The following is a 72,089-nucleotide window of genomic DNA, read 5'->3' as shown; positions in this document are numbered from 1 at the left end:
GTGATCCTTATCAAAACTCTCTTCTGATGCTATTGTTTTTGGCTGCCATAAGGCAATCCAACTTTGGAAGATGCCTGAAGAGGGCAAAATCAATCAATCAACTGATTGACATGTACTTCTCAGAGGGCCATGATAGGAAAATATTTCTTTAGCTCTTTTTCTACACTTGCCCTATGTTTATCTCAGCCACAGTGATTTATTTAGACATGTTTCATTTACAGTTTCTGGGCATAGTTTGTCATTGGTTTATTAATTTTAAAACATTCTTTAAACTCATTGTCATTAAAAAAGAAAGAAAGAAATACATGATGCCATGCACTGTAAACGTGTAACAGAGAGGTCAGGGAAAAAATCAACAAAATTTCATCATTTGTGAAAAAGAAGGGTTTATATCCCCAACTATTTCCTATATGTTTGTGTACTTATATACTATTAAATATAAGGGATTTATGTTGAAGGCTTGTTCTCATTATGTGTATATTACTAAAAACTAGTTAAGTATTTAAAAGACAAGTATGTTCTTCAAGTGAAGAAAATTTCCTAAGTTCCTACCCTAAAAGACAAGACTAATCATGAATAAAGTCCTAACAAGAAACTAGTATAGTTGGTTTGAATTTTTATTGGTTAGATCTCAGGTACAAGATGTGTCAAGTAGGAAAGGTACAGTGAGACAATAATTAAGTTTTTAAAATAGAGTACTATGTCAATATAAGTCAATAGTGAAATGTGTCATTCAAAAAAGAGAAAAGATGATGTGCTCTTCGAATGACTTAACAATTATAACTGTCACCATTGTGCCAAAACCTACCCTAATTGGACAACATAGTTCTAAAAATCACATTTTAGGAGAAAAATTTATGAGGTAGAGAGGAAGAAGACAGATAAAGAAAAATAAAATATTGGTCTCAATTTCTTACCAAGGGACAATCATTTCCTTGAATTGGAGATGCTTAACTTGAAGAATAATATAATCAGGGAAGACAAAATAACTCTTCCTACATTTGAAGGGCTCTCATGGAGAACAAACATTAGATATAGTCAATTGAATTCTTAAAAAAGTGAAGCCAGAGAAATGAGTCTTGAAAAGAGGAAAATGAAGATACAATAATAAGGGACTGCTTCCTATCAATAAGAAGTATGTATAAGTGATATGAACTATAACTTCATAAGTGAAATGTTACTTGTCTTTCAAATCTTAAAAATGTTACTAAATGACCACATGTTGTGTATATTTTATTTATTTATTAATTTTCTACCTTTTTTTGGTTAATTAAATAATTTAGAATATTTTTCCATGGGAACAAGATTCATGTTCTTTCCTTCCCCTCTCGCTGAACTTATACACAATTCTACTGGATTTTACATATATTATTGTTCAAAACCTATTTCCATATTATTAATATTTACAATAGAGTAATTATTTAAAGTGAACATCACCAATCATGTCCCCATTGAACCAGGTCATCAATCACATCTTTTTCTTCCGCATTTCTGTTCCCATAGTTCATTATCTGGATGTGGAGAGGATCCTTTCGCATGAATCTCTCCAAATAGTCCTGGATCATTACATTTCTGCTAGCAAAAAAGTCCATTACTTTCGATCGTGACACAGTGTATCAGTCTCTGTGTACAATGTTTTCCTGGTTCTGCTCCTCTCACTCTGCATCAATTCCTGGAAGTCTTTCCAGCGCACATGGAATTCCTCCAGTTTATTATTCCTTTTAGTACAATATTATTTTTCCATATCATCATATACCACAATTTGTTCAGCCATTCCCCAATCAAGGGACACCCCCTCATTGTCCAGTTTTTTTGTTTTTTTTTGCCACTAGCGCAGCTATATATATTTTGGACAAGTATTTTTCCTTATTATCTCTTTGGGGTATAGAGGATCCAAAGGAAGACAGCTAAAGAAAAATAAAATATTGGCAGTAGTGTGGTTGGATCAAAAGGCAGGCAGTCTTTGAAAGCCCTTTGTGCATAGTTCCAAATTGACATCCAGAATGGTTGGATCAATTCACAATTCTACCAGCAATGCATTATTTTCCCAATTTTGCCTTAACCCCACTAGCATTTATTATTTTCCTTTACTATTATATTGGCCAATCTGCAAAGTATGAGGTAGTACCAAAGAGTTTTTATTGATTTGCATTTCTCTAATTATGAGAGATATAGTATACTTTTTCAAGTGTTTATTGATAGAGTTGATTTCTTTATCTGAAAACTGTCTATTCATGTCTGTTGACCATTTATCAAATGGGGAATGACTAGATATTTTGTACAATTGGCTTAGCTCCTTATAAATTTGAGAAATTAGACCTTTGTCAGAGGTTTTTATTATATTTTTTTCTTGAGTTGTTGCTTGCCTTCTAATTTTGTTTGCATTGATTTCGTTTGTTTAAAACCTTTTAATTGAATGTAATCAAAATTATTCATTTTATATTATGTAATACTATCTATCCCTTGCTTGGCCTTAAATTATTTCCTTTCCCATAGATCTGACAGGTATACTATTCTTGTTCACCTAATTTACTTATCATTTCCTTCTTCATATTTAAGTCATTTACCCATTCTTAATTTATCTTGGTATAGGTTGTAAGACATTGCTTTAAATAAAATCTCTCCTATACCGTTTTCCAATTTTCCCAGCAGCTTTTGTCAAATAGTAGGTTCTTGTTCCAAAAGCTGGGATCTTTGGGTTTAACAAATACTATCTTGCTGAGGTCATTAACTCTAGTCTATTCCATTGATCCACCCACTATTCTGATCTACCTCTTAGGCAGTAAAATATTATTTTGATGACAATTGCTTTATAGTACAATTTAAAATCTGGCACTGCTAGGCCCCCATCCTGCCTACATTTTTTATTAGTTCCCTGGATATTCTTGATCATGTATTCTTTTAAATGATCTTTGTTATAAATTTTTTATAATTCTATAAAAAACTTTCTTTGTAAAGTAAATTAATATTGATAGGATTATCATTTTTATTATATTAGCATGTCCTACTCATGGGCAATTAATTTTTTTTCAGTTATTTAGATATAGTTATAATTGTATAAAAAGTGTTTTGGAGTTATGTTCATATAATTCCTGGGCAGGTCTTGCAAAGAGATTCCTAAATTTTTTATATTCTCTAGGATGATTTTAAATGGAATTCTTTCTAACTCTTGTTGCTGAGACATTTTAGAAATATATAGAAATGCTGGTGATTTATGTGGGTTTCTTTTGTATCCTGCAACTTTGTTAAAGCTATTGATTATTTCCACCAACTTTTAAATAGATTCTCTAGGATTCTCTAAGTGGACCATATGTTATCTAGAAAGAGTGATAGTTTGGTCTTCTCATTGTGTAATTTAATCCCTTCAATTCCCTTTTCTTCTCCACTTGTTCCTCAAGTGTTTCTAGTACCATGTTAAATAATAGAGCTGATAATTGGCATTCTTGCTTTACTACTGATCTTATTGGGAAGGCTTCTAACATCCTCTTTGCAGATGATACTTGCTGATGGTATTACATATATACTGTTTATTATTTTTAGGGAAGGCCTATATATTCCTATACTTTTTAGTGTTTTCAATAGGAATGGGTGTTGTGTGTACCTTTGTCAAAGGTAACTTGCTGTAGAGTTTTTGCTAGCATTCTATTTAAGATTTTTGCAATGATGTTCATTAAAGAAATTTGTCTATAGTTTTCTTTCTCTGTTTTTGGTCTGCTTGGCTTTGAAATCAGAACCCTATTTGTGTCATAAAAGGAATCTGGTAAAACTCCTTCTTTGCTTATTTTGTCAAATAATTTATATAATATCAAGATTAGTTGTTCTTTAAATATTTGATATCATTCACTTGTGAATTCATCGGGCCTTGGGGTTTCTTTCTTAGTGAGTTCCTTGATGGATTGTTCATTTCCTCTTTATGAAATGGCATTAAGTATTCTATTTCCTCTTCTGTTAATCTACTCAATTAATATTTTTGTAAATATTCTCCCATTTAACCTGTATTATCATATTTATTGCCATATAGTTGGGCAAAATAGTTTTAATATTTACTTTAATTTCCTCTTTATTAGAGTTTAGGTCTCTCTTTTATCTTTGAAATTATTAATTTGGTCTTTATTAAATTAAATTAACTAGTACTTTATATTTTTCCCAAAGTACCAGCTCTTATTCTTATTAGTTCAATAGTTCTTTTACTTTCAATATTATTAATTTCTCCTTTGATTTTTAGGATTTCCAATTTGATTTTTATCTCAGGATTTTTAATTTGTTCTCTTTCTAGGTTTTTTTTAAAGTTGCATGCTAAATTCATTGACCTCTTTCCTCTCTGATTTGTTCATATATGCACTCAGACATATAAAATTTCCCCTGAGTACTGCTTTGGCTGCAACCCATAGATTTTGTTAACTTGTTTCCTCATTGTCATTCTCTTCAATGAAATCAGTAATTGTTTCTTTGAGTTTTCTTTGACCAACCAGTTTTGAAGAATTAGATTATTCAGTTTCCTATTAGTTTTAAATCTGCATTTCCACATGCCCTTATTTATTATGATTTTATTGCATTATGGTCTGAAAAAACTGCATTTATTATTTCTGCTTTCCTACATTTGGTTGCAATTTTTATGCCTTAGTAAATGATCAACCTTTGTATATGTGCCATGTGCTACTGAAAAGAAGGTATATTCCTTTTTTATCCCCATTTATTTTCCCCAAATATCTATTAGCTTTAATTGTACTAACATTTCATTCATTTCCCTTACTTCTTTTTTATTTCTTTATTTGGTTTGATTTATCTAGTTATGATAGAGGAAGGATATGGTCTCCCACTGTTATGGTTTTATTATCTATTTCTTCCTTAAGCTCATTTATTTTCTCCTTTAGAAAACTGACTGCTGTACCATTTGGTGCACATAAGATGAGTATTGATATTTCTTCATTATTCATACTGCCTTTCACAAAGATCTTTTTTTTTTGCTTTAGCTTTTTATGAGATCATAATTGCTACTCCTGCCTTCTTTGTCTCAGTTGCAGTATAGTAAATTTTGCACCACCCTCTTATTTTTATCCTGTGTATATCTAACTGCCTCAAGTGTGTTTCTTGTAGACACCATATGGTAGGATTCTGGTTTTTAATTCATTCTGATATCTACTTCCTTTTTATTGGTGAGTTCATCCTATTCACATTCTCAGTTATGATTACTGAGTGTGCATTTCCCTCCATTCTGAATTTCTCCTTAGGTTCCATATTTTCTCTAATCCCTCTTGCCCTCCCCCTCCCTAATGTTACTTCCCTTTCTAGTACCTACCTTCTTCTTTATTCTCCTCTTACTATAATACCTTTTAAATGACCCACCAACCTCTTTCTTTTACTGCTTCCCTCCCCACCAGCCCATGTATTACCTTCTCTTCATTATAGGGCACAATGCAATTCTCTGTCCCAATGGATTTGACTGTCCTTCCCTCTCTGAGCCAATTCCAGTGAGCCTAATATTTAAATATTACCTGTCACCTAACTCTTCTTCCCTTCCATTGTATTCATAGGATAGATTAAGGGTGTATTTTTTGCCTGGCAAAAAGCACATTCATAAGAAAATGGAGAATGTTTGAATAATCATCAGGTCAAAAAGAAATATTGCATACAAAATCAAAGAGATAAAGCAATTTAATGTAGACTGTATGTTGTTAAGGATAAAATTTTAGGAATGAGACTGAATATATATTTTTAGTGATCGCCAGGGATTTAAATTCTAAATCCCAATGAAATACTCAAGTCAGAATGGAATTTTATGTTGATTTATTTACAATAGAAGGAAGAAATTAAGAATTAGGGAGAGAGAGAGAAAAGAGAAGATCTGCTGTGGCCTAATCTGAGCCAAGGAGAGTTTAGAGGCCACAGCCAAGGGGCCTTCCTAGAAGATTAAATGTATCTCATCTTCCAGCCATGAAGCTTCCTCCAAGATGAGGGGCCTCCTTGGAGACTGGTGCCTTCAGAAAGGTCGAGGGAAAAGGGAGTCAGCCTTATCATTCACCACGTGGTCATTTCAGGGAAGCAGTCTGAGATCACTTGCTCCACAAAGTCAAGTTCCACTGCCCAAGAGTCCCTCTCACAGCAAGTGATGTGAAATATAAAGACAGTTCTTTACATCATGTCCTGTATCTCATATGTACCAATGGTGGTTTAAACTTGGCCTTGGACAGTTCAGGGGGTCAGTTAGTTGTTTTTGATTTGTCACTTTCTAGCACATGTGGATCATAGCCATCTTCCCCCACACTTAATTCTCATGTGTGGGGGGGTGTATATACATTCCTGGTTTCTAAATTCTAAATACTAAACAGGTTGGAGTAAATCTAAAATTCACAATGTACAGTGATGAAAACACAATCCTTGAAGTTTAATAGAGATATATCTCTATATATGGATCTTATCTTTCCAGGAAGATCACACCTTCCTTGAGATCCAGAATGGTGCCCTTTAGTTTTAGAATTTTCTCTAGCATCTAGCATTATTTGCAACATTAAAATTCCAAACATCATTCATTGCATCATTATCCCTGCCCTCTCCAGTGTTGTAAATCATCTATTTTTAGGAGATATTTTCATGACTTGCTGCATTTGAACAGTGTTAATCACTTATTAGCCAACTTTTTGGTGATGAACTTCTTTGAAATTAACTCAAATGGTCTTTAAAGTATTGATGTATCTATTATTCCTTTGGATGAATGCTAGCTTACTTGGTTTTTGCAACCTGCCAAATTGTACTCTAGAAGAATAACTTTTTAGAAACCAGATTCTCTTCCATATTATGATGAAGGTTTAGAATATGATATTGTTGGATGATTTTCAATATAGTAGCTTCTTAATATACTCTTGATAGATGAATGAATGAATAAATGACTTCTGAGAACTGATTAAAAAACTGGTCAAAATTGAAATATGAAAAGATTCGATGTCTGGACTCAGTGTCCTATTTAATTGCCAATGCTGCTGGAAAGCTGTCATTATTGGCTATTGAAGGTAAAAGATAGCCAACAGGTCTATTCTTCCAGATTTTCTCTGCCTCAGCTTCCTCACCTGCCAAGTAAGAGAAAAGTGGTTTCCAATCTGTTCTCTGATCTGGCAGAGGTAGTCCTTCCATTTCAGGCCTACTTCCCAGGGCAAAGTGGACTCTGCGTTCATTCCCATGAAGATTCTGCTTGTCAAGCTGAGGTGAAGTCCTCAGGATAATCACTATGAAGAGAAGGCCAAGGAGGAAAGCTGTCTATCTGGTGATCTCATAATTTTCCCATGTCAGAGATGCCAAAGCAGTGCAGTGGTGCAGAAGGATGACAATTGTCCACTCAGAACTAAACAGTCAGCAGGTAACTGCAAGGGGGCTGCCATTTGGGAGGGGGCCAGTTGTGGTTCTGACAGCCTAATTATGATGGTTGACATATTTACAAAGCACAAATCTGTCAAACATATGGATGCTAAATTGATTCAGAATAATAGCTTGTAATCATTTCTGCCATTGGTCTTTGACTGATCTGAACCATTTTAACTCTTTGCTCCTCTTTCAGGTATCCAAGCTAACTCTGGGCTTTGCTATGTGTCTTTCTCAATCAAATTGATAAAATATTTTCATATCTTTTTTCATTTCAAAGCTCTGTAATGTTCATATCTCTATTGTTCAGTGGATTCTCTGTCCTAGATGGACGAGCATCTTGGCTCTTTCCCTTCTTCTTTTATCTCTTCTACACTTACTAATTTTATTCCTCCAGTTCACTTTCTTTCCACTCCATGAAATCTCTTCTGGTGATTCTGACTTATCTCACATCTTTACCTTTCTGATCTTTTTTGGCAATTAACATAGGAACATACCTTGAGAAATGAGCTGTTCAGGTTGTCTGCTTTCTAATAAATGAAGCATTATCATCTCTATTTAATTGATTTGGCAAATGAAACATAGAGTGATTATATGAATTTTTCAAGGGAGCATAACTAGGATACAACTGAAACTTTGAAGATTTATATTCACCATTCTTAATGAAGTGTTAATTTCATTATAACCCCACTTCTACCCAAACTTAGATGATGAATGAATTACAAAATAATGGCTGAATCTATACTGTTATTCTTCTTCCACTGTTTCCTATGGGCACATTTTTTCTCTTCAGTAAAATTATCTTACCATTTCTAGACAAGAATTATGTCTTTCACTTTTCTGCATCTACCTCACAACAGCTAACAGTGTTGACCACTTAAGAGTCACTTGACAAATATAAAAACTTAGGAATCACTTTTTATAGCTATATGGGACGTAGAATAGAACATGTTTGAACACAAAATGTTCAGATTCAAAGGGACCTTAAAACATAAGCTATTTTAATACAGAACAGAAAAAAAATAAATTAAAAAAGAGATCTATAAGGAGGTAAAATGTTTGAACCTACTGTGCAGAAATGTTTGAAGTAGAAGAGATTTTATAACAAAGTATTAGAAAGAAGGACACAAATTTTCCAGCTGGAAGGGTCCTTAAAACACAGAATGTTAAATTCTAAAGTATTATACCTAAAATAACCCTCAAAACAATCACTGTGAGCACATAAATCACAGAATGTTTGAGTTGGAATGGAATTTAGAAATTATTAATTTTCACACTTGTATTTTACAGTATAGGACACTAAGGTTTGTTTGATGAATTGAGTAGTGCCTCAGAAACCCTCTTCTCTGAATTGATTATTCTCCTATTTCAAGGGGAGAAATGAATGAGTGATGCCCACAAAATAGTTCAGTGATTTGAATTTCTCTGGGCCTTTTTTTTTAATGTTTACATTGATTCAAGCCCATAATGTAGCTATTAGTAATTGTGCCTTTAACTAAGCATGAAGAGAGCCTTTCTTAAATTCTGCCCTGCAACCATCAGCTGTCCTGGCTACACAGGAGGGGAGATAAACAGAAATGGAGAAAGTTATCAATGTTTCTGAGCATAATCACATTTGGCACCTGCATGCTGTCATCGCTTTATAAATAGGACCATATTTCTATGTTTCTGATTACCAAAGGGAGCCAGGAAAATGTGGAAATCAAAGAATCCCATAATCACTGAGTGGGGAGATATTTATTGTAAACCTCATACAATACTTAATTTTCTCCTAATAATAACTGGCACTTACATATGATTTTAAGTTTTGCAAAACATTTTAAATAGAATATTTTATTTTGCTCTAAAATTCTTGAAACAGGTTTGATTGTTTTCGTTTCTAGATAATGAAACTGAAGCTCATAGGATACAACTGACCTGCTCAGGGTTACATAAGTATCATGTGTCAAAAGTGGGATTTGGATCCTAGCATTAGGTTTTAAGTCCTAGAGCCTGTCTTAGATATGACACTAATTCTATATAGTATGTGTCAGTACTTCTTTGCCAATAACAGTTCCTGAGTTTTCAGACCCTGTTCACTACTTATAAAGATGGGAAATCATCACTTTTAAGATCCCGATATTTGATATTTTGTCAATGATGTGGATAAAGGATAGTCCAGATAGGTGAGAAACAGTTCTTTCTTTTTTTAAACCCTTACCTTCCATCTTAGAATCAATACTGTGTATTGGTTCCAAAGCAGAAGAGCAGTAAGGGCTAGGCAAGGCAGATTAAGTGACGTGCTTAGGGTCAAACAGCTGAGAAGTGTCTGAGACCAGATTTGAAACTAGGACCTCCCATCTCTTTCAATCGACTGAGCCACCTAGCTATCCCCTGGTTCTTTCATTCTCATGGAAGTCCCAAAAGTGTCTTTAGCACTGGAGGACAATTAACTAAATGAACCTCTGCTTTGTTAACCTTTTGGAAATAAAGTAGGTTAAACAAATTACAATTCAAATGTTTTCAAAAAGTCCCTTCAGAAATTCCACAAGCATTTATTGAATGTCACCACTTTTCATGGCAATATGCTCACTATCAAGGAAGAAGAAAACATGAATCCTAGGATTATTATTAATAAATTAGAAAAAAGGGGAAATGATACAATAAATAGCACGATAAACATATTAGAATAGTATATACATACTTTGAGAATTTGGAACAGAGAAAGTAGAAGGAATCCAAGAAGTAAAGGAAGTGAATGAAATTTTAGAAATTTCAGTTTCATAGATATCTGGAGAAAATTGAATAGGGATAAAAAGGAATATTAGTTCTTTTCAACAGCACATTGGGGCATATATGAAGACTGACCATGTACTAGAACATAAAAAAAAAAACTTCACAACTAAATGTAAAAATGCAGAAATTATAAATACAACTTTTTCAGATCATAATATAATAAAAATTATATTCAACAAGGATCTATGGAAAGTCAAATTAAAAATTAACTGTAAACTAAATAATCTAACTCTTCAAAACAGATTCATCAAAGAATAGATCATAGAAACAATTACTGATTTCACTGAAGAGAATGACAATGAGGAGAAACCAAGTCAAAATTCCTGGGATACAAAGCAGTACTCAAGGGGAAAAATTATATCTCTGAATGCATATATTACTAACATAGGGAAAAAGCAGATCAATAAATACAACATGCAACTTAACAAAACAAAACAAAACAGAGGAAGAAAAAATGAAAAATCTCTAGTTAAAGACTGAATTGGAAATCCTAAAAATTGAAGAAGAAATTAATAAAATTGAAAGTAAAAAAAACAACAAGTATAGAACTAATAAATAAGACTTGGAGCTGGCTTTATGAACAAAAACAAATAAGATCTATAGAGTATTACTTAATTTGATTATAAAAAGGAAGAAGAGAATAAAATTACCAGTATCAAAAAAGAAAAAGGTGATTTCACCTTCAATGAAAAGGAAATTAAAGGAATTATTAGATGCTCTTTTGCCCACTTATGTGATAATAACTCTAATAATCTAGGTGAAACGGATGAATATTTATAAAAATATAAATAACCTAGATTTATAAAAGAAGAAATGCAATACTTAAATAATACTACATTAGAAAAAAGTTTAATAGGCCATCAATGAATTCCCCAAGAAAAAAAATCCCCAATGCCAGATGGATTCATAAGTGAATTCAATTAAACATTTAAAGAACAATTAATCCCAATACTATATATTTTGTAAAATAAGCAAAGAAGGAGTCTTACCAAATTATTTTCATGGCACAAATATGGTGCTAATACCTAAGCCAGGAAGACCAAAAACAGAAAAAGTAAATTACAGATCAATTTCTTTAATGGATATAGATTCAAAAAGCTTAAATAAAATACTAGCAAAGAGACAACAGTAATATATCACGAGGATTATTCTCTGCAACCAGTTGGAATTTATACTAGGAATTCATATCTAACTTAATATTCGGAAAATTATCAGCATAATTGACCATATAAATAATCAGACTAACAGAAATCATGATTATCTCATTATATGCAAAACTGCCTTAGACAAAACACAACCCATATTACCTATTGAAAACACAAGAATGCATAGGAATAAAGGGGCCTTTCCTTTAAATAATGAGTAGTATTTGTTTAAAATCATAAGCGAGTATCATCAGCAATGGGGATAAGTTAGAAGTCTTCAAATAAAGATTAGAAGTGACACAAGGATTCCCATTATCACCACTATAATTTAATACTGTATTAGAAATGCTAGCTTTAGTAAGTCGAAAGGAAAAAAAAATAAATGGAAGAAATTAAAGTAGGCAGTAAGAAAATGAAGTATCCCTCTTTGTGGGTGATAAGATAATATACTTAGAGAATCCTGGGAAATCAACTAAAAACCTTGTTGAAATAATAACTTTAGCAAAGTTGAAGGATACAAAATAAACCCACATAAATCATCATTTTTTCTGTATTTTCCTAATAAAAATTCAACAAGAGTTAGAAAGAGAAACTTCATTTAAAATCACTCTAGACAATATAAAATATTTGGGAATCTATCTGCCAAGACAAACAAAGGTCTTATATGAACACAAGTACAAAACACTTTTCACACAAATAAAGTTAGATTTAAACAATTGGAAAAGCATTAATTGTTCATGGGTAGGCTGAGATAATATAATAAAAATGGCAATCTTACCTAAATTAATTTACTTATTCGGTGTCATACCAAACTACCAAAATTTGTTTTATAGAACTAGAAAAAATAATAACAACTTTCGGGTAAACATCATGACAGTGTAGACCCAGGACTGTTCTTCTCCTTACCACCTACTGATATAGACTACCTCAAAAGGTCAAAATAATTCATTTGAACAAAGGGACTCTATAGTAGGGCTCAACATTGAAGGTAAGTGAGAAGGGAAAACCATGGGGAAGGAGTGGGGCAGAGCGAACAAAAAGGGAGGGAAAGAGAGGGGGGAGGGAACTTAACAAATCCTAAAAATATTCAATAAGAAGGGAACAGAAAGGGAGGGGGGAAAGTAGAAAGGGCAGAACTAAGAGAGGATATCAAAACTTTGGGGAATACACAAGTGGCAATCATAACTTTGAACGAGAATGGAATGAACTCACCCATAAAAAGAAAGCAAATGGCAGAGTAGATTAGAAACCAAAATCCTACCATATGTTGTTTACCAGAAACACACATGAGGAAGGTAGACACTCACAGGGTTAGATTTAAGGTAGGAGCACAATCTATTGGACTTCAACTGAGAAAAAGAAGACATGAGTTGCAATCATGATATCTGACAAAGCCAAAGTAAAAATAGATCTGGATTAAAAGAGATAGGAAAGGTAACTACATCCTGATAAAAGGCAGTATAGACAATGAGGAAATATCAGTAATCAACATGTATGTACCAAATGGTATAGCATCCAAATTTCTAAAGGAAAAACTAGTGGAGTTGAAGGAGGAAATAAATAGTAAAACTATACTAGTGGGAGACCTGAATTTTCCTCTATCAAATCTAGATAAATCAAACCAAAAATAAATAAGAAAGAGGTAAGAGATGTGAATGAAACCTTAGAAAAATTAGAGTTAATAGATATATGGAGAAAATAAACAGAGACAAAAAGGAATATACCTTCTTTTCATCAGTACATGGTACATTCAGAAAGATTGATCTTGTACTAGTGTATAAAAACATGGCAAAAAGTACAAAAAAGAAAAAAAATAATAAACGCAACCTTTTCAGATCGCAATAAAAATAATAATTAGTAAGGCTATAATGAGAGCCAAATCAAAAATCATTTGGAAATTAAATAATATGATTCTCCCAAACCTGTTAAAGAACAAATAATAAAAACAATTTCATTGAAGAAAATGACAATGGTGAGACATCCTTTCAAAACCTAAGGGATGCAGTTAAAGCAATATTCAGGGGGAAATTTATATCCTTGAGTTCATATATTAACCAATTAGGGAGAGCAGAGGTCAACAAATTGGATATGCAAATAGAAAAAACTTGAAAGTGAACAAGTTAAAAATCCCCAGATGAAAACTAAATTAGAGATCCTAAAAATTAAAGGAGAAATTAATAAAATAGAACATAAAGAACCATTGAATTAATAAATAAGACTAGAAGCTGGATTTTTAAAAAAAATAAAATAAACAAAGTACTGATCAATCTAATTTAAAAAAGGAAAGAAGAAGAAAACCAAATTGGACATGCAGTCATGAAGACCCTATGTTCAAATATTGCCTCATAGATTTTTGTATTACCCTTGGCAGGTTATTTAACCCATTTTTGCCTCACTTTCCTCAACTTTAAAATGGACATAATATTCAACTCTTAGGGATTGCTGAGAGGATTAAATCAGATAATATATTAAAATTACTTCACAAAATTAAAGAGCCTCAAACATATTTTATGTTATCATAGTTCAAAATGTAATATAAGTTCATCCAGGATGATATTCAACTGAGTTTATTCCCTGGAATGCAAAAAAGACATTAATTTTTACTATAGAATCCTAAATTTTAAGATGAAAATGACTTCAATGATTATTTTACAAATAAAGTAGCCGAAGATCAAAATGGTGAAATGATTTGCCTGTGGTCACATGGTGGGTAAATGTCAGAGCTATGAACCAGTGGCTCCTGGAAATTATTCAGTTATGGTAGATACATTTTCATTTTCTTTTTGGAAATTTTATGAGCCTCCAGTGTCATCATCAATTACCATTTCTCAGGATTCATTTTCTTTTTTCTTTTTTTTTTAATTTTAACTCATCTTTTTTTAATTATACAAAGAAACAATTTTGACAGTTATTTTCTAACAGTTTATTATTCAGATTTTTCTATCTCTCTCTTTCATTCCCCCTCCACAAGGTAGTAAATAGTTTATTATAGATTATAACAGTGTTTCAATGCAATACATAAGTCTACATTCCCCATACCATGACAGAAGACATATATCATATATACAATAAAAAAAAAACTCATGAAGGAAATAAAGGGAAAGGTATTGTGTTAATTGGCAATCAAATTCAAACAATTCTTTCTTTGATGACATTGGATAAGATTTTTTATCATAAGTCCTTTGGGAATATCTTATTATCTTGTTTTTTTCATAATAGTTTTGTCCTTCATCACACATCATTGATGTTATTGCACACACACACACACACACACACACACACACACACACTACTTCTGGTTCTGTTTACTTCACTTTGCATCAGCTGATTTAAATCTTTCCATATTCTTCTGAATTCATTCTATTCCATTACAACAGTATACCACAATTTTTTTCATCTATTTCTTAATTGATGGACACTCACTCATTTTCCAGAACTTCTCCACTATGAAGGGAGTTGCTAAAGATATATATATTTTTGTAAATATATCTATTATTCTATGTCTGATCTCTTGGAGATACAGACCTAATAGTGGCATTGCTGTGTCCAAAAATATAGTTTCATGGCCCTTTGTGAGTGTTTCCAGGAGGATCTCCCAGAACAGCTGTATCAGCTCACAGCTCCACTAACAGTATATTAGTATTCCAATTTTTCATATTCTCTCCAACATTTATCATTTTCCTATTTTATCATATTAGTTAACCTGATAGGTGATTGGTGATATGTCAGAGTTCTTTTAATTCACATTTCTCTAATCAATAGTAATCTAGATTCTTTTCCCACATATTAAAGATAGCTTTAATTTCTTCCTTTGAAAAATAACTATTCATATCATTTAACCATTTATCAATTGGAGAATGTTTTATATTCTTATACATTTCACTCAGTTTTCTATATATTTGTCAGAGACCACTTCCTATAAAATTTTCCCCTTAATTTGGTGTTTTCCTTTCAATCTTGGTTGCACTGGTTTTTTATGAAAAAAAACTTTTTAATTTGATGTAATCAAAATCATCTATTCCATTTTTCATTATGTCCTCTGTTTTATTTGGTCATAAATTCTTCCCTTACCTATAAATTTGATAGATAAACCTTTCTGTGTCCTCCTAGTTTGTTTATGGTAAGATCCTTTTATTTCTTAATCAAGTATTAATTTTCACTTTATCTTAATATACAGTTTGAGATGTTGGTGTATGCCTAGATTCTTCCATATTGTTTTCAAATTTTCCTAGCAGGTTTTGGCCAAATTCTCAATTCTTTCCCCAATAGATGGTTTTCTGTGTTTTTGGAACATCAAATTATTTTGGCCATTAATTGTTGTATGTTGATTTCCTAATCTATACCATTGAACTACTATTCCATTTCTTAGCCAAGACCAAATTGTTTTTGAGTATTGCATTGTAATATTGTTTCAAATCTGATATTGTATGGTATCCTTAATTTTCCTTTTCATTAATTCCTTTGATATACCAGACCCTTTGTTCTTCCAAATTATTTTTATTATCTTTTCTTATTCAATGAAATAATTTTGAGGTAGTTTAATTGGTATGTCATTTTTTTTATATTGGCTTGGCCTATGTATGAGCAATTAACATTTTCCCAATCTTTTAGATCTGATTTTATTTGTATTAAAAGTGCTTTATGATTGCGTTCATAAAATTTCTGGGTTTGCTTGGAAAATAAAATATACTTCTTGGGAAGGTCTGTTTCAAATACTGTTAACCATTCCCACAGCTATCAAAATTGGAGAAAAGGACTCTTGGATCCATTGCTCACACATAAAATGGGTACCTTCTATTGACACTAATTGACAGTATCCTGTCACATATCCATAGACAAGTGGATACTGTTTTTGACTAACACTTTGAATTCCTGAATTTTATTGATTTTATTGCTCTTCTTTTTATTTTCAATAAAATATTTGATTTTTCTTTTCTTGTACATGAAGTGCATGTAACCAATATTAATATTTTTGATTTTGAAGAATAAGTTCACATTATCTATTTTCTCTAATATCAATGCATACCCAAAAGCATTAGACAAGAGAAACCTATCATTAATTGTTAAATATTGGGGAATGATGATTAATAATTATGTCTGATCCTAAGAGAAGGTATAACATAAGAGTCATTTTACAGTTCCAAGAAACCCAAGGTCAAGGAGACCAACAATCCTTGTGGGATTAATGAGATCTGTGCCAAGACAGAAGACTTGTTTGATGTTTGATATAGCAGCTGTTTGGCATACATAAGATGCAGATCTTCCCTGTGCCACAATCCAACAAGTACCATAATTTGGCTGCCATTTTAGCTCCCCTATTCCTAAGAGTGCAGGTAAAATCAGACCAGGGAAATATTACTTTCTTTTTACCTCAAAATCTAGGTTTTTGTTTTGTTTTGTTTTCATTTTTGTTTTGTTTTTCTCTCTTATAGTATGGCAACCCTCTGTAGTCCTGGCTGCCCATGGGTAAGTGCAATGTTAATGCAATTGTCCTGCAGACTTGTAGGACATATATCAGTTTAATTGGCCCCTATTTAAGAACCTATTATGGGCTTATATTTTTGTTCTGATTTTTATTTATTTGTCACTCTTCCCAAATTTAATTTTTTCTTCTATTTTTTCATGGTTTTGATATTCTTTTGACAAATGACTCATAGACCTCATAACTCAACCATATATCTTGACTTGACCAGGTTTTGGTCAACACCCACCTCAGGAGGATTTTATAATTTTCATAAAATCAAAGATTTACAATTTTTGAGAAAAAAATTCAGGAAAAGTAGCTTGCTAACTCCTCTAATCTAATAAGTGAACTGTTTGGAGAAAGTTCCATAAATAAACATACACTGCATCAGAAGATCCAGATTGAAATTTGGTATGTAATTGATTGAACTGAAAGGGAATGAACACATTTATTCAGAATGTAAACTCTTATGCCATAGGGGACTGCCCATAATTGGCTTTTTGTCAATGTGTCTAAAAAACATTGGTTTTGCTTTCTCTCTCTTTCATTTCTCTTATCTCCAACTATTGTAATTTTTTCTTAGAAAGTGCAATATTGTATGCACTTTTAGCTAGAAGATCTTTAGAGGTATAAGCTGGTTATGTTAAATGATTCATTGAGGAGACTGGTCTCCCAAAGAACCACAAGGGGGTTGTGAAGAGACAATCAAACTCTATCAATCAGCAACTTTTAAGTTATTCAATCAAAAACTTAAGTACCTCTACTTAGTACCTTACCAGTCCCTAAGTATGGGAGTTCACAAATCACTTGCTAGAGTGGTTGACAACTCCACAGGCTACTGTTCACCCCCTGGGCAGTGATAGGCAAATTGAAAGACTTTGATTGCTTCTCATAAAGTGGGGGAGCAAAAGGAAGTGATGTTGAGAAAACTGCTTTTAAAAGGCTATGTTGAGGATTCAGTTATACTCTCTGTGTTGGTGAGCCAGACTGGATGAGGAGGATCTTTCCTTGGATCTTGTAGTGGTGAGTGGAGTGATTCCTTCTTGGTTCTTTGGTGAGGAGACCCTCTCTGCTCGTTGGTACTTTGGTGGGACACTCCCTTCAATATTAGTTCTAGTAATATTCTTGGTAGTCTTAGCCTTGTGTGCACAGAAGGTTCTTGGTGGATTCTTCAGCATTTCCTTGCTCTTTGGATTTCAGATTCCTAATGAGGACTCTGGATTCTGGTGAGATTCACTTTCAGTTTTGCATTTGTGGTCTGGAGACATTAAGATTAAAATCAGAGTATTTGTAGCTAGACAGTACTATGCATCTCTTTATCTACATTTTTCTACTTTTGACTCTCAGCCTCTTTGTAAATAAAGCTACTAAAAGTCTTTTTGACTTATGCTGTAATATTTTAAACTTAGAAACTATGATATTACTTTAGAATTCTGATATTTAGCATAAAACCTATTTTTAAATTCTTACATTAATTACTCCCTATGTTGTATACAGTTGTTTCAAATGGAATTTAATTTTTGATCTCTTGCTGTTGAATGTTGTTGGTGTTAGTAGAAATACTAATGATTTCTATGGGTTTATTTTGTATCCAATTAGTGCAGGCAAGGCACCTGGTAAAGAAGGGATCCCAACCGAGGTGTACAAGGCCTTAAATGGAAAGGCGCTCCAGGCATTCCACATAGTGCTGACCAGCATATGGGAAGAGGAAGACATGCCCCCAGAACTCATAGATGCCTCCATCATAGCCCTATACAAGAACAAAGGCTTGCAAGCAGCCTGTGACAACTACAGAGGCATCTCACTACTCTCCACTGCCAGAAAGATCCTCGCCCGTGTTATACTCAACAGACTCCTGTCATCTGTTTCAGAGCAGAACCTGCCTGAATCACAATGTGGCTTCTGACCAGATTGCAGCATCATCGACATGGTCTTCACGGTGAGGCAAATGCAGGAAAAATGCCTTGAGCAGAACCTGAGTCTCTACATTGTCTTCATAGACCTGACAAAGGCGTTCCACACAGTGACCAGGGACGCATTGTGGGTGATCCTCAGCAAGCTCTGTTGCCCAGCAAAATTTGTCAAACTGATCCAGCTCTTTCATGTCGACATTACAGGGGAATTCCTATCTGGTGGAGAGACTTCTGATCTCTTCAACATCTCCAATGGCGTGAAACAAGGCTGTGTTCTCGCTCCTGTACTATTCAACCTATTTTTCACCCAAGTATTACGACATGCTGTGATGGATCTAGACCTGGGCATCTACATCAAATACCGACTGGATGGCTCACTATTTCATCTTCGCCGCCTGACTGCAAAAACAAAGACAACAGAGAGACTCATCCTGGAAGCTCTCTTCGCAGATGACTGTGCTCTCATGGCCCACCAAGAAAATCATCTCCAAACCATTGTGGACAGGTTCTCCACCGCAACAAAACTGTTTGGCCTGACTATCAGCCTCAGCAAAACAGAGGTGCTGTTCCAACCTGCACCAGGGAAGCCAACTAACCAGCCGTGCATTACAATCGACAGCATGCAGCTTTCTAATGTCAACACTTTCACGTACCTGGGCAGCACCATCACCAACGACGGGTCCCTAGACCACTAGATTAATGCCAGGATCCAAAAGCCCAGCCAGGCACTTGGGCGGCTGCACTCCAAAGTCCTCCAACACAGAGGTGTAAGCACTGCAACGAAGCTCCAAGTGTACAACGCAGTGGTCCTCAGCTTGCTCCTGTATGGTTGTGAGACATGGACACTGTACCGGAAGCACATGAAACAGCTGGAGCAATTCCACCAACGCTCCCTCCGGTCAATCATGAGGATCCGATGGCAGGACCGAATCACCAACCAGGAAGTCCTCGACAAAGCCAACTCCACCAGCATCGAAGTCATGGTCCTCAACACCCAGCTACGATGGTCTGGACACGTCATCCGCGTGGACCCACAGCGAATACCAAGACAGGTATTCTATGGTGAACTGTCAGCTGGACTCAGGAAACAAGGCCGACCAAAGAAAAGATTCAAGGATCAGCTAAAGTCCAACTTGAAGTGGGCTGGCATTACACCAAAGCAACTAGAACTCGCTGCCTCTGACAGAAGCAGCTGGCGAACCCACATTCACCATGCCGCCACCTTTGAAGATGAGCGATGTCGACGTCTTTCCACTGCGCATGAACGCCGACACCAGGCCACAGCCGCACCTCCCGTAACAACTGGCGTCCCATGCCCCGTGTGTCACAAACTGTGTGCCTCAGCATTTGGACTGCAAAGCCACATGAGGGTACACCGTAGATGAAACTGCACAAAGACAATAGTCATTCTCAATCACCGAGAGACTGCTATATATTTTGTATCCAGAAACTTTCCTAAACTTGTTAATTCTTTCTTTTGATTTATTGTGTGATTATCTAGGGTTTTCTATGTGTAACTTCATATCATCTGGGGAGTTATAATTTTGCTTCCTCATTAACAATTTTAACTTTAGTTACTAATGTTGGCATTTTTACTACAATATTAAATAGTAATGTTGATAATGGGAATCCTTACTTCATCCCTCATCTCATAGGGAAGGGTTCTAGGTTGTTACCATTACAGATAATGCCAGCTGAAGATTTAAGATAGATGCCATTATCAGTTTGAGTTAAGCTCTTAATGTTCCATTGTCTTCTAACATTTTTTTAAATAAGTAATCAGAGTTGTATTTTGTCTAAATTTTTTTTCTACATCTATTGAGATAATCATATGGTTTCTGTTAGTTTTGTTAATGATTGTTTTCCCAATATCGAAACATGCTTGTAATCCTAATATAAAACCCTTCTGGTTATATTGTATGATCTTGTGATATAATGCAATAATATTTTGTTACTATTTTATTAAATGTTTTTGCCTCAATGTCATCAATATTCAAATCAGATAAGGTCTATAATTTTCTGTCTCCATTTTACTTATTGCAGATTTAGTTATCAGTACCATATTTGTATCATAAAAGGAATTTGGAGGAATTCTTTCTTCACTGATTTTCTAAAGATTCCATGTAGTATTACAGTTAAATATTCTTTGAATATTTGGTAGAATTCCATTGTGAACCCATCTTGACTTTATCTTAGTCAATTCTTTGATGATTTATTTAATTTTGTTTTCTGTTATATAGCAATTTAAAATTTCTATTTCTTTTATTTTTTCCTATCTAGGCAGTTTTTTTTTAAAGTGTTCATCTACTTCAACTAAATACTTATATTTATTGGCATATAGTTGGATAAAATAATTCCCAATAATTGCTTTAATTTATTCTTCATTGCTTATAATTTCATCTTTTTCATTTTTATATAATAAAATGAATCTATGGTTTATTTTTTTTGTATTTTTAAAGCCATCTCCTTTTGTATTTATTACATCTATATTCATTTTCTTTCAAATTTATTTATCTCTCCTTTGATTTTCAGGATTTCTAAATTGGTGTTTAAATGGGGGGTTTTATTATTTTTAATTTTAGTTGCATTCTTAATTCAATGTTCTGGTCTTGTATGATTAAAATTAATATCCAATAACTTTGGGTATTATATTTTGTAAGATTTATTAATAATTACTTGAAGTAGATAAAATAAAAGGACAAAAATAAAAGTCTGAATAAAGTTAGCTCTTCCAGACACTATTAGTGGAAAAGAGAGAGAGGGAAGAGCTATACAAAAATATATTCTCCCTATGTTAGCATGTAATGTAGATATGTAACTAGGATGCTGGGAGAGAGAGTCCCTGGGGGGCAAATCCTAATTACACTCTCTTTTTCTGTAAGCATTTTATCAATGTAAGCATTTAGAGAAATTAATTTTCCCCTAAGTATAGCTTTGGTTTAATCTAATAAATTTTGGTCTGCTGTCTCTTCATTATCTTCTTCTGAATTTCCATTTTGATCTTCCCTGCAACTAAGATAACTTTCTTTTCTTTTCTTTTCTTTTTTATAAAAATTCCTTATCTTCCATCTTAGAATCAATAGTGTGTATTGGTTTCAAGGCAGAATAGTGGCAAGGGGTAGGCAATGGAGTCTAAATGAACTGCCCAGGATCCCACAGCTAGGAAGTGTCAGTACCTCCCATCTCTAGGTGTGGCTCTCAATCCACTGAATTACCTAGCTGCCTCCACTAAAGCAACTTTCCAATATTAGGTTTTTATTTTCCTTTGTCTCTGCTCATTTTCCTTGTAATTATCTACCTCTCCCCTCTTCTAACTTGTCTTTTGGTTGAGGTTCTACTCTGTTCTCTTTCTCTGTATATTCTCTTGATCCCATCTAGTGCCATGTTTGAAGCCAAAATCATTCCTTCACTTCCTCTAAATTTGACCTCTCCATATCTAGTATCTCCTTTATTGTTGTCTATAAATATAATCAATTTTCCTCCCCAAATTCCCCCTCAGGAAAAAAAAAATTAGGTCTTTTATCCCTTTAAGCTGTCATCCTATATCTCTTCCCCTAAATTAAAGACCTAGAAAATGATATCAATTTTCACATCTCTGTCCTCTTCTCTTACTCATTTCACAATGTTCTGCAGTTTGGGTTCTGACCTTATAACTCAAACAAAACTATTATCTATAAAGTTATCAATGATCTTTTTATTGCCAACTCTATTTTCCTTTCCTCAACTTCATCCTTCTTGACCTCTCTAGAATTAAGCACTGTTTAATATTTGTTTAATATTTGGATTTCATGATATTTCTCTATCTTTCTTATATCTGCTTTTCTAGGTTATAATCCATATTATGCCCCTCAACTATAGATATACCCCAAAGATCTGATATGATATTTCTATTCTTCTCTGAATTCTCTTGGTTATCTAATTAGCTTTCAGGAACAAAATCATCCCTTCCTAAACTTATGAAATTGAGATCTCTGTCCATTATTAGTCTACTGAATTAAACTAAATGCCTCAGAGGCATCTCAACCTCAATATGTCCAAAATATAAATTTTTATCACCCCATCAAGTTCTAAAAATCTCCTTTACTACCGAGAATACTACCATCCTTCTTGTCACTCAGCTTTACAATCTTGATATCATCTCTGACTCCCGAATCTCATTTACCCCTCCTATTTGATTCTTTCTAAACTGTCCTTAAAACCTATCTCAAATGTATTCTCATCTTTATATTCAGATGTCTATCAGAAAAATTATGGCTCTCAAAACCTCTTTTCTGAATTTATAACAACTAATTTGTCTTCCTATCTAGGGGTCTCAACTTCCAACACACCTTACACAAAGGTATTGAAGTTATTTTCCTAAATTTCTGAACCATGTTACTTCCTAAATTCTTAAAATACTTCCTAAGTTTTCTATAGTTTTGAACATGTCACTTCCATACTTTATGTACATCAGTGACTCCCATTAGCTCTAAGATGAAATATTAAGTCCTGTTTTTAATATTTAATGCTCTTCACAATAAGACCCAATCCTATACATATAGATCTATTAAACTTTATTCCATGCTCATTATTATCCAACAAAACTGGCCTTATTGTTCTTTTTCATATCATGCTATTTTTCAAAATCTCTATCCCTTTTTTACTGTATATCTCTCATTTTTGTAATTCATTCCTTCAACCACTTCTTTCTTTTTAGAACTCGATTTTCTTCAAAGAGACTTTCAATATTGTCATGTATGTGAAGTTTTTCCTCATTTCCCCAGCTATTAGGGGCTCTCCCCTTCACATTATTTTGCATTTATTTTAATTTACTTAAGTATCTCCATGTGGTCTTCTCTGCAAAGAGTATAATCACTTTGAAGACAGAGATGGGTTCACTTTCTCTCCCCATAACTTAATGAACATCAAATAAAAGAACATCAAATAAAAGTTGGTTGATTATTTTAAAATAGTGCTATCCATAACAAGACATTCCCGTAAACCATTATTTTTGTTTGATCAAATATTTTTTTTGCACTACAATATTCTGAACATTAGAAATAACAACAAAATACTTTCCTCTGGGGGTAAATTAACATATTGATGAAGATCTAGGAAAAAAAAAACTTCTGTGCTTTGTGTTGATTTCAGATTTGTATTTCTTTTTTACTCCAGTTTGTGTTTGTGTATCTCTCAGTAAATTCCTCTTATTGGTGACAAATGTCAGAGGACATTGAATGTGTATGGTTAGGACACGTCAGATAGAGATGGAGATGCAAACTACTATTGGTGAGATCAAAGTAGTCAAGAGCCATTGGAAATATATTATGTGTTCTGTTGGCATAATCACAGACCTAAGACAGCCTACAAAGTGCTTTTCATCTTCTCATGAGTACCTGGTAATGGAGTCAGTCTCTGACATGAAAGCATTCAAAAAAGGTAGCACATAAACTATATTCTATGATAATTCTTTGGCATCAAATCCCATAACTCTTAAGCTTGGAGAGAATCCAAAAATATAATGGTCGAAGTACATGCATTGAGAAGTTTTCAGTCTTTGGCATTTTTACAGAATCTCCACTATAAACCCCTCCTCTCTTCTACCCATTCTCAATTTCTAGAGACTCACATCTGTTTCTAGCTTGCAGAACAGTGCTCATTTGAATTCCTCCTGTGAATCAGACTTCTTTCACCACTCTTTTTAAAACAAAGGAAAGGCTGAGTAGCTTTCCACATATCCCCTCACCCAAAATAAAATAAAATGTCATAAATATTCATTGATATCATTTGTCACTCCCACATCCTCTATTTAATGGACTTATAGCTACAACATGCTATTTATCACACATTCCTAATTAACATCTAATTTTGGATTAATTTCCTCTCTTCTCCTCTGGGTTTTTCTAATGAGACAATAAGTTACCCTTGCAAAAGACACATATTAAAAAACATATCTTTATTGTAGCACCTCTTAGGTAGTTATCTTATAATAGTTTTTAAATTCTATTTGTTGAACATATGTTGATACTCATCTCACCTGCCTCACTATTCTCAGAAGTATCAAAGGAAGTAAAATTGCCTATCTTTTTCAGAATATTTCCCCAATGTGAATTTGCAGGAATTGTATTGCTATGGAGGAAAGGGCACTGGTCTGGAACTCAGAAGATGCAGATTTATATCCAATGTGGAATATATCCTAGTTGTGTGACACTAAATTTCTTTTCTTGTCCTTGCCTCAGTTTTCTCATCCAAAAGTGGGGATAACAATGTAGTCCCTATATTGCAAGGTTGTTTTGGTTAAAAAAGGAATTTTCAGGAAGTTATGTGCCATACTTGGGGTCTAGATGATCATTTTGCTTCCCACCCCTGCAACTTTCTATGACCTGGGCATGTCTACTTTTTATTCTACTTTTGCAAGCTTTGTTTTCCTCATCTATAAAATGATAGGGTTCAACCAGTTGGCCTCCAAGGTGCCTTCCACTTCTAAATATATAATCCTAAACTGAAAAGTGGTATATAAATGTGAGCTATTATTATCCCTGAAGAAACAGTAAAATTGTGGGTTTAGCTACCGTGAATGATGCTGATTACCACAGATAGCTCCCTCATTCAATTTCCATTTTTCCCAAATAAAAATACAGACTCAAGTAACTGAAATTCAAAGAATTTCTGAACCACATCTCACCATAGTCCAATAATTTCTCCACATCAGAGGGAAACAGTCTGGCATAGGAGAAAGAGTCTTCAATTTTGAGCCAGTGAAACTCTTGGTTATAAATCTTGACAATTCCACTTTGCAACAATATGATATTGGACAAGTGACTTCCTTTTCCTGGGTCTCAGGTACCTCATTTGCAAAATGAAGTAATTGAGCTTAGATGATTTCTAAGTACCCAAAAGCATTAAATATAGCAACTAAATCCTAATAACCCTTCAAAGAGCCCTTTCAAACATTTGGAGGATTTCAGAATTCAAGGTAGATAAAGGGTCAATTTCAGTCCAAAATATAGAACATCGCATCCTTTTTAACTTCTTTTATTTCCCTGTTTTCCTACAGCATATATAGAAAAGAAGTGGGAGAACTTTTCCTTAATAGAACTTGACTACACTAGGTAAACAGGGCCAAAATATTAATGATCATAGTTGTTGACCTCTCACAAAAAAAAAAAGTTAAAACAAATACCACATCGAATAACTCCCTGTAGCAATTTTGAAGAAATTTTGATAGCCAAGAATCATAGAGTTGTGGCCTAGAAGAGGTCTTAGGAATCCTCAAGTTGAAACCATTCATTTTACATATAAAGGAACCAAGACCAAAATAATTTTTTTAAAAATGTCCAACATTACACAAGCATTAGAAGGCAGAAGCAGAGTTCAAACACACATCTTCTGAATTCAAATCCATAAATCCTCCACACCAATAAGAAGTAGACCTACAGAGTACTGAATTTAAATTACAGTGGCATGGATTAAAATCCTGCTTTTACTTCTTAGTAACTCTGTCACCCTGGAAGAGTTATTAAGTTTTCTTGTGCTTAGTTCTTTCATTTGAATGTAACCTGGGTCTTGGGCCTAGATATTTAAATGCATTTCTCCTCATTGTTGGAAATAATGCTTATTCTGCATTCAGTGACCATATGAGGGGTAGAACTGCCTAAATTTTGGAGAGAAGAGATTTTTCTTCTGGAGTTGATGTGATTCCAGTTTCCCTTCAGGGAAAGCCTTTTATGGAAGAGGGAAAAAATTGGGCAGAAGAAATAAATATGTACTCAAAATTGTCTATATCAGGTCATCACACTATAGAAATTGAAGAATTTTTTTGGGGGGGCTAATATAGGGAACTATCAATTCAGATGAGATTTCTCTGTCCTATTGGGAATATGTGGTCTCTTTGCATAGTTTCCTATATTTTAATATGTTTAAATTCGCTTATTAATGTTTCCTTGAATTACACATTAATTTACTACTTATTATCTAAAATTATCTTTTTTTATAAGTAGAATCCAGTGGTAAAGAGGTCAAGTCTTTATAGTTTGGAACATTCCTTTATCATCTAGGGATACTGATCAGCAGAGCAACTTAAACTTGAAAATTGTTCCCTCTGGACTAGAAATATTTTGAGAGTTAAATAAGTATAATTCTAAATTTTACTTCCTTTTAAAAATATATTGTATTTTTCCAATTTTATATATATATACATATATAAATTTTTTAAAGGACTCCCTTTCTAAGGAAAGCAGAGCAGTCTGGCTTTTTGCCCTGTGTGTCTTTCCCTCCACCATGTTCTTCATTGTTTAGTCACATTTTTAGTCATATTCTATCCTTCATGACACCATTTGGGGTTTTCTTACTAAAGACACTGGGATTATGTGTAATTTCCCACTCCAGCTCATTTTAAAGATGAGGAAACTGAGGCAGAGTGAAGTGACTTGCCCAGGATCACACAACTAGTACGTATATGAGTTTCCATTTGAACTCAGAAATAGGAGACTTCCTGAATCCAAGTCCAATACTCTATCCACTGTATCATTTAGCTTCCCTGCCATGCTGGAATCAAATTCTCCCAGGAAGAAAATCAATCCATAGATTTCTGTGAGCCACTTTTGACAAAGTCAGGTAAACAGACATAACTTTTATGGGCAACAATCAAGTCTAATATGTATAGTGAAGGTTTGAACCAGGTGATAACTCTCCAAAGTTCCTCCTAACTACATTTTATTAACATAAATAACTTGCAGCCAACAAGGACTGTGACCTTCTCTCAACTATTGTCCTTGCACACTTTATAACATCCATATGCTGTGCCACCTCCATAAGAGAAAGAAGAAGTTAGATCTTCAGGATCAATAGTCATTCAATTTTAGGAAACACAAATTCGATCTTGCAGTGTACACTTATAAGACATTAGGCATTCGTTATTTCACTCTTCTCTCCTATTGAGAGGAAGTGTCTTCCTCGTAGTAACATGACCTCCATATTGCTTAGCATCTCATTTCTTAAATGGGGATAATAGACTTGTTGACCTGCACAGTCCCTTCCAACTCTCTATCCATTGTCTTGCGTTCCTGTGATCCATTGTTGTGGCCATGTGTCTGAAATCCTATGGCAGCAGCCCAACGAATAGCAGAGCAAGAGATCAGGGGCCCTGTGGCTCCCACTGAGCCAGAGCATCCCTGATGTCACCTTTTATAAAGCACCAAAGCTAAAAGTCTTTTCTTCATGTCTGTGGCCAGATCTAAACAAAGAATTAACAGAAGTTCCACTTCTTATTGTACTTTGATTTTTCAACAAAGAATCCTTGAATCTCAGAGTTAGAAAGGACCTCAGAGGTTATCTAGTAGAAACCATTTTTGAACCAGTAACCCCTCCCTAATATACAGGGTAAATGGGCAGTCATCTTTTATATAAAGATCTCTAATGACAGCAAATTCAGTACTTCCTGAGGCAATTCATTCCAATTCATTCCACTGTTATGGTTGAGAGTCCTAAAACTAGTCAATAAGAAGATGACAATAAAATTTCCAAAGAATGAGGTACATGATAATGAATAGAAAATAAAACATTTATTTGAATTTAACACTATTAAAATAAACAAATATATTTATGAATTGAAATATTGGATAGTGTATCTCCCTTCTCTTTCCCACTCTTAATAGAAGCCTCCTTCCATTTTCATGGACTCAAATATGAATTAGCAATAATGAATGAAAAATATAAAATCTAGCAGAGCCTTAGGCAGAAGCATGATGTTGAGATGAATGAAAATGATGCTATCCCCTGCTCTGGTATGATGAAAATGGAGGAGCAGCCATTCATTAAATCCTTACTATTTGTCAAGCCTTGTGCTAAAGATGTGAAGTAGTGTGTATGTTCCCAAGCATCCAATTTTTGGAAGAATATTTTGCATACTTGAGTATGCTCAATGGAAAAAGACCAATATAGTAAGGAGAATAGCAATCATGTCAGACAAAAATTAGTCGAAGAACCTGAGTATATTTATCTTGAAGAATGAAGAAATGAAAACAAACATAGTAAACAGTTATTTGCATGCCCAAAAAAGTATAGTATAAACACTATATATATAAATTCAAAAACTGACACATTTATTGTCACCAAAGAGTTTACGCTCTAATGGGGGAAAGGAGAATTGAATGGTCCTGATGGCCAAATTAAGAGATGTATTCTAGGAGCAAGATTAGTATCCATTTGATTCCTGTGAGCAAAACAAGATGCACAAAATAGGAAGAATGGGAGATGTGTATAGATTACAAGTTAGATGGCAAGATGGACAGAGACAAGATGGGATGGGAAGCATTGTCTGATGGTGTAGCAAGGAACTCTGATTAACCTAGATTTAATTGGTTAGTGGAGTACAGAACCAGTCACTTATCAATACAGGAAGCATGGCCACAAAGTGGGAATTCAAAAACTAAACAGATTTATGTTCTTAGAGACTGGGAATGGATGGTATTTTCTGACTACTCTAATTGAGAATTATTGTTCCTGGTGGCAGAAGCAGAGTGAGATGGATGGCTAGTGAGCCAAAGGGAAGTCCTACATTGGATTCAATAAGAAGAATGGTTTAATAAAGATGTAATAGAAGCATAATAGATAAGAAAAGTATTAGTGAGACCATGATATCTTTCTACAAAAATGCTTATTGGGCATATAGATGGAATAGTATTTAGAGTGCCTGACTTGGAGTCAAGCAGACTTGAATTCAAATTCTAGCCTTAGCTACTTCCTTGCCATGTGGCTCTGGGCAAGTCAGTTAACCTCAGTTTTCATTTCCAAAAATTGGGGATAATAATAGCACCTATTTCTCGGGGTTATTGTAAGGATCAAATGATATATAAATATTTTTCTGTCTAAGAATATAACTAGTTCAACCTTTCTGAATTCTTTACAATTCCTTTTTATTGTTTAGCTTTTATGCTTCTCTTGAGTCTTCTGTTTGAATGCCAAATTTTCTATTTAGTTCTATTTTTTTTAATAGGAATGTTTGAAAGTTTCAATTTCACTAAATTTCTCATTTTTTCCCTGAAGAATTATGTTCATTTCTGCTGGGTAGGTAATTTTTGGGTATCAGACAATATTCTTCCCCCTCTAAAATATCATATTGTAGGTCCTGAAATCCAAGATAATATTGGTTAAATCTTATGTTATCTTGACTGTGGTTCTATGATATTTGAATTATTTCTTTCTGACTGCTTAAAGTCTTTTCTCCTAAACTAGAAGCTTGGAAATTTGGTCATAATATTACAGGTATAGATAGATTCTTTCAAAGTCTATTTTACCCCTCTGATTCTAGGATAGCAGAGCAACTTTCTTGAGGAATTCTTGAAATACATTGTCCACATTCTTTTTTTCCCCTTTGATCATGACCTTAATGTAAATCTATAACTAATTAATAGTAGAGTTAGAACAAGTAATTTAATGTCTCCAGATTCATTTTCATCCCTAGTGAAATGAATAGATGTTTAGACAATATTAGAGCTACTCCTATCTCTCATGATCTTAGAATCATAAAATATATGTTATTAAATTATAATTTCTCCATCAAAACTTCTACATATTCTTAAGTCAGGTGATAGACTTACATGAATAGAGTGGGGCCTATTCCAGAAAATGAAAAACTCCCCACTGATTATTCTTCCTAATTCAAATAATCTGTTTCAGTAATGCCAACAGTCCATCAATCTGAAATATTTAGGTCATCATTCTGTACTCTTCCTGATTTACCCAATACTTGCATCTCTCTGGTACTCTCATATGGCTTCCTATTCTCTTCATATTGCATTCATTCTAGAGTTCTTTTGATTAGTTCTTATTGACAAACAGATTCAGTGTGTTGGGAGTTCTTACTTAACCACAGTATTATTTTAATTCTGAATGTTATAAGGAAAGAGAAACACTATAGACACTACTCATAAAGTACCATGAGCAGCTAGGTGGCAGAGAAGATAGAGCATGAAGCCTTGGAATCAGGAAGACTTGAATTAAAATGTATTTGAACACTAGCAGTATGATTCTGGGCAGGACATTTAACCCTGTTTACCTCCTGGGTAATTCCATCTGTAAAATTAGCTGGAGAAGGAAATGGCAAGCCACTTCAGTATCTTTGCCAAGAAAATTCCAAATGGGGATACAGAGAGTTGGACAGGACTGAACACAAAAAACATAAGGTGCCATTGTCAAATTCTTTATCAAGGTTATTAAAAAGACAGTATTTTATAGTTTTATACACAGAAAAGATAAATAGATTGATAATACTGATGATAGCTAGCATTTATATTGCACTTTAATTTTTCCAAACTTAAAATGTAACATATAGTGTAGTGTATATGTTGTCGTAGATGAGCCTTACCTCAATTCTATGAGATGTTACACTTACCCTCATTTTACAGGTGGAGATACTAGGCTAAGCAAAGTTAACTGATATTTCCAAGGTTATACAGCCAGTAATTTTCTGAAACAATATTTAAACTCAAATCTTACTGATTCCAAAGTCCCATGCTCTTACCCAATGTGCCTCCTAGCTGTATTTAAAGCAGGATTGGAAGACAAAAGAGATAGGTGAATAAAATGTTGAGACACAAATGAGTGTACAATGGGGTTTCACGGTCTGACACCATTGTGTGGATTAGCAATTGGAAAATACTGATTTAAAGAATTCAATGTCCCATAAACAAACACTTTTATCAGTTTCCTGATATGACTATTTTTAACTGGTTTGAGTCATCAATTCAATCATAACAAGAACAAAAAAATGGTAATATTTTCAATTCAATCCAAGAAATATTAAAAGCCTCATATGAACATTTTTTATGTAAGGGAAGACAAAATGAATTAACCATATAGTTTATCAAACAGTATTAGATATAAGAACAGGGGATCATTACAATGTTATTTTTTATAAGAGAAGTTCATTAGGAACATGCAAGGTGCTAAGGAAGATTGTAAATCATAGAAGTCATTTCTAGGTGAGTCATTGGAAGACGTGTTAGAATATGAGCATTTGAACTAAATCTAAATTATGTATGTGATTTCAACAAGTGATGCTTCCTTTTGTGTGGGGGTGGAAAATCATATTCGAGGTTTTGGGGGGAATGACATGAGACAAAGTATGTTAGTATGAGTTTGGGAAACAGAGGATTCATTTTTCCCAGAAGTGGAAGAATGAGAGGATATGAAATAGATGGGTGGTAGGAACCATGATGTGGAAGGCTAAAATGCAAAGTGAAGGAGTTACAACTTTATTTGCTAGAGAGTAGGGAGTCATTGAAGGTGTTGGAATAGGATAATGAAATGATCAGATCTATGTATTGGGGATATTCTTTGGTAGCAGGAATATTTAGGTACATAGATATAAATTAAGTGGAAGCTGTTCTTTCACTTGAAGGGAACTGCAGTGTAAGGGGAGAGTAAATCAAATTTCTCCTTAATGCAAATATTTTATCATATCATGTTTACTATAATGAATGTTTTACACATAGTAAATAGCATCCTAAATAGTGCTTCCACTCTTCTGTTTACTGGGCAGGCTTAAACATTCTAGGAATGTTCCAGGGTTCAAAAGTTCATTGACCTAATGGAACAATTGAGAACAATTCTAAGCTTGTTAATGAAGAAACATCTAAACAGACTGCTCAGAGAAGGCATGAAGGGAGAGGATCATGAGTAGAACTAGATTTATTTTATCAACCATTCAGCAGCCTGAGCTCGTTCAATGAAGATAAATGAAGAACTCCATCATCTTACTTTGTAGACTTATTTAACCAACAGACTGTCTGTTCTATGATTTGTGATGGCTTTACACAGTAGAAACTAACTGAGATATATCATGGCTGTCAAATCCCAGTATCCCTGTGGGTTTCACGCACAGTACAATAGAACCACCTTCATTATCTCTGTGTTACAGATAATGGATAATAAACCAACTTACAGTACCCACAGGAGATCCTCGTGGACCCTAGAAACAGCCTTCAAACATGTTGTATATACTTTAAACTTTTTTTTCTCCTTCTGAAGATGTCTTTGAATCAAAAATGAAAATTGCTTTACTTTTAAAAGAAAGAATCAATTTTTCAGGGTCTTTAGATGCAGTGGAGACAGACTCTCATTTTTGGTATTATTCAATCTTAGTAGAATGGCGTGCTTGCTTTCCCATAAGTCCCACTTCTTACAGACTTCTACTTGCATACCCACCTTCCTCTCCCCATTTCTTTGTTTCTTCCCTTCCCCTCCAATCATACAGAAATGAAGGCACTTGTCCATCACATTCACATCAATAAATGAGACTTTATTTTTAAAGCCATTACAAGATAAAAGGACATATAAATGACGACCATGAAGTTTATTATCATACCTCTTACCCATTATTCAAGTAATGGCTCAAAAGCACCTGCTCCTAGAAGCAACCTTCTATGATCCATTCTCCCAACCATCCCTTCTACTTGTCCCCCAAGCCATTTCCCTGTTAGCTCTCAAAGCACTTTGACACTTTCATGTTATTTCACTCTATGTTGTATTATATTTATGTGTAAACATTTCTTGCTCTACTAAAGTTCCATGTTGATGTCATGTATTATGATGAAAGGGTTTCTAGGAATTTTGAAGTTATTCCCAGACAACCATCTAAACACAAAGCCTGCCATGGGACCAACATGGGACTCAATATAAGCTATGTTTCTTTTTGAGGATTAGAAAAGTCCAGTGATGTGAGACTGACCACCAAAGGATTCTTGAAGAGTTATTGCTTGGACTTGCTGTTTTCTGATGTTTTTTTTCCAGGGGATTCCCTGACTCTTTGGTTGAGCTACTGAGAATGATTATTTTTTCAGCCATATCAACTTATTCAGAAAACAAACAAAACCTCTGCTATTGTGGAGATAATATCCACAGTGATCAACCTTTAACTCACTTATTCATTTAACAAATATTTACTATACATTTGATGTATATAATTGAATTGAACAAACAAATAAAAGTTGGAACTAGGAGTGGAAGGAACCTCAATGATCAATCTAGTCTAAGTCTCTCATTTTAGAAATGAAAAAAAAAATGAGCTCCAGGGAAATAGCCAAGTTTGTTACAAAGCACTGTGGTAAACTCAAGAACTATAAAGGTAAAATAGGACATATCTTCAAAGAGCTTAAATTATAATGGAATTATTACCATAAAAATGCTAAGTGATAGAGAAAATATGAAGTTTAGATAAGATGCTGTCTAGTTGTGGAAGTTATACTCTCCCAGGAGAGGGGTAGTTCATTTTTAGAATTAAAGGAGTTTTTCAGGAGTATTAAATAAACTAGACAATGCTGAAAGTAAACAGTTCCTTTATTTGCTGGGTTTCTGAGGAGACTACACAGATTCACTGTATTCCTCTTTGGGTCTGAGATCCTTTATCCACATAATGAGAAAGATTGGACTAAATGACCTTAAAGGTAATTCTGGCTTTCAATCTATGATCACCAATTTGCCACTTGTCAGTAATGTATTATTCATAGAGATGTATGTACTCTACCATTTTTATATGAATGAATGAAAAAAATTTAAGTACTTAATGTATAAAGCAGACAGCAAGTTTAAAATATTTAAATTGACCAATTAAAGAACTTTACAGTTGGCATACACTCCAAATAATCTAGTCTAATCCATACCTGAATAGGAATTCTTTGAATTACATCCCTCAAAAAGTGACTATCTAACCTTTATTTATAGGTATGAGGATCATTGCTTTTTCATTCTTGGATAGTTCCAATTTTTGGAAGGTTAATTTGTACATTTTGTTCTTTGGAAATTTTAACTGAGATGCAGGATCTTAACACATTTCTCCTGAATCAAAGACCAGAGATCTTAAACTTGGATTTTGGGAAATAACCAAGGAGGGAAAAATAACACATGTGGAATAAGGAAAAATTTACTGAAATCAGAGGTATCCAAAGTTGTAAAAGATTTTCGTGTGTGTCTAATGTGTTACTCCTCACTGGAGCTTTTCAAAGAGTAGATGACAACTGATTAGGTGTGCTATTGCATAGATTGCAGTTCAAGCAGGAGTTGAACAAGATGGCTGTTTGAATCTTCTTCCAACTCTGTAAATCGATAGCTCTGTGATGATGAACAACTCAGTATGCCTCTCTCTGAAACTCAGTTTTCCCTGAAATTCTATGATTCTGTGAATAATAAACCAGTTATATAGTTCATAAAACATTTTGTCTACATAATATCACAATATTTCCTTTTGCTATTTACTACCAGTATTATTATCCATATTTTTATATGAGTGTAATGATAAAAATTCTCTAGAAACTACATATTAATTTGTAATTATTTATTACTAAAAGTGAGAGAGACAGAGAGACAGACAGAGAGAGAGAGAGAGAGAGAGAGAGAGAGAGAGATGAGAGAGAGAGAGCGAGACAGAGACAGAAACAGAGACAGAGACAGAGACAGAGACAGACAGAAGAGAGAGAGAGAGAGAGAGAGAGAGAGAGAGAGAGAGAGAGAGAGGCAGAGAGAGAGAGAGAGAGAGAGAGAGAGAGAGAGAGAGAGAGAGAGGCAGAGAGAGAGAGAGAGAGAGAGAGAGAGAGAGAGAGAGAGAGAGAGAGAGAGAGAGAGAGAGAGAGAGAGAGAGGCAGGTCCCCAGGATGCCCTGACTAAAAATCTCTTCCAAGCTTCTCAGCCTCCAGTTATCACCCATGACACATTAAGCAAATCATTAAATACTCCAGAGACAGAAAAGGGATCCCTGAGTCAAGGAAGAGAGAGAGCTTGAGCTTCTCCTCACTGACTTAAAGCCAGTATTCATCCCTCCTCCTGGGAGTCTGATTGGATAAGCTTTAAAACTCTGGCCAGGTTCCAGTCCTGACTTCCAAACAAGTCAGGTATTGCACAGTCACTTCCACCAGCCCCATGCCAGAACGTCAAGTAGCCACAAATGTGTGGCCAGTCAAAGGATATGACTGATATCAAGAATCAATTTTCAAATGGAATAAGTGGGTACAATTCATATTAAATTCACACATAAGGAAAACTGAAGTTTGAAGAATTTATATGACTTTGCCCATATGTGGCTAAACAATTGATTTGTCACCAGGCTTTTCAGTTATTTCTGATTCTTTGTGACTCTGTTTGGGGTTTTCTTGGCAAAGGTATTGGATTGGTTTGCCATTTCCTTCTCCAGCTCATTTGACAGATGAGGAGACTGAGTCAAACAGGGGTAAGTGACTTGCCTTGGTTTAATCAGCTGGTAATTGTCTGAGGCAAGATTTGAACAGTGATTATGAGTCTGTGATTCCAATCTCTGTGCTCTATCCAAAGTCATCTTTCTCAGAAATTATTAACTTTAGATATTTAACATGGAATAATTTATTAAATTATTCCTTATTGAATATAGTTATTATCTTTTAAATTGTTTTAGAGCAATTCCTAGTTAGTGAAGGCCTGTAGTTTTGGGAATAGCTTTAAAAAAGTTAATAAAGGGGGAAGCTGGGTGGCTTAGTGCATTGAGAGCTGAACCTAGATATGGGAGGTCCTGGGTTCAAATATGACTTCAGATACTTCCTAGCTGTATGACCCTGGGCAAGTCACTTGACCCCCATTGCCCTAGCTCTTACCACACTTCTGCCTTGGAATCAATACCCAGTGTTTATTCTAAGGGGGAAGGTAAGGGTGTTTTAAAAGTTAATAAAAAATACAAGTTAATTTTAGATTTTCAGGAATCAACTTGATTTGAACAAGCTACCTATTAAAGCTTTCCTTGATAAAAAGTCATCTTGATTACAATTTTATTTTTTATCCCACCAAAGAATATGATTTTTGTTGGCCTTTTGTCTCTGGGCTTTCATGACTCTAAAATGATTGCTCAATTTGAGCAACAAAATGATTATGCATATGAAAAACAAAAGGCAATCCATCAAATGCCTGTTGTTGATCCTGTTTTCTTTTCAGGGATTCTTGATCCAGCCCAAACTATGTGTTGAGGAACCCACCAGGAAGCAAGACATCTACACAATCTCTTGCTCACTCAGCTCCTATCTTCTATTTGTGCTGACTGTTCTCAGTTCTTCTCATCTGAACCTCTAGACTTTCTCAGTTCCTGAGACACTTATTAGCAAACCACTTAAGCTTTATGTGCCTCAGTTTACTCAATTAAAATGGGGTCAATAATAGTACCTACTCCCAGGCTTTGAGAAGTCCATGAAATAAGATTCATAAATCATTGATCGCAGTGACTGGAACACAGAAGCTGCTTAATAAATTGCTTTGTTCCTTCCTCTATTTAAGCTTGAGCTCCAGTTTTGCCTTTTACATGAAGCCTCCCCTCTTCTCTCTATCCCTCTCCAATTCCCCTACATGCTCTGAATTTATTCTGCATGCACTTATAGGTAGGTGTACATCGTCTCCCCAGATAGAACACTGGGATCTTGAGTGCAGAGACCATTTCATTTTTAGAAAAATTCTCATTGCCTAGCACAATGTCTGGGATATAATAGATGCTTAATGAATGCTTTTAGATTGATTGATTGATTCATTTCTGAGCATAATGATAGACTCTTTAGGAGTTAAGGAAATAGAAGTAAGCATAAAAAATCAGAATGTTTGTTCCTTAATGCACTCTAAAAACATTTACTGAGGCTTTATTATAATGCAAACTCTGGCCTTTGGCTCTGGGGGAGAACTTCCTAGATGAAAGACTGGCCCAGTATGGATCATAAGGTTCTTGGTTCCCAGCACTATCTAGCTATACAATTGTGGGTGAAGTACTAAACAGCACTGGGTTCCAATTTCCTCCTTGTCTGACATGGAGGAAGTAAGATAGAATCCCCTTTCCCAGATGTATTGTAAGCAAAGTCCTTGGTAGTCCTTAAATCAGTAGGGCTGTGAGTTGCTATTAGTTCCAATCTAAAATACATTGATTAATCACTCCCTAAATGCCATACCTCATACTAGAGAGTGAAACTATAAAGATAAAAATGAAATAATTCCTCGCCTCATGTGAATTATATTTATTTTACTGTGGAGATAGAGTAGTTATATACCGAAGTGAAAACATAGTCATTTTTGTAAAGTCCTTCAAGAAGGAAATAGTGTAAATCATAGATCTTGGGGAGAAATGATGAAGTCTTGATCACGAGGCACTTCACGAGAATTTGTTGAAGGGAAATAGGGATACGAAAAGACTGCAGTATCTGAGTGCATTCCACAAATGGGAGAGAACAAGGAAAGCATCAAGGGTCAAGCTGTTGGGGGGAAATTGCTTTAAATGGAGATTACATAAAGGGAAATAATAGAAAATAAAAATAAAAAATCTAAGGAAAAGTTATATTGTGGCTATTATCATTAAAAACAAGAAATGAACTCTGTTATTGAGAAATTATCATATTTAGTATTAGGGAGCGGGGTCATAATGAAGGAGGAAAGGATAAAAACCAGAGATTAAAATGGGACAAGGACAAAAGAGAAGCATAAGGGAATTTGTTTTTATCCTTAAAGTCCCTGAGCCTACTGCAAACATAAGCAGAAGGAGGGAAACCAGTGTCCATTCAGCCAATCACTATTGTGGGTATTATGCCTCAATGGCAAAAATCTTTTTTTTTTTTTGGTTGTTGCATTCACCAAGAAATAGCCATTATCATTGCGTGCATTGTAGTGTACTGTTTTATGACTTCTAGAGGGTCATTGGATAGATACATTATCCAATATATCTTCAGAAGAACCCTTTAAGGCATAGCAAGAATTGTTAGCCTGGTGAAAATAGCATAGTATTGTGAATCAGAAAATCTGAGTTATCAATCTGGTTCTACCACTCAATAATAATATGGTCAAGGAAGAAACATTTTTTTTTTCCTCCTTGAGCCTCAGTTTCTTCATCTAAAAAAGAGGAATATTATGCTTATTCTACTTTTTAGCTGGACTGTTTTTTTTTTTAATATAAAAGAATGAAATCTGGTTGTGGAGTTACAGAAACAGAGAATAAGAAATTATTTGCTCTGGTCCCTATGGAAGGATTAAATTCTCTCTAAAACATCTTTAAAAGCAGACATCCCAAATCCCTGTTTGAATATTTCTAGGGAAGGGGAAATGTTAATAGCAGTAACCATTCAAAATTTAAAATTACTTAAAGATGGGAAAAAACACATTTGTCACTAAGTTAGAAGATACTAAAATAAATATTTCCCCCTAGGGGAATAGAGATAGGAAAACGGAGGCTCCTAGTTGCTTAATGACTTACAAAGGGCCACTTAGCTAATGTGCCAGAGCCTCAATCTCATTTCCTGACTCAGCAACTGGTGCTAGTTTACTACCTCTCCTTCCCTAATGAGGAAGCTTACTACAGGCTGAATAGTTTTTACTATTACATACTATATTTTTAAACTGTACCAATATCTGTCTCCATCTTATTTTTATTGGTTGCTCTTAATTCCATCCTTTCTGCCTAGGAAGAAGACATATTCCGGTTCCTAGAATTAAAACAACAACAATAAAAACAACTTCCAAATATTTGAAAACAGGGATCATGTTTCTCCAATATTTTACTTTTCTTCTACATAAATATACCCAGTTTCTTCAATATTCATCACATTATATTGTCCATATCCCTCACCTCCTTTTGTCAGTCTCTTAAAAGGTAGCATCTATTACTTATTATTCTACTAGAGAACCATTTGAGAGTGCTTTTACAACTATGAATAAAGAGGTTCTTTTCACTATATCTATATCATGGATGCAAACCAACAACTCACTTAAGGTCCCATACTAATTAACAGTGGATTTAGGGCAAGAGCTCTGGTGCTTTCTGTCTCTGTCTCTTTGTTCCATCTCTGTCTCTCTATCTGTCTCTGCCTCTCTCTCATATTATGGCCTTTAAGGCCAATATTAAAATAACATTCACTGGCTTACTCAATAAGATATAAATGTGTTTTAATATTCTTCTCCCCTCTGAAATAATAATATCTCAGAGAAAATGAATTTGATCCCCCCTTGAATGGAATGTTTCTATATTATTGTCTTTGGATCCCAGCTATAAGAATTGCTAGATTTTATGGGAATTTAGCAGAAATCCAAGGAATAAGGACTAGTTAGGAATCTATATCCCCCAAAGTAGAATCTTCTCCTTATGAACTAGCCCTGCATCTGCAATGTCTTTTTAATGCTAGATAATATATATACTTCTGCTTTTAGCTACAGCAGCAGAAGAGTCCTGCTTTCCTGTGTTCATATACAATTAGATACTAAAATCTCCTTATATATGACCTGGGAGTTGCAGATAATAATCTATCCAGTGATGGATGTCCATTACCTTCAGAAATTTAATTAAAAATAAATGGACACTACTGGCCAGAGCTTCTACCTCCTAATTTTTTTTTTCAAAATATGAATTAATTAAAGGAAGTCATCTTGGGATTCCTGAAGTCTATAGGCCCCATGGTATATGTTATCTAGGAGATTCTGAAGGCAGCCCAGTAAAAGCCTCTTCAAATCCCTAAGGCCTCAACCAATCTCCTTTCAGTTAAATGAAAGTAATCAATAACATATGTAAGGAGAAGCAATGGAAATCAGTTATTTGTGTTCAGTGAACAGAATTCAAGAATTCCAAAGCTACACTGCCATCTACCCATAGGAAACCAAGCTGGGACTTAAAAGCCGAGAGTTTTTATCTCTCATACCAATAAGAATTATCTAAGTGGACTTGGGCAGTTCATCAGTTCTCAAGGCTTCAATTTATCCATCTATAAAATGATGATGATAATGATGATGACAATAATGCTACCTAAAACTTTCACATTATTCCCCATCCAATACTCTTATTTCTAATAAAATGTGTTTTCTAGCTTGTCTTAGGAGTATATACACTTTGTATTTCAGAATCTTGGGAGCAGTACTGTTTCTTTTCTTTCTCTTTTTTTGTCTTTGTATCCCCATGACCTTGCACAGTGTCTATATCCTCTAAAAATAATCTGAGAGAAAAAGTTTGCATCTCAGTAAACAAGTAATTACAAATATTTGTCTAAACTAGTTTCACTTCAACAAATATTTAATAAGCATCTCCTTTATGCTTGGAAAGTTCATCACAAATACATGGTTTTAAATTATCTGTATTTCTAAAATTATTTCTCTTTCTTTATCATCCCAAAACAATTAATTATAAGGCTTTCATAACGGTGAGACTTCAAAATAAAAATATTAAAATTATTTTTCATGTAATTGGGGTAATTAAATAAATAACAAATATGATTAGCCCATTCAGCCACAGAGTGATTGAAAAAAATAAAAGTAGAAAAATTAGTAAAACTAACTGTATATTAAAAAAAAACTTGACTAAATATCATGTTCCATTCTGTCTAGTCTATCACATCTTTAAAAAAGTTGTTAGGTGGCTTTTCATTTTTATTCAGGTAAGGTGTAGTTATAATTTTATAGCATTTAATTGCTATTTTTTTGTTTTTTGTCATTCCATCTGTTGAGACTCTTGTATGCATTTTGTATTTTTGTCTCTGTTTATGTTACTTTGCATTAAAATAAACGTGTGTTATTGATTGATTTATGAATATACAAGTTCTTGAATAGAATTCAAGTCCCTTAAGGGCAGGGGCTGTTTCATATTTTTATCTTTGTGTCCCAGTTCCTAGAGGAATGGCATGCTTTTGAAATATTTCTGGATGTGAAATTTTTTTAGACAAATTGTTCTAATGATTTGATTTTCAAGATTCTAGAAAGCTGCAATATTTTTTCTCTTTTATCAGATTATTTCAACAGGAAGCTACTTGTGAACTTGAATTAACAGAATTAGTTTACTTTTCTTCACTAAATGAATTGCATAGAGCAGAGTCAGAGATAAATAAAATTTTATACAAAGGCTCTTAATGGATTGTAACTCAATGAGCATAATAAGATCATTGGATCATTGATTTAGATATGGAAGAAAGTTTAGAGCCAATAAAGTCTAACTCCCTTATTTGAGAGGTGGGAAACTGAGGCCTAGAAAATTTAAGTTACTTATAATTATAAGTATATAATTATAATTATAACAAGCCAAAGAGCATGGCTTTGAACCAAAGTTCACTCAATATTGAGTATAATTTCTATTGTTCCATAATGCCTCAAATACTACCTAAATATGAGAATATAAACATATGCAAACATGTGTTTAAAAAAACACTTTATACTAGTATTATTAGGGAGAGAATTCTTACCTGAACAAAGGACAGATGTGATTTTAAAGACTAAAATAAGGAATTTTAGTTTTATGAAATTAAAAAAGTCATGCAAATAAATTAATGTAAATAGAATAATAAACAAAGCTCTTAATATGAGAAAATATTCCATAGCAACTATATCTGAAAATATCTATACCCAATATACATTTTAATTAATAAATAGTATGTACATATTCTCTGTCTTAAGTGACTTAAACTTGTTCCAAAACAGGAGTCACCTATATAATATCTTTGACAAGTAGATATCTAGGATCTAATTAAAGACTTTAAGGGAGAGATAACTACCCACGCCTCAAAGCAGACCATTCATTTTGGTGACCTGATAAATATACATGAAAAAACAAACAAATAAATAAATATGTAGTTTTATATTCATCTTCATGTATAATTTCTTATACACAAAATGTCACAATAATATCTATAATTTCATATCTAAGTTCACATTTGTATGCATAAAAACACATAGATATAAGAAATATGCTTCTATAACTCCTATCTATTATTCTTATTTTCTTTTGGACTTCTAGATGGGGAATCTGGTACAGAGAAGTTAATTATTTGGCCATTTCTTATTCAGGTATTTCTATAAAATCCTTCATATAAAACCCACCCAATGAACTGGAGACCAATGTCTTTTTATTTTGATGTCTTGAAGTGCTGGCATAATATACTTGGTCTGTCTTTCTGCATTCAACACTTTCCTTATGTGTCCAATCTGCTACTTTTTCTTTTCAATTTCTCTGGTGTAATTAATAAAATTATTAACACTTTAAGAGACCTTCTAGATATGATTATTTTAACTGGGCCAAAGAACTACATTCCCTGAAATTTGTTACTTACATAAGGCATGTGGTGACCAATAGAAATAAAGAAGAGACACTCTAAAACAAGGATGTCCATTATAATCAGTACTATTTTACACAGACCTAAAAATGCTAAGTTACAGCAAATAAAATGAAAAAGAAAAATCAATGGAATAAGCATAGACAAAGCAGAATTAAAATTCTCACCTTTTAGACATGAGGTGGTGATTTATTTTGAAAGCTCCAGCTAAAATTAATTGAAACAATAAATTCAGCAAAGTTGAAAGATGAAAATAAATTCACACAAAACATCAACATTTCTATATATTCCCACAAAAACCAACAACAAGAGCTAGACAGGGAAATACATTTAAAATAAATGCAAAAGGTAAATATATGTATTTGAGAGTATCCACAAAGACATACAAGAAACATGAACTTTACTACTGTACACTCTGAACAAAAATAAACAAATAATTAGAGAAATGTTCATTGCCTATGGATAGATAGGGTAGATATAATGTAAATTATTACTCTGGCTAAATTAAATTATTTATTCAGTATAACACCAGCCTTACAAAACATTATTTTATGGAGCAAGGGGGGAAACACCTAACAAAATTGCACATGGAGAAACAAAATGTCAAGAATTATATTTAAAAGTGGGGGGAAGCAAGGAGAACCAAAGTATAACAAAGCACAAAGTAGTAATCATCAAAATGAATTAGTACTGATGAGAGAGAGAGAAAGAGAGAGACAGGCAGACAGACAGAGGGACAGAGACAGAAACAGAGATAGAGAGTCACAGGGAGAAAGAAAATGATCAGTGGAACAAATTAGATATGCAATGTGTAGACCAATGTATAGTAACCTTGATTTTGATAAATCCAAAGATCTCAATTACCTCAATTAATGAGAACTTATTTTTGAAAACTAATGCTGGGAAAACTGAAAAAAAAAGTTTATGTTAAATTAGATATAGAGAAGCACCTCTTGCCAAAAACCAAGATAAATTCTAAATGGATAGGTTCAATAGATGACATCATGTGTAAAATAGAAGAGTAGGGAAGAAATTAAATTTCTAATTAGTGGACAGGAGAAGACTTCATCAGTTAACAATGAATGAAGAGGATCACAGAAGTGAAAAATGGACAGTTTTAAATATATAATGTTGAGAAATCTTTGAATAAATACTGCTAATGCAGTTTAAATTAGAAAGGAACAGATAACTGGGAATGGGAGAATCTTTAAAGAAATTCTTTAATAAATTTTTCACATTCAGTATAAATGAGGGACTGACTGACTTTATAGCTCTCAGAACCATTAGCCAAAATTTCGTCCAAAATATGAATATTTTAAAAAAGTCAAGGAAGCAAAAACCACATTTAAAAATATTCATATAACTAAGAATTAGAGAATGCATATTAAAGAATCTCCATTCTCCTGTCATCTATCACACTGGGAAAGAGAGAAAAAGTGGGAAAAAACACTGAAATATGTGACAAAAGCAACAAATCTGCTGCCTCCCAAAATGACTGAACACCAGAAAATCAGCTTCTCATCATCATGACTCTGCTCAGGTCCAAAATTTCAGATAACAGTCATATTTTTCCCCCATATAATGATGGGATAGAGACCATATCTGGGATTCATCTAACTGTCTTGTTGGTGATATAGTAGACAAAATTCTGAACTTCATTAAGACCTACTGTTTCTGAAATTTAATGACTATATGACCTTAGAAAAGATTTCTGAATCATAATTTCCTCATAAACAAAATGGAAATAATATCAATGGTTACTAAGTCACCAGATGCTTGTGAGGGTCAAATGAGATAAAGTACTTTAAATACTTTGTGACCTTTAAAGCACTATGTCTTTGTCAGTTGTTTTTACTATTATTATTTCTATTGAGTTATCAATTAAATATGCTATTTCATTATTTAATTAAGTTCTATATAACTGCAATTTCAAGGTTATTCTGACCTCCACCTTGTGTTTTGTTCTTTGAATTCTTCCCTCACCTCCAGGGAAAGTTGGTGGGTATCAAGTATTTATTAAAATTTATGTCATACACTGCAGTCAGCACTGAAGATATAAATACAAATCAAATGAATGATGGACTCTGTCTTCAAGAATCTTGCAATCTAATGATGGAAGACAACACTTAAAAGAAGCCAAAAAACAGGAGAGTATGATGAGAGTCAAAAAAGTATCCAAGCAGGGGATTGGTTGCAAAATTCATTGTCATATGCAATGTAAAAATTAAAAATTATGTGCAATAATAAAAATATCATACTTTTTTGGAGATTTATTAATGATCATGAAAAATAAAGGAAAAAAGGGATACAAAATAAAAACCCAACCATGTGCCCATGGCTAATCAACCTATTCAAAATCCCCATATTTACCACCACCATCATTGGCAACAAGCCAAAGAGGGCCAGGACCCTTCACAGTATTGCCTAATATCTCCTTTCTCCAGGAAGTACATAATGACGGGAAATTAGTGGCTCCAAGGAAATATGGTTCTTTTAGGGTAACAGATTTTCAATTACACATCCACCCAATGATCATTTGGGGGGCTAGTCTCTCCAAATTTGATCGTTTAACATAATAAACTTTTAAGTTACAGTAATTTGGGGATAATAAGGGAAAAGAAAAAAACCAATGATTGCAAGGCTCATTGACAAAAAGCCAGTTAGGAGCAGTCCCCTTTGGCATAAAAGTATACATAGAAAACTAAATGCATTGAACCCCACACAGTTCAAATCACCATATCCCAAAGTTCACTCTGGATCTTCTGGATGAAATATAGACTATCAAAGTCTTATATTTAAAAATTTTTACATAAAGAAAAATAAACCTATAATAGATCCTTAAATCAGGGCCAAATTATAGTGATTTAAGCAATTATTATTTATTTACCCAATCAGTAGCCAGGACTACAGAAAAGGGACTAAATTTATAGCAGCAAATGGGAGTCATGATGGAGCCAGAATAATTGACATTATATATTTGATATAGAGTGTGTGGTACAAGGAAGACCTGCATTTAACACATTTTAACAACTGCAACCTTGACTCTCACATATGATCAAGTCATTGTGATCTTTGCACAGAATGTCATCAATTCACATAGGATTGGTTTGGTCTCTTTGACCTTGTGCTTGATTGGCACTATCCAAGTAGCTTTGTACTTCTTTGGAACTGTGCAATGGCTCTTTTTGTATTTCCTTCTTCTGGAATCAAACAGAATCATTAAGCAACATTTGATATATTATTTAAGATAATCAATGGCATTATTTTTATAGTCTAAATCTTTTGGGTATGCATTGACAGGGCAAATGTATTTTAAACTTATGTTACTGCAAAATCATAAAAATTAAAGAAAATCTCAATCCTGGTGACATGAGCTTTAAATACAAAAAGAAGAGAAGAAATGAAACTCAAATACTATATTGCACATGGAAGAAAAATCAATAATAAAAAAGTTCTTTAAAATAAAAATTTATAGCTTACAATCATTGACTCAGTGTCAACTAAGAAAAGGTAAAATATAAAGGTTTCTCCAATATAACTAAAATCAGAAGGGAAACAACAAATTGGGAAAAAATCTTCATAGAAACCTCTGACAAAGGTTTAATTACTCATATTTATAATGAGCTAAATCAATTGTACAAAAAATCAAGCCATTCTCCAATTGATAAATGGGCAAGGGAAATGGATAGGCAGTTCTCAGATAAAGAAATCAAAACTATTAACAAGCACATGAAGAAGTGCTCTACATCTCTTATAATCAGAGAGATGCAAATCAAAACAACTCTGAGGTATCACCTCACACCTAGCAGATTGGCTAACATTACAGCAAAGGAAAGTAATGAATGCTGGAGGGGATGTGGCAAAGTAGGGACATTAATTCATTGCTGGTGGAGTTGTGAACTGATCCAACCGTTCTGGAGGGCAATTTGGAACTATGCCCAAAGGGCGACAAAAGAATATCTACCCTTTGACCCAGCCATAGCACTGCTGGGTCTGTACCCCAAAGAGATAATGGACACAAAGACTTGTACAAAAATATTCATAGCTGCGCTCTTTGTGGTGGCCCAAAACTGGAAAACGAGGGGATGCCAATCAATTGGGGAATGGCTGAACAAACTGTGGTATATGTTGGTGATGGAATACTATTGTGCTCAAAGGAATAATAAAGTGGAGAAGTTCCATGGAGACTGGAACAACCTCCAGGAAGTGATGCAGAGCGAGAGGAGCAGAACCAGGAGAACATTGTACACAGAGACTAATACACTGTGGTATAATCGAACGTAATGGACTTCTACATTAGGGGTGGTGTAATGTCCCTGAACAACTTTCAGGGATCCAGGAGAAAAAAAACACCATTCATAAGCAAAGGATAAACTATGGGAGTGGAAACACCAAGAAAAAGCAACTGCCTGAATACAGAGGTTGAGGGGACATGACAGAGGATAGACTTTAAATGAATACTCTAATGCAAATACTATCAACAAAGCAATGGGTTCAAATCAAGAAAACATCTAATGCCCAGTGGACTTACGCGTCGGCTATGGGGGGTGGGGGGGGAGGAAAAGAAAATGATCTATGTCTTTAACGAATAATGCTTGGAAATGATCAAATAAAATATATTTAAAAAAAATATAAAGGTTTCTCACCAAAAATGAGATCCATTTGCTTTTCAAACTTGGCCAAGATCCACTGTTTGATTGCAAATAATTTTCACAAAGTAACTGTTTTTTTTTAATACATATACAAAGAACAGTAGTACAACTGGTAATGCACATTCAAGAAGTATCAAAATCCCCAAATTTTAATAGCTCATTTAATGGTAATAGCAAACAGACCCACTATCATTAGGATTCACATGAGTCTACTGTATAACATTTAAAGCTAATAGGTACGTCTCACCAGTTTTTCAGGTTTAGTAATTTTTCAATCTTGACTGAGATATATTTTTTAAATCTATTACTGTCATAATTACAAATGTGTTAGGGTAGTCTAGAAAAAAAAAAAAACAGACCTTTGTACTCTTGATGATGGGCATAAAAAATGTCACCAAGAATATAGATCATTCTGATGGAAAGGTAGAGGAAATTGAAGAGTTACAAATGAAAGATGCTCCCTCTTGAGGGCCATATAAGGGTATCAAACCCTAGGAACAACTTCTCAGCTCCTCTGGTATGAGACTGTTATGTCCTATCCATTTACATTTTTACAAATGTGGAGATGGGGATACAATGCACTTCACTTTAGCTACTAAAATAGACCCTTTATCTCTTGTTACAAATAACTCAGGGACAGGCAAAATAATCAGTCAGAGTTATTGAAAAAAATCCAAGAATCATGTCTGATGACCACTTAAAATTAATTTGAGAAATTTAGCTTATTAAATTTTCCAAAAGTTGTTAACAAAATTGATAGGCTATTTATGGACTTATACAATAATATTTTACAATATTTTGTTCCATAGTCATAGGGGAAACAATGTATCTAATAGTTAAAACAGTAGATTAAAATGATTTAGTATAACAGAAAAATATTAATTAGATTAATACAGATAAACTTAAAACAACAAAATTAAATCTTAAAGCAAATGTCAGTAAAATACAATACAATACAGAGACCTTTATAAAAAAAATGGAACATGAAAAGTCTTTAAAATTTCACCTCCAGACTCTTTAAAGTTTTTTTCTCTATCCATTTAGATTTCTTTTGTCAGAGGTCTGGGACTTCCCATAGCAAGGGAGAATTCCTTACTGAGCATAGTGTGAAGGAATTCCAAATTGGATGAATCTTGGAGACTGGGCAGGCCCAAATGGCAAAGGGTTTTAGGAAGATGAATTTATCCCTGAATCTCAGGAAAGATAATTGAAAAGACCAGTGCACCCAGGAATGGTAGAAAGAAAAATCATCCTAAAACTGGAAGCTGTTTGGAATACGTAATGCACTGCTCTTTCATGGAGTGAGCCATGCTTGTAATTTTACTTCCTATTTCAAAAAGTAACATTTCTTACCCTTCCCTACTGGGGTAAAATGCTAGGGAGCAATTTATTCCCCCTGCCACATGGACAGGGATTTAGGAGGCTAACTGTTACCTAAGAAAAATACACCCTGGTTTTTACCAACTGCCTGGAGAGTGAGTAGGCAATCAGGAGGAGGTTCAGGAACAGAAGCAGGCAGTATCAAGTGGTTTCAGGAACAGAAGCAGGACTGACAGCCACTCAGAAGAGAGGCAGCAGTGAGGAATGCTGGCTCAAGGAGATAGGCGAGAGAAGTGGCTTATCCTTTTTCCTCCCAAAGTCCCTGGCTAAGTCCCTCAAACTAAAACAGCAAGGTTGATAAAGAGGGCAACTGGGCAAAAAGTAGGGAAAGGCAACAAAAACAAACAAACAAACAAACAAAACAACAGTAAGATTCGGGCAGCAGCTCCAGTAGAGATTTTGGAGTTCTCTTGGAGTTCGAGGGGGAGGAGGTAAAAAAGGTACTATAAGAGTTAAAATAGGGGTTTTGACAATAAGAGAACATTTTTCAATAATTTAAGTTTTAATGAGAATATAGTAGAGTTGTAAATTAATATTATCCCTTTAAGGCAGAGAAAAGAAAACTAGCAGCATTTAACAAGGAACAATTTAATTTAATTAAAATAGAGACAGTAAAAGAATATAGTAAAGGAAGGAAAGAGAGATACCTAATCTTATTTCCTATAAATATACCTAAAACTCTTAATACTACCTAAAATTCCTAATACTACCTCTGTCTTCTGAGGACTTTTTCTTCTGCCTGACATAACCCAGTTCTAATATAACCTATTCTATCTATATAGTAGTAGTAGTCTCTCGGTAACCAAGGATGATGATTGTCTTTGTGCGCTTTCATCTGTGATGTAGATGAGTGTGCACAAAGACACTTGTGCATGAAGGAGATTTAAGTGGAAAAGTCGATGCACAGAGACAGTCTCACTCTCGGCATTGGAAGCCTGGATCCAGTGGCACGAAAAGTCGTTACACCTGGAGACTTCCTCAGCTACATTGGATGGCCCTGTTGTCTTTTGTGCTCCAACATGCCCTAAGCACTCCACAGTGCTTTGCTGCGTCGCCCTCTCAGTCATTGAACCTTCTTATTGGTTTCTTCTGTCTGTTTGGCCGAAGCAGTCATCACATCCTGGATGAGCAAGGCCCTGGTTCACCAGGGGTATATGACCCGATGGCTACCCTCACAAGGTTTAGCTGGCCTGTTGAAGCCATTGCCTGGGGTGTGACCACTGCTGCATGCTAGCAGCTACTGGGAGCCACAAGTGAGAGCTGGGTGTCAGGTGAGGGTCAGAGGCTAGAGAGCTGCCCTAGGAGGGCATGACAAGCCCTCCATACCAGAGATATTACTCCTCCCTGAACACCCCATACTCACTAACTACCTAACTCCCTAAAATAATGGATAGCCACCACTGACTTACTCCTTCAATCAGTTTTCTATTACGGCTCCACTGTCAATAGCCAAGTAACAGCAGATCCTTGCCTGAGACAAACCTGCTCTCTAGAAATCCCAAAGGCAAAGCCAAAAGCCCTTTCAGTAAGCTCAGGCCTACCTTTATATTCCAGCAATTAAACACCAACCCACACTACCAGCAACTGATCCTTTTCTTTCAGATGCATTTCATCTGTCTGTATTGTGTTAACTAAAATTTTCTTGTAGTCATTTACCAAAACCATATCATACTCTCTCCTTTTTGTCAAGTTCATTATCTACCTCAAATTCCTTTTCTTTTCCAACCTCTGTCCACACATATGGATGCTTTTATATACATGATGTTTCCCCCTTCAGGCATCTTGGTATCATACTTCTATGCTCACAAGACTGCTTTTCTTCTCCCCTATTCTTTTATGAGAAACTATTTTATATCATCAGATTCTCTCTCCTCCTTTTCCATAATCTGAAGAAAGTGTGCCACTTTTCCTTGCCAATGTACCACTCCTCAAATTGAGCCTTCATGTCATCCCCTTTTAAGCCCTAAAGGAACTTGTCTACCTCATTCATCCCTACCATCATCCCCATGTTCAATAATTTTTATCTACTTATTCTTTCTCTGATAGCAAAAATGATTCCCATTATCTTCCACCTTTTAACATAGAATTGCCACTCAACTCTATCAACTCTTCACCTTCCATAAGCTTGTCAAGCCCTTGTAATCTTGTTCTTACATGTCCACCTTACTGAAATTTTCCCATCAGCAGTACTACTTAGGCTGCATAAATATCTTGGTTCCCTCTAGGATAACCTCATTCAGAGAAATCTTGTCATCATGGTAATTAATTCATGTTTGATACTCAAGAGCTCTTTTGGTATTCAAATACCCTCAGTTTCTCCCTTCTGACTGGAGGGCTGGAGAGTAGAGAAAATAAAAACTCTTCCCAAAGCCTCACTTCATTAATTGCTCACAATTTTTAGACAAGTCTTCATTTCCAATCAGCTTCTAAGCTTGGTTTTGACTCCACAAATATTATGCCCCCATGCTGGGGAATGTCTTCTTCCCCCCTTCCATGACCTCTACTTCTCAGTTTCTTTTGTGTATTATCATCTCTATTAGATTATAAACTCTTTGAGGGCAGGAACAAACTTTCTCTTTCTTATTTGTATGCCCAGGGTTATTACAGTGCATTGCACAAAGTAGATGTTTAATAAACATTTAATGACTACCGACTGAATATCCATTATCCAAAGATAACAAGTTTTACTTACTAAAGCTAAATCAATCCACGTTCTACTGGATCACTTTTCATTTTTTTCACACTTTTCTAAACAGATTTCCTATATATAATGACCTCCTTTGTTCTTTCATGACATTGCATCTTTCTCATTCACAAAAGCATTGGAAGGGAACTCAGTAACTAACTATAACTATTTATAACTGAAGGGAATCTGCAGCATAACACACCAAACAATGGTTATCTTACTTTTGTTTGGACATTTCCAAGGGAATGTACAATCTTCTGAGATAGTCCTTTCTACTTATATACAGTATTGTTAGAAAGTTTTCCCCCTTGTCCTCAATATCAAATCTAGATTTGTCTCTTTGAAGCTTTTAATCTATTTCTAATATAATATTCTCCTCCTACCTGAAAGTTTCTTATTCTCGATGTATATGCTATCATTTAATTTTTACCCTTTAATTATAGTTAATTTTCCAGGCTCTATATAAGGTCAGATAAACATTAATTAATGTCTATTTTGTGCCAGGCATTTACTTAACCCCAGAAATAAAAGTTTAAACAGAAAGAAAGACAATTCTTGCCTTTAAGAAACTTATATTCTAATGAGGGAAAATAATCAATAAAATGAAAGTGGTTTAGGGGAGAGAAGAAATAATCCAGTACAAGGTCATAGTATAGAAAGTTCACAGTCAAACATATAGCTTAAGAGGAAGAAAGACATCTTTGGCCTAGATGTCCTTTGTAAAATGGAGGATCTAGAAGGAAGCTACTACAGAAGAGATTTCCAGTGTATGAAGTCTAGGGGTAGAAGGAGAAGCCATTTTTTCTACTTTCTATTCTTTCTTGCTTGGGTTTAGCATCAGCTAATAGAAGACCTTAAATGATTGATTCAGGACATAGGACTTAAAAATCATGGAATAGGAAGAATTATCTAGTCTGACCTCTTCATTTTAGAAGTAAAGAAAATGAAGCCCAAGGAGATTGCAAGGAATTACTGTAAGAGATGGGATTGAAATCCATATTTCTTTGACTCCTACTAGAAAAATTGAAATATTTTAAGACTCATATGGGTATATACACAGAAACATTTTGATTCTAGAGGGGATCAATAGAATGTGTGGTTACTGGTGTGAAGATTCCTACTGTGAAAACTCCCTCTATTTAAATAAATAAGCATCTTATATATATATATATATATATATATATATATATATATAATTACAGTTTTAAATATGTTCCTTGACTCACTGTAATTTTAAATCACTTGACCTTGGTCACAGAGCTAGTAGTATATGTCACCTGGGTCTTCTTGATGCCAATCCAGTATTCTATTCATTACATCATTTTGTTTCTTAAAGCACTTGGTAACTTCATACTTTTCTTTTATACAGTGCTTGAACATGGATAAAGAAATTAAATCTTTTACAAAAGTTCAGATATGTCAAATTTTGGCTTAATTTTACTCATTGTGGGAAATTCTGATTGCGTCTCCTAGCTCTATTTCTCTGGGCCCAATGAGCTGAATTTCTAAATAGATGCTTGTGTAGGGGTGGGTGTTCTGGGACCTTTCTCTGGGTTATTGTTGCTATGGTGACCGCCTCCTTGATATTCACATGTTCCCCACATCTGTCTGTGTTTTGTTTATGACCATCCTGGAGAAGCATCCCTGCATGGTGCTGGAGAGAATAGAGAAAGAGAAACGCACTCCTCGGACTCAAAAGGCAGAAATGTTTACACAACCCAGATGAAAGCAGTTTTCAATGCCTTTTTTGCTCTCCATATTTAAACCAAAACCTGTTCAACAGGCTAAGCCATGTGAAGAGACTACAGAATCAAGAGAAAAGAGACATGAGAGAGATGGTGTAAACTACCTAGAATATAGAGCTTCCATTTTGTGAGTTCCTGATCTCTAGTTTTGTGACTCCCTCAGTGTGCTCTCAAAAGGCATATCCCTTTGATTTAAAAGTTTTCCAGTTCAGTTTCTCTAGTCTTTCATGTGAGATTTCTGTTTCATCTGTTTATTTTGCTCCAATGAAGATATTCTGTAACATTTCTTGAGTGCTGTAAAATTTTTAAAAAGAGGATTGAAGAAGTTTCCAGACTTTTCCTCACTTACTGATATGAAGCAAATAAAATATGCTTTATATAGTTATGTGAACAAGAGTTTCTTAAATGTAGAGGAAAGAATTTTGAACTTTTATCCCAGATTTGAGTCCATCCAGCTCTACCATTAATGCAGACAGCACTTGGATTCAAAATGTTCTCCCTTCAAATTATGCCTCTGGGCATATCATTTAACCTCACTGATCCTCAATTTTCTCATATGTAAAATGGGAGTGATTATGCCTGTATACTTAATGCACAGGTTATATGAAGTTTAAATGAAATGAGAGGAAGATAGATATACAGATATATTTTTAAATGCTTCTATATTTTACACCTTTATTTATCAATATACCCTGGCCACTTCCCAAACATATCAAGCTATTCTTTGAAATAAAAAAAAATGAAAGAAGATATACTTAAAAAAACTCAAATAAACAAAACTATGTAGCAAAGTCACTAATCTATTCTGGTAGCATATAGAAACCTCTATAAAAATGTAGGTAATTGTATTTTCTCATATCTTCTTTAGAGATAAGGACATTCATTATAGAATCAGTTCTAGTTTTTATTGTTTTCCTCAGTCTCTAGAATTTTCTCACATCTGTCTCATTTAATCTCTGATTTCCTTAAGACATGATTCAAGTATAACATTCTATGAAAGACCTTTCAATAAATGTTTATTGCATGATAAACATTTTCCCATTGATATTTTTGTAATTATCACATATGTTTTTATATTTCTTCTTTCTTCTTTCTATATCATTTCACATATCTTCTTTTTCTTCTCTGAATTCTTCAGATCCTTATTTCTTAACATTGAAAAATTCTATTTTGTTTAGTCATTTGTGAGTGTTTTCCAGTATAAAAGCTACTGCTATGGACACTTGATGAAATTCGAGTTGCTAGAAAATTTAAATTACTTACTGTCATTGTTTTTGCTGATGTTATTATCTTCACTATCATTATCATTCAATGTGATCTTGGATGTGAAAGTTTACATCTATGAGGCCAATAGTACTTTGTACATTGTAAAATGAGAAGGACTTTTTATTGTTATAAAGTCATATATGTATGATGCCCTTGTTAAATGGAGACAGTAGATATACTCTCACACTTTGAATTAGAAAAATCTGATTTTGAATTTTACTTCTTGACATTTACCAACTATCTGACCCCAAGTGAATTAGTTTATTCATCTCTGAAATGACAAGGTTGAAACTGTTGGCTTCAAAGGTCCTTTCTAGTTCTAAATCTATGATCCCATGAAGTGCTTCACAAACCTTAAACATCTATATGTGTTAGCTCATTTTACTGTGGTTATTAATAGCTGACCTAGTAACTCTAGCAGAATTACTAAGTATTAAGTATTATAACATTAAAATTGTGAGCTCCTTGAGATCAGACACAGTCTTTTACCTTTTTTTTTGTATTTCCAGCACTAAAGACAGTGTCTTTAATGTAGTAGCCTCTTAATAAATTCCGGGTGGCTGATTATAAATAATAAATTGATAATAGTAAGTTAAAGTCCCAAATCATGATTTGGAATACTCATTCAAGCCAGTTTACTTTAGGTAGAGAAGTCCTTGTTTTCTAAGGATTGTACTTTCCATTGTCCCAGCTAGTCATCTGTAAGAAGCAAAAATGCAGAGAAGGGTAGACGGTTCAGTCAATTACCTTGTGCCTACAGGGAAATTCATTGCTCATTTGTCAGTAGTATCTTTTTTATGTACAATAATTCAAAATGCCTATATTTTTATTTAGCTTTGTTCAGAGGGTCTTAGAAAGGCTTAGATTTCTTTTAGAGATTTCTTTATTTCACTAGTTTATCCTCCCCTTCACGTGCTCCCACTATACATGCTCAGAAAAGTACTACTTGTCACCATTCTACATGTTGACACCAACTTCTCTGGCAAAGAAAAAGAATTATTCAGAATATTTAAGAGAAGAAAGTTTCATTGAATCATATAAGAGGGAAAAAACACAAAATAGAATCTTCAGAAAAACAAACATTTCTGCTGATCAACCTTTTCCCAGAGATCTTCACATATTCTTAAAGTGACAATCCTGACAAGGCAGACTGCTCTCCCTGCTGTTCCCAGCAGGCATCTCCAGATGTGGCTTATTCGAGCTCCCCAGGTGATGATTCTCTACAGGTAAGTGCCATTAGTCCCAAACAAGGCCAGAACTCTCTTCTAAAGAAATCTGTCTCCATCATGACCTAGGTTTTAGAATAACAGTGGCTTCTCACATTTTTCCCTCTGTGGCAGAAACAAAGCTCATCTTTGTTATACCTCTGGTCCTATACTTCTTGTCAACGGATTCTTTTCTTTTGAGGTGATGATGAGGCTTTACTGCACTTCTGCTTATCTGTATGTAGCCTTACAAAATGATGGAATACTACTGGGCCATAAGAAAAGATAAGCAGGTTAATTTGGGCAAAACATAGGAAGACCTACATGTAATTTTGAAGAATGAAACCAACAGAACTAAGAGAATATTATGTAAAGCAACAAATTTATTGTTTGAAGAATGATGTGTATGTCCACCTCCAGGGAAAGAGCTCATGAATAGAAATAAGTTTTTAATATACTTTTGTCTTCTTGGCATATGACATTTTTTTCTATTTGTGGACATTGAAAAAGGAAGGGAATTAACTGGACATTTTAATGGAATAAACAAAAAAAGGAAAATTTTAAATTAAAAAAAATTTCCAAGAAATAAGACCTTTTCTTCTTTAATTCTTAGTGAGATTCTACTAGAAGGAATGTGCCCAGGCCAGCTGTCTCTTCATTTCTCACCTGTCTGCACTCTTCTGTAAGATCAGTTCAGCCACCAAACTAACACCTTATCAATACCCACAGCCACTAGGGTCCTGTTCTTTTCCCTCCATTTGAAGGGTAGAGAGTTCCTATCAGAATGTCCATTTAAGGAAGGATCGCAGTCCTTTCCATTTTATTTTTCAGCTGAAAACCTTCCCTTTTCCTGCTTTTCAGTCATTTGGCTAGTCTTGCCCCATTAGCCTACAATTTTCTTGAAGGTGAGGATTGTCTTTTGCCTTTCTTTGTATCCACAGTGTTTAACACAATATTTGGCACAAAGTAAATATTTAATAAATGTTTATTGACTGAATGAAAAAGTATTGTTTTAATATTATTAACCAATGTTTTTCTCTAACATCTAGAAGGTAGCCCCTTCTCTCTCAATGGGGAATTAATATTTTTAGGGTGGGGGATAAAGAAAAAAAATCCCCCCAAAATAATTTCTTCAAAGAACTGAAGAGTTTATTAGAGAATTTGGTGAGATTGCTCGAATTACCATATAATACTAAATTTGGGGAGGGGAAGTAGTGTATTTACAATTTCTGTAGTTTGCATTCAGAAAAAACAATTTATTTTTAGAAGTGAAGGACAAAAGTTCAACACTAGCTACAGTTATGTGGAATAAAATGAGTGAATGAAAACTGAGATTACACAGAGAGAAAGATTTTCTTTTCTTTACCATAAAACAAATTGACTGAGGGAGAAATGTTGACTGACTACATAATGGTGATGACAATAGTTAGCATTTATACTGTATTTTAAAGTCTGAAAAGCACTTTACAAATACAGTCATCTCTTCCAAATTGAATCTTTCCCTGTTATGGTTTTGATATATCATGGGTGGACTCAAGAAATTAAATAGGAATTTAGGAGGTTTGAAGAAACCCCAGATGACACCAAAAGTTAGTTGATGGCACAGAAAAAGTTTAGAAACTCAGAAATACATACTTAATCCAAAATTTACAATAAGGTGATGTAAAAGTGACATAAAAGCAAAATAAATAATTCAAAATTTTTCTCTGTTAGTAAAGGAAGGCCAAAAAATTTAGGTGGATTTTCTAGATCAGGGAGGCAGTAGGCCCTTAGACTGGAAGATGAAGGGATAAGTACACTGTTTCATATGATCCTTGTAACAATCCTACAAAGTACATGTTGTTATTATTCCCATTTCATATATCAGAAGAAATGTGATTAATGGAGTTTGCTACTGTAACAATTAGGTAGAAATTAGTTTCTCTCTGCAAGGAGTATTATATTTTTTAGAGGTTTATTAAAGGCTAAAGATTAAGGAACATACAAGTAAGAAACATGTGCCTAGGCCAGAGGCCTAGACAAAATAACCTCACATCACGCAAGAGAGGAGCCTGCTCCAAAACGGAAGTCCAAAAAGAGCCAACCTTTAAAAGCCTTTGAATCAACTTAAATAAATACCTTTTCGATCTCAGCCCAGGTGAGATTACAAGGCATTCTGGGGAAGTGGAGCAAAGGCTCATGGGGATTGTAGTCCTGTATTCGAGTTTATTTTTTACACTGCTCTATAGCAGTATTAGCTATAGTTGAGAAAAAAATTGGAACACATACTTGTGAATTTTATCTTGCCATGTGCCCTGCTGCTGCTACTGAAGTTTTCTTTCCTTAAAATAGCATCCTCCAAACTTGACCTCCATAAACTTTGTCCCTAGCCCTTGGGAGAGTATTAGGGGAAACTCCTGCCTTGGGGAAGAACTGTCTCAATTGGTGAGTGAGTGGATGAGTGAGGGAGTGAGTAAGTGCAAGCAGACCCAGTTAATTTTGTATAGCCAGCTCCAGGCCTGACAGTGCCAGCTCTTAGCATGCCCCACCTCCCAGCTTGAGGCCAAATTTTATATATATATATATATATATATATATATATATATATATATATATATATATATATATATATTTATATTTATATTGTTTAGATAGAACAAGAACTGGAGCAAGATAATATTGAAGTAAAAGCAAATGCAGTCTGCAAGCTTACCTATTTAAAGATGTTGGGATATGAATTGCTTTCAACTGTATTGAAGTAATGAATGTGTCAAAGTTTACATTTAACTGAGTTGGTTATCTATGCTTCTAAGTACCCTTTATGAAGGATCTGATGTAATTATACTGACAGCCAATCTAATTAGAAAAGACCTGAGTAGCCCAAACCACTATGATACTGGAATTGCACTGATGGGTTGGTCCTATTTGTTTTTCCAGATCTCTCCAGAGATTTGGTAAATAATGCTACGATTCTAATATGTTGCACATGAAGTCTTATATCAGGAAGAAGGCCATGATGATCAAGTATAAAATGTTCTTGAAGTACCCCGAATCCCTCCACTCTTCTTTCCCTCCCCTGGAAGAGAAACTTGAAGATCCTGACCCTGGTAATTCAGTATGCAGAGGTGAATGTCATCTGTGAGCCTACCAGACAAAATCCCCGAATCTACTTGTTCCTTGTTTCGTTATTTTTTAAGACGATGACTTCTGTATAGTTGGCAATTCTTTCACTCCCAAAACTATACTACCCAAAATTCCTTTCTGCATTACCCAAAATGCTTTTCCCTTTGTGCACATTTTCATGGTCATAACTGTTTATAAGTTTGCTGTAACTCCTCCCTCTCTCTCTTTTCCATGTGGAAGGCTGGTGAGTTCTCTTGGCTTCTCTAACCTTTTACTTTCCCTTTCCTTCAACTTAAATGTGAATAGATATTATTTAATATAATACTTGGAGTATTGAATATTAATTTTTAAAATTTACTTTTCTTTCACCAATAACTGGGTCCTCATTGAGATAATCAGATTGTTTGGTGTTCTTACTCGTTTAGAATCAATATTGGTAAAGAAACTGAACCCCTCACCAAGCTAATACACAGCACTGATGACATGTCTCTTCTCAACAAAAATATGAACATAGAGTGAAGAGAACCCAATTCAAATTCTTGCCAAAGAAGAGCCCCAGTATATGCACTTCTCTTTCAAGTATACATCAAGGAGTAATGGGAGAACATCTTAGTTTGTCATTTAGTACCATTTTCCCTTCAAAACCATGTCCTTGCATGTCTTAGCATCCAATAGGGAAAATCTACTTGGCTTAAGTCTGTCATAGGGTCCTGTTCACACACAGAGCAAGAGTGATTAGTATTTGTGGGTGCCATAGTAAAAGCTTAGACATCAGGGGGAGTAGAATGGAAGAAGAGAGGGAAAGGAGAGAGAAAAGGAAGGAACAAAGGAGAAAAGGAGGGAGGGAGGAAGATGTATAAATAGATTAGATGATAGGATATATAGAAAATTACCACAATGGAGTTTTGAGAAGGAGTGGTAAATTTGATGAAAAAGAATCACAAAAGACACAGAAATATGAAATACAAAATATCTGGCAATCTTGCCTTTTATAGCATCACAAATGCATGGGCAACAAATATTGAATTACTCTATTTTTACTCTCTAATGATACATAATGTCATGTGGCAATTAAGAAGATAAAGTAGGGGAGAGTATATGTATAAAACAAATATTCAACACATGGCCTAGACACTAATATGGGCTATGATGGTTACTCCATTTTTTCCTGATGTACAAATTACAGCTACTTAGAGCTCAAATATCCTCCTTCCTAGATTGAGTAAGTTGGACAGTAAGAACTTTTCTAGCTCTAAATCTATGATCTCCCACTAAACTGATGTTTTTAAGGCTATCTGGGATTAATTTTAAAGATTAATAAATGATGAGAAGATTCTAAAGGAATGACAAATATTGTAACTAGTATGTTTACCATAAAAATGAATATACAAGTATTGGAAAGAGCTTCATAATGTGCTGTCATAAGATGTAGAACTAGAAGAGAAACTAGGAATTGACTAGTCCAAACTTATCATTCTGTAGAGGACGGAAATGAGCTTCGGAAATGTTAAGTGACTTTTTTTAAGGTGTCATGGATTATAATTGGTGGTGGTATTTAGTAATTTTTCAGGTGTGTCTGATTCTTCAAGACCTCATCTGAGATTTTCTTGGCAAAGATATAGGAGTCATTTGCAATCTCCTTCTCCAGCTTTTTTTCTAGATAAGGAAAATGAGGCAAGAAGGATCAAGTGATTTGCCTAGTGTCATGTTTTCCTAGCAAGTGTCTGAGGCTGAATTTGAACTCTGAAAGCTTTTTAGACTCCAGGCCCAAAACTATGTCCATTGTGACCCATAAGTAATAGTACCTGCCTTTGATGACTCGACTTTCTTGACTCAAATTCCATTAGTCTTTATTGTACACATAGCACTTGCTTTGCAACCTCTTGCTGCATAGAAGGTGGAGGGGGATAGAGTTCTTTTCCTCATATTTTTTATTTGTTTTGTTTTAAAAAAAGACAAAAAATAGAATGTTCTCATGACTATAGTGAGGGTCATCTGTTAGAGACTCTCCACTGTCATTCTAGGTTGGAATTTTCAAAGGCTATGCACTGTTTTATATTTGTGTCTCCCATTCTTCTGAGATTCTACCTAGTAATAGGTAATTTTTGGTATGTTCAGTAAGATACCCTTGAGAGTGTAATTGCTGAAGTAACAAGCAGACTGTCTGGCCAGTGAACTAGCAGAAGAATCACCTACAGGAGCAGGCAGGTATTAAATGTATTTTCCATGGAAGCAGAAAGATAAAGAATCTGGAGCTTATGATATTACTTCCCTGTTCTCCTGTGACTTTACTATTTGGGGGATGTTTAAAAGCCTTTTTTTTTTCCAAAAAGGTCTCCATGTAAATTAAATTTCTCTTTTCTTGCCAGATCCAGGAGTCAATACACAAAAGAAAGTTGGGAGATTTAAAATCAGAGGTTATCCTGTGTGTCCAGGCTACTCTTACTCAGTTTCAATGTTTTACCTTGACTTAGATGCTGATTCACTGAGTTTTCTGGAAATAGGTGTAAGGGGAAAAAAGGGATTGATTATATAAAAAGGTTGGACTGGATAATATTTAAAATAAGGTCACCAGGAATTTAATTTATTCCAAAGAGATTTATTTACAATTTATTTACAAAATATAGAAATAGTGAAGTAAGAAAATCAGAGAGAAGGTAGGGTAAGATATCTAGCCTAAGCACTAAGTAATTTACTCCCAGTCCCTGGCTCAACCCAGGCAGGGAGAGTTGGTCCTTAACTGGAGAGGCCTCAGGAAAACCAAGGACCTGGGGAAGTCTCTCTCAAGAGGTAGGTCTCTCCTAAGGCAAGTTTCTTCGGGATATCCAGGAAAGAAGTCAGACTTTTCACTCACCACATGCCAGTCCAAAGGAAGAGATTAAAGAACAGCCTCACCAGGAACAGGGTCTCAGGTCCTGTCAGCAGATCCTTCTCCAGTCATAACTACAAATAATGAAGAACTGAGTCTCATAGGAAGTTGTAATTCCTTTTAAAGACACTTTCTTTTGTGTCACTTCCTGTGAAATCCTCCACTTTTTACGTGGACAAATCATAGTCTAAAGTCTTCCTTAGGACTGCCCAGGAGGCAGTCAGTTGATTCTGATTCATCACCCAGTATTGCAAAAATGGGTCACAGACCTTCCAACTAAATGATTAAATGGGATGTTTGCACTTTCAGTAATTAAATCTAAAAATGGACAGGGGAATTAATTTCATTTTCACAATCAGAGGAGAGTTAAATTTAATCTTCACATAGATAAAAAAATGGAAAATAAATTGGTGTCCAGTAAGTTGGTTAAGTGAGTCAAATGATTTATGAATTATTGATAAATTATCTAAATACCTAGATTAAGCTTAAAAGAGCAACAGGGAATTTAAAGAGTTTAGGGAAGTTTGGAAAGCTTCCCATTATCCACACACATAATGTGAATAAGATAGTAGTTCTAAGCTATGGTTGACTAGATTTCTCCATATGCATAGTAGAATGAGAGGGTTGCACCTTGAGATGAAAACATCTGCCCTTTCCTCTAGAGGAAGTTGTCACTTAGTTTGGCTAGAAATTTCCCCTAACTATACCTGGTATAGCCCATGGTGAGGCTGCTTGTAGTTCCTTGGAGCCAGCTGGATAAAAAATAGACAACAAAAATATATGAGCAGCCCTGAAAAGGGCTTACACCATAGGTGCCATTTCTCCCTTGCCTAGGTAGAGCAGGACAGGGAACTATTCTAAGAAATATCCCATGACAATAATAGAAGGTATACCACATTGTGAAGGATGTAGAGGAGGGTGGAGAATGTTTTGTTCATAAATTGCTAGATTATAGAACAAAGGTAAAAAGTTTAAGAGACCTTAGAATGGATGTTTCTAATATAAGGTCCATTAGTTCATATATTTCTTAAGAAATTAATAGATTGATAATAGTATTTCAATAATATATCCTTATATATGTATATCTATACATATATTATTTTATGTATTTAAAAGGATTATTCTGATAAGAAATCTAGAGACTTCAACAAACCACCATAGGGTCCCTGTCATAATCAGTCCCTATTCTCAAAGAGCTCACATTCTAAGTGGGGAAGAAAGCTTATAAAAGAAAGCTCTCCTACTGGCCAGATAGAAAGATCTCTATGTTCTAAGGATGCACTGTTGATCATCTTTTGTTTTCAAAGACCAATGACAGCTCAGGATGATGTCTTGACTTGCAACTGAGTGAAATGCCAGTAAGGTAGAGTTATACAAAGTCATCAGTCTCATTCTCTTCCAGAGTCATTGAAATCCAGGTAAGACAAAGTCAGAATGATTAGTGATGGCCTGGGATGCAGGGCATGACTCTGACCTTTTTGATATCTTCAAATACTTTAGCTAGACATTCCCCCTAACAATTATTTTGAGACCTGTTGGTTACCCTCTACCTAATTCATCCCAAGGTATAGCTGTTGTAGTTTCTTGGAGCCAGAGGTGAGAGTTGGGTGAAAGATAGGCACAAAAGGCAGAAGAATAACTGAAAATAGCTCTGTAATCCCTTACAGCAGAGTTGACAGGCCTCCCAAAACACTCCATAAGTATGGGTTCTGGTCAAGATGGTGGATTAGAGGCAGCAAAATTTCAGACCTCTGTAAACCCTTCCTCACTGATCAAAAACACAGCACTTCCAGAGGTCTGAAAACCAAATCGAACAATAGGACAGAACTAGAAACCCTCCTCCTGAACCCAACTTAAAAGGTATGCATCCTAAAACACTTGAATTCTAGAAAACCCAAGTTTAAGGGGAAGGAAGAAGGAAGGTACCAGGACCCCACCCCCACCTACAGCACTGAGCCTCCAGCAGTGACTAGAATCTCTGAACTGGCAAGGGCACTAGTCTGGAGGGAGAACCTTACCAGCAAAGCTCTGATAGGCTCTGGGTGTAGAATATACGCAGTGTAGAGGCAGCTAGAGGAGAAGCACAGAGCTGGTAGCCCAGTCTCAGCTGAAACTCTTCATCTTGCCACCCCTTCCAGAAGTTTTGGCCTCAGGGCAAAGCCAGCTTTGAAGATCAGCTCCTCTGCCCCAGTTGAATCTTATCAATAAGGGCAGATTAAAAAGCCTTCAGAGGACAGAGAAGCTCAAGCTTCAACACCCCTCCTCCACAGGCTGATCTAAAAGACTCACTGACTGAGCTCCAAGGGGCAAAGGAAGCAACAAACTGCAGGCAACAACCTTGACCACAGGGTGACAAGACCAGCTCCTTGTCATCTTCTGTTGTCAGATGAGGAAGATCAGACTACCTGACTAAACGTCAGAACATTCCAAACTCACAGATTCAGCACAAAAATGAGAGGAGCAAAACTACAGGTAACTACAGAGAGGGAAAAGGGGGAAATATGAGTAAACAACAGAAAAAGAAAACAGAAATTACAATCGACGACTTCTATTCAGGCAATTAACAAAGAGCAAATGTAACAGAAGAAGATCAAGGAACACCAAGTAAAAACACCAAAACTCCAGTGAATTGGACACAGGCTTTGGAAGAACACAAAATACACTTCAAATAAAAATTAAGAGTGGCTGAAGACAATTGGGAAAAGAACTTAAAAGCAAAATAAATCATCTAGAAACAGAAAATAGTGTCTTGGAAACCAAAATTAATCAACTTGAAAATGAGGCAAAGGATATGAAAGATGTCCTCCAAAGAAAATCAGACCAGAAGGAGAAGGATAACCAAAAAGCCAGTGATGAAATTCAGTCTTTAAAAACTGGTATACAGCAACTAGAAGCAAGTGACTTCACAAGGCAGCAGGAAACTATAAAGCAAAAAAAAAAGAATGAAAAAAATTGAGGAAAATATGAAAAACCTCAAACAGAAGATTTAGAAAACAGGTCCAGGAGAGACAACTTAAGAATCATTGGTTTATTGGAAGACCATGACAAAAGACCTGGACATCACTCTATAGGAAATTATCCAAGAAAACTGCCCTGACATTCTAGAGCAAGAGAAAAAAGTGGAGATTGAAAGAATCCGCAGAGTGCCTCCTGTACTTAATCCCTAACTGACAATACCCAGGAATGTTATAGCCAAATTCAAGAACTACCAGACCAAGGAAAAAATTTATAAGCTGCTAAGAAGAAATCATTCAGATAACAATATACTCCATAAGGATAGAGAACAGGGTAATATGAAGTTTCAATAGTCTAGATGTGAGGTGAAATTGAGAGGGGACTTCAGAGAAGTGAGTTATGACAAATGACAAGATCTGGAGCAACTGAAGAAGCAGGGACAAGGCAGATGTAAGGGTGGGTGGTCTTCTATCTCATCAGAAGAAATGAAATTCTATGCACACCATATATGTAGTCACTTTGTGCAGATTAATGGGGAATAGATTGAGGTGTGATAAGTGAAGAAGAAGATGTTTTTTGCTAATACAGTACTCTAGGACTTCCAGGTAAATATGGTGGCTGTAAAGACACAGGAATCTACCTCTCCTCATTGCCTACCTATACAGACTACCTCAAAAGGTCAACCCCCCCCTCAAATTCATATGAATGAAGGGTCTCTACAGTATGGCATTGCATTGAAGGTACTTGGGATTTGGGCATTTCTATACTATAAATGTGAGCTTATCAACCCTCCCACACCTCACACATGGAGTCAGTAAGTTAGAGTCAGAGCCAGCATGTTAGAATCAGTAAGAGATTGAGACCAAGGGAGGGGCACCTCTAGGTCCTTGGAAGCTGACTAAGACCACCAAAGTCCTACCCCTGGGAGCAGGTAGAGCTGAGGCCCCAGTAGACTGAAGAGTACATATGTTGGGCACCGGCAGAAAGAGTTCAGAGAAGACCAGCAAACAGTAAAAGCTGCAGAGATTTGAAAGGTGGCCTCAGGAAAAAACCTGGCTCCTTAGTTCCATACTAAGACAGCCTGCCCTCTTCACTCAGACTTCTGACTGAAAGGATGGAAAAAACATCATAAAGATGGCAAACAATGCCCAGGAAAAACAACTTCCCAACAATAAGAGGAAAAAGAAGGCATTGAACCTGAATAATGAAAAATCCAGACTACAGAGGAAATAGCAGGAGGACATACCTCCAAACCTTCCAAAAAATGGAAATTGGCCATGAGTTCTTGTAGAATTTAAATCTCAGATTTGGGGAATGATGGAAGTGATTTGGCATGAAAAGTAGGAAATAGTTAAAAAAAATCTAAAAGACAGGTACTCCCAATTGGAGAAATAATCCCAGAAATCAAATGAAAAGATAAATAAATTAGAGATTAATATTAAACAGCTGGAAGACATAAAAAGCAGTAGAGACCAAACTGAAAAGGGAAATCAAAAGATTATAGTGGAAAATCAGGCTTTAAAGACCAGAATTAGGCAATTGGAAGCCAATGATCTCACAAAACAGCAAGAATTAATAAAGCAAAGTCAAAAGACTGACAAAATAGAAGAAAACATAGAGTATGTCACTGACAAGATGATAGATTATGAAAACTGATCTCAAAAAGACAATTTGAGAATCATTGGTCTAACTGAAAACCCAGAAATAAACAGAAATTGTGACATCACACTATAAGAAATTATCCAAGAAAACTGCCCTGATGTTCTTGAACAAGAGGGAAAACAGACATTGAAAGAGTTCATAGAACACCCTCTACACTAATTTCTCAAAAGACAACTCCCAGGAATGTAATTGCCAAAATCAAGAGCTTTCACGCAAAGGAGAAAAGTTTACAAGAAGCCAATAAGAGACAATTCAGATACCCAGGACAACCAATCAGGATCCCACAAGCTCTGGCAGCTTCCACACTAAAGGACCACAAGGCTTGGAATATTATATTCAGAAAGACAGGAGAATTGGGTCTTCATCCAAAGATCACCTACCCATCAAGAGGGATTATATACTTCCAGGGTAAAGTATGGGTATTAAAGAAAATAGAAGATTTCCAAGTATTTGTAAAGAAAAGACCAGAACTAAGTGGAAAGTTTGATATCCAAACACAAAGATCAAGAGAAACATGAAGGAATAAGATGAATAGGATAATCTATATCACACAAAGAGGCATATGGGAAGGGGAAGGGAAGAATACTCTTATAAGGAGAAGAAGAAAGGGCTAATAAGTAATACTTAAACCTTACTCTCAGTGAAATCAATTCTGAGAGGGAAGAGCATCTAGATCAATAGGGGTATCAAATTCTATCTTACCCTATAGGGAAAGTGAGAAGGGAAAAGCAAGGGGGGGGGGGCTGTGAGGCAAGGAGTACAAAAGGGGAGAGAAAGGGAGGGGGGAGAGAACTTAACAGACCCTAATACAGTACTCTAGGGAAAGTAGATGCACAAATGTTAAAATGAATTGAATGAATGAATACATAATATATAAAAGAAGTTCATTGAGGGCAAGACAATATTTTTTTTTATTTTTGTTTTGATTTTGTATCTATAAGATCAATGAAAATGCTTTACATTTAGAAAATGCTTACTAAGCATGTGTTGGAATAGAATTGGATTTTAAAACTAGATGGGACCTTGGATATCATCAAGTGAAACTCCATTTTAGTGATAAGAACCAATCATGAATGAATTAATTTACCTTTCTGAGTCACAGTTTCTTCATTTATAAAGTTGCAATGGTATTATTAATTATTGTCTAACTTGAAGGGTTGTTATAAGGATCAAATCAAACAAAATATGGAGAAAGTCCTTTGCAACAATATTTGCAGTTTTGTATATAAATGAAAAGTATCACCAATATTAGGGCAAATAATAGATAGAGTGCTGGGCTTGGAGTCAGGAAGACATCTTCTTGAGTTCAAATCTGGTCTCAACTATTTACTAGCTATGTGACAAGAGAAAAGTCAATTATCCCTGTTTACCTCACTTCCTCATCTGTAAAACAAGTTGGAGAAGTAAATGACAAATCATGCTACTATTTTTGCCAAGAAAACCCCAAATGGGTTCACAAAGCATCAGACATGATTGAAAAATGACGGAAACATCATGATCATTATAATTAGGTAATTATCTCTCTCAGATGACGGGGAAAATTGGGGTTTTGCAGTCTAGTTTGTTTTTGTGATTCTCCCCCCAAAAATTGAAGAATTTATATGTTCTCCTAATTAGAAGCTCAGAATGTTGCCATACTAGATATTTTTTCTTTCATTACTATTATTATGCCACTCAATGGCATAAATACATTTTCTACATTCCCATCCAAAGCCTGATATAGTCATGTTCACTATGGTGACCTTTTCAGCACTCATCTTCCTTCTTTGATGCCTTCCTTTCTGCTGTTTACAACTAGACAAACTTATGAAAAATGGTGAGAGGTCTTTGTAAAATGGAAAAGGTTAAAGTCGTCGTTTGTAAGGTCATTAGAAGTGGGGAATCCCTTCTCAGATTGTAAGATTCATTAAAAAGTGGATATGTCTACCATTCAAGGGTTTAATGAACATTGAAAATATCACCAGATGAATCTGTCTGTAGGTAATCAACATAATAAGGCTGAAGAATGATATGGAACTTCCTTGTTCTCATTATAGCCTTTCTTTTGCATAATCTTAAATCTCTCAGATGCCTTAGATGTGACAGAAAATTATCTTTCTATAAAAGCTAACAAGTGTTGATTTTATTCAATTTATTAAACAAAAAAAGATGATGAGAAAAGTAGAAATATAATATCTACTCTCCTTCCTTGTGAAAAAAAAAACAACAACAAAATACAGCTGTCTGCACAGGATATTTATTTGTTAAAATCTAGTCTCACAGTGGTGTTAGATTTGTAAGATAATAGAGATAATAAATAAAGCTGACAATCTGTCTGAACGAACTGTTCAAAGTAGATTTAAATATATCAAAGTTTAATTAGTACATGATATTATTTCATAATATAAATTCATTATTTTCTAAACCTCACTATGGTTTTAAACTCATTGCAACTTAGAGCTAGAAGGTAGTATAGAGCTTATGCTTCTAAATACAATTTAAGATTTATGATCCTACCCAGCCCCCCTTATTTTACAAGTAAGGAAGCTACTTGTGAGGAAAAATAATGCAAGGTCAAACTAGCAAACAACAGAGCTGGAATCCATACCCATTTGTTCTGGCTCTAAATCCAATGTGTTATTTATTGTTATTTTTGTAATTCTTCAATCAAATTCAAAATAATTTTTGGTAGCAGCAATTGCCTATGTGCTCATCTGAACATTTAAGTATGAGATCTTAATGCTTTATTTTTTTTTACAAAAAGTCTAATCTCTGAATGATATTTCACTTTAATCTGATCTTTTCCATTGCCTTCGTTCTATTCTCCCTCTACTTTCACTCCACTCCTATAATTAACAACATGATATAAGATTCATTTTCCCAAGTTCAAATCTGAAATCAGACCCTTTCAATATGTGTGACTCTGGGTAAATCACCTAATCCTGTTTCCACATCTATAAAATGAGCTGGAAAAGGAAATGGCAAACCACTCCATCATCTTTGCCAAGAAAACCACAAATAGGTTAATGAGGAGTCAGACATGCCTGAGACAACTGAGTAACTGGAACAAGTATTTGAAATCAGAAGCTAACTCTTCCAGTTTCAATTTAAAATTCATTAATGACAGAATCACAGAATCTCAGTCATATGGGACCTGATAAGTAATGCAATGACAAAAAAAAAAAAACATTTGGTCTTAACTGAGAGAACTTGGACTGAAACTAGCCTTCACCATTTACTGTATGACTTCAGGAAACTAACTTTCCTTTACAAAGTCTCAGTATCCTCCAATGTGAGATGAAGGGGTTGGGGCAGAAAAGCTTTGAGTTCACTGAGAGCAGCACTAAATCTGTCAAATAATGAAATAATTTCAACCGCCACATAAACAAGAATTCCTTCTTCCTTCAAAGATTGGTCATCTAATCTTTACCTGAAGATTTCAGTCATGAGGAACTCAGTTAGCCATATTATAACTCACTATGAATTTGGTTAGGATTAATTGTTAGGAAGCTTACCTTTTCATAAGACTTTTAATATTATAGTTGAAATTTCCATCTTTTGTTATTTTTATCCCTGAGTCACAAATTTTGCGAATTAAGTGCTTAGAACTGAACTCGATACAATAGCTATGGTCAGAGTACTATGAAATTATTGGCTCCCTACTTCTCCACACCGTATCTCTTATTAATGAACATTTAGCTTTAGGGACACCATGTTGTATTTAGCATTCTTAGTTGCTGAGTGAATAACTTTATTTAGGGTACTTTAATCTCTAGTTCTTTACCCATAAAATGACAATACAGATATTATGCTAACTCATATGGCAGAAGAAAATGCTATATATCATGTAAAGCTTCCATTAACACATAATAATCAATAAACATATAACAAACATTTACTTAATCATTTCTATGTTTCAGGCAACATACAAAGAAGTATACAAAGAAGACTAATTAACAGAAAATTCATTGAAACTAAGAGACTTTGATGAAGGCTTCCTGTAGAGGTGAGATTTTAATTGTAACTTAAAAGAAAAACCAGTGAGTTCAGTGTTCAGAGTAGGGAGAAGGAGAGCATTCCAGGCATGCTAGATAGACAGAAGCCTAGAAATGGAGTGTTTTATTATGAGCTGGAGAGTGAGTTATAAAAATATTGGAAAGGTAACAGGGTCTAAGTGATGAATGACTTTGGATACCAATCACAGAATTTTGTATTTGATTCTGAAGATTATGAGGAGCTACTGGGGTTCCTTGAGTGAGGGGGGTTGAAGGGCAGTCCCTTGATCAGATCTGCATTAAAACAAAAGATTTTTTTTAAAAGTTCATTAAAGAATAAAAGGTGGATTAAAGAAGGGAGAGTCTTGAGACTGGTAGACCTACCAGTAGGCTATTGAGATAATCCAGATAAGAGGTTTTGAGCGTTTGCACTAGAGAAGTGTCAGTGTCAGAGTTGAGAAGGAAGAATATTTAGGAGATATTATGAAAGTGAAATTAGTAGCCCTAGGTAATCACCTGGTTAAGGATTGGGGTGAGAGATAGTAAGGCATCCTGGATGACTCTTAGGTTGTGAGTCTGAGGGACTGGGAAAATGATACTGGTCTTTATATTAATAGGCAAGGGAGGAGGGAAGCAAGATTTAGGTGGAAAGATAAGTTCTGTTTTGGATCCATAGTACTGAGTTTAAGATGTCTATTGAAGAAACACAGAAGAAAAGAAACTGCTTGGTCACATGGTTCAATGTGGATATGATTAGGAATATAGACTCTAAATGATCACTCTAATGCAAATATTAATAATATGGAAATAGGTGTTGATCAATGACACATGTCAAACTTAGTGGAATTGCTCATTGGCAATGGGAGGGGGTTGGAGGAGAGAGGGAAAGATCATGAATCATGGAAACATGGAAAAATATTCTAAATTAATTAAATAAAATTTTTCAAAAAAAGATGTCTACTGAAAATCTAGTTTAAGATATCTATTGGATATCTAGTTTGAAAGCAATTGGGTTGCAATATTGGAGGTTAGTAGATAGATTAGGGCAAGAAAAGTAGCTTTAAGTATCTTAAAGCATAGAATGGCAAATAAATCTATGGGAGCTACTGAGGACACACCAGTGCAGTAGTACATAGAGAGAAGAGAAGAGGGCCCAGAAAAGAACCCTGAGGAATAATAAGTTTAAAGGATATAAGCTTAAAGAGGATTGAACAAAGGAGAAAGAAAAGGGACTGTAAGATAGCATGAAAATCAGGAGACATTGGTATCCCAAAAATAGCGAAAGAAGAGAGTAGCAAGGAGGACAGGGTGATTAAAAGTGTTGAAGGCTGCAGAGAAGTTAAGAAGACTAAAGACCTAGAAAAACAAAACAAAACAAAACATTGGGCTGGCTTTGTTATTGTTTCTTGTGTTGTTGAATTTGAGGAGACTTAGGTTCAAATCCTACATCTCACCCATACTAGCTATGTGATTATGGACAAATTAAGTTCCTTCTCATTTTTACTACCTGTGATCCCAGTAACAGGAAAATATCATACATGAGGAAATGTCTGTTTCACTGGTTTACTATTGTAATGCCAAGGTATTAGTAAAGAATACATACGTTTTGATAAGTTATTTTTCCTACGGTTCACTTTTCCCATTGCAATATTGACTGAAAAACAAAACAAAAAAATCACAAAAATCTCACTGTGAATATTTTTGGTAATTATTTGAAAACTTTTGATATGGAAGAGCAAAATAATGACTTAATGAGTTTTTTCCAGTAAGATGTCTCCCATCAATATATCATTATCAATTAGGAATCCTTAAAAGACATAACAAGAATAATAAACTTATGAGGTAATACTTTGACCATAAATATCAGGTGAGATATAAAAGAGGGACAAGTATGTTTGA

Source organism: Monodelphis domestica, chromosome 3, assembly GCF_027887165.1.
Source record: "Monodelphis domestica isolate mMonDom1 chromosome 3, mMonDom1.pri, whole genome shotgun sequence".
In the NCBI taxonomy this organism is placed as follows: Eukaryota; Metazoa; Chordata; class Mammalia; order Didelphimorphia; family Didelphidae; genus Monodelphis; species Monodelphis domestica.
The sequence above is the reverse complement of the archived record's forward strand: the minus strand, read 5'-3'. Positions refer to the sequence as shown.